At 39.6% G+C, this 72,089-nt stretch overlaps 3 protein-coding genes across 4 annotated transcripts in view; 2 read left to right on the forward strand and 1 right to left on the reverse strand.

The window, feature by feature from the left end:
• The first annotated feature begins 26,081 nt into the window (after positions 1-26,081).
• Positions 26,082-31,907, forward strand: LOC132862647 (proproteinase E-like). Its single transcript, XM_060894784.1, has 8 exons — positions 26,082-26,294; positions 26,557-26,645; positions 27,206-27,303; positions 28,955-29,083; positions 29,596-29,732; positions 30,193-30,335; positions 30,624-30,776; positions 31,796-31,907. The coding sequence occupies exons 1-8, from the start codon at positions 26,165-26,167 to the stop codon at positions 31,811-31,813; spliced, it is 897 nt and encodes a 298-aa protein (XP_060750767.1). The 5' UTR covers positions 26,082-26,164; the 3' UTR covers positions 31,814-31,907.
• A 16,077-nt stretch (positions 31,908-47,984) lies between these two features.
• Positions 47,985-55,243, forward strand: slc34a2b (solute carrier family 34 member 2b). Of its 2 annotated transcripts, none has more exons than XM_060894276.1 (13): positions 47,985-48,083; positions 48,286-48,343; positions 48,425-48,553; positions 48,663-48,791; positions 49,033-49,176; positions 49,290-49,401; positions 50,076-50,271; positions 50,618-50,713; positions 51,028-51,148; positions 51,782-51,949; positions 52,923-53,039; positions 53,245-53,369; positions 53,472-55,243. In XM_060894276.1, exons 2-13 carry the CDS (start codon positions 48,289-48,291, stop codon positions 54,009-54,011), a joined length of 1,932 nt encoding a protein of 643 aa, XP_060750259.1. In that variant the 5' UTR covers positions 47,985-48,083; positions 48,286-48,288; the 3' UTR covers positions 54,012-55,243. The 2 variants fall into 2 exon arrangements, with proteins under 2 accessions (XP_060750259.1, XP_060750260.1); XM_060894277.1 differs by having other exon boundaries at positions 48,020-48,093.
• Positions 55,244-63,912: 8,669 nt separating this feature from the next.
• The window catches only part of LOC132862617 (protein sel-1 homolog 3), a 15,572-nt gene continuing 7,395 nt past the window's right edge, over positions 63,913-72,089 (reverse strand). Inside the window, exons 10-23 of the mRNA XM_060894722.1 lie at positions 71,817-72,025; positions 71,450-71,629; positions 71,165-71,287; positions 70,931-71,071; positions 70,536-70,595; positions 69,739-69,915; positions 69,511-69,638; positions 69,045-69,128; positions 67,533-67,614; positions 67,079-67,154; positions 66,716-66,810; positions 65,975-66,102; positions 65,382-65,554; positions 63,913-65,280 (exon numbers count right to left, since the gene is read on the reverse strand). Of these exons, the coding sequence (XP_060750705.1) occupies positions 65,039-65,280; positions 65,382-65,554; positions 65,975-66,102; positions 66,716-66,810; positions 67,079-67,154; positions 67,533-67,614; positions 69,045-69,128; positions 69,511-69,638; positions 69,739-69,915; positions 70,536-70,595; positions 70,931-71,071; positions 71,165-71,287; positions 71,450-71,629; positions 71,817-72,025 (1,898 nt within the window). The 3' untranslated portion in view covers positions 63,913-65,038. The remainder of the gene's footprint in view (positions 65,281-65,381; positions 65,555-65,974; positions 66,103-66,715; positions 66,811-67,078; positions 67,155-67,532; positions 67,615-69,044; positions 69,129-69,510; positions 69,639-69,738; positions 69,916-70,535; positions 70,596-70,930; positions 71,072-71,164; positions 71,288-71,449; positions 71,630-71,816; positions 72,026-72,089) is intronic.

Genomic DNA, 72,089 nt, shown 5'->3' on the forward strand with positions numbered 1-72,089 from the left:
TCTTTGCTGTCATTTTCCAATTCCAATACACTTGCAAGCTCACACTCCCTGAACGACTTATTATTCTGCCCATAAAATGAGGCACTTACTCTTTCCAGAACATTCTTTAATTCCACAGCTATCTGGAATGCAGGCATCCCTCGGGGAAAGAAACCGAACAAAGGGTAAAGATCTTTATTAATACACTGAATCAGAGAGGCAGTGAGAAATAACTACATCTACGATCTTTCATGAACAACAAACCTGAATACAGAAAGTAAATAATGTGCTCAAGCAAATCAAAATACACCAAGAAAAAAAATGCTGCTTCTGTTCTGTTAATTAGACATGTAGTTGAAGGACAGAAGGGCTGGTTCAGACCTGAGGCATGGCCGATCACCACACCAGGTCATTTCCCATCAATCAAGCATGAAGAACACAAGGGGTAATTGCCATGGCTAATTACGATCAACAGCTTTATTTTTACGCACATCAACAGAGGATCTTATAAAAACCTGAGGCTTGGCATTAACTATACTGTAGGAGAACAAAGCCTACAGCCAATTTGTCCTTTAGGGATCAACATGGACCATGTGTGTCAAGGCTGATGAGGACACAAAGTTTAATGAGAGCTGAAAAGTTCCTTCATCCTGAGGTTAAATGAGGAGATTGGAGGAGCTAACGGTAGTGGGGTTGCTGTAACTCTACAAGGAGGACCAACAAATATTTATGGTGTGATGGTAGCAACTCAACAACTCATAAGTGTAGCATTAAAGTCACAAATAAATTCAGCCAAGAGATTTAGGCCAGGAACCAGGAACAGGAAAAACTTTAGTGACACCCTAGATGCCTGTAGGTATAAAATTGCAAATGATAGACAGTAGTGCCATTTGGTAGTGTTGTGGGTCGGCAAGACAGGAAGGAAAACATAACAAAAAACTCTTAGTCCTAACACCCACTCCAAAATAAAGGCTGGCAAACAACACACAACAGCTATGTTCAAAAGGTCCTACAGGTAGAATGTCCACAAGGTATAAGTAAGCCAGGGAAAGAGTGATATCCTTGTCAAGGCTGGGGCAAGTGACATTATGATCATCGCTTGCAGGTCTTCCAATTTCTCAACTAAATCTTTTTTGCATGGAGAGGACAGCACCGGGGGCACGGTGGCTTAGTGGTTAGCACGTTTGCCTCACACCTCCAGGATAGGGGGTTCGATTCCCGCCTCCGCCTTGTGTGTGTGGAGTTTGCATGTTCTCCCCGTGCCTCGGGGGTTTCCTCCGGGTACTCCGGTTTCCTCCCCCGGTCCAAAGACATGCATGGTAGGTTGATTGGCATCTCTGGAAAATTGTCCGTAGTGTGTGAGTGAATGAGAGTGTGTGTGTGTGCGTGCCCTGCGATGGGTTGGCACTCCGTCCAGGGTGTATCCTGCCTTGATGCCCGATGAGATAGGGACAGGCTCCCTGTGACCCGAGGTAGTTCAGATAAGCGGTAGAAGATGAATGAATGAATGAATGAAGCTCAGGGTACAAGAACGGATCAAGCTTCACGTCATGTTCCTGCCTGCAACATGTGTAGAATTGATGAATCTCCTTCCATATCAGTGCTTGTACCAAACAATCATTTTCAGACCCGTCTTACAGCAGTAACTGATGAAACCTAACCTACAGACATGAAAATTGTTTTTAAACAAATCAAAAAGCTGGAAAAATCCATTTTTTTGCCACAGCCTTTAAACAAGCTAGTCTAACATCCTGTATGGTATTTTTTTAGTGACTTTGGCTCGCTCTTTCATTTCAGTCTTTCAGCAGATCTGACTGGATGAAGGCAAGGACTTGGCAACTCTCTCACCTACCGTGCGATATTAAATGGCTGCTAATAGCTGTTAATGCCCTTTGACGGTCCCTCCACAGTAAGGGCACTATCCATAAACAGAAACTGGACAAAGCCAGCATGGTCATAGTCAGCTCGTGGTGTGTTTATGTAGGCAGCCGAGAGCTCGGCTCAGCTTGCCTGGATCTGGGTCAGAACTGGGATCATGTACCCAAATAAATTCACCCAATCCTTTCAGACATACAGCTTTACTGTAGACCAGAGTGTTGTAAAAAGTTCAAGGCTAGAAAGCGCATGCTTGCCGAGTGCTTGTGTTACAGGTGCAAGTGGGGAGGTTTTGGCAAACAGAAATGTGTGTGTGGGCATGCATAATTTTCCAAGACAAGCAAGGGTACTGTATGTAGCATACACTGTTTCCAGGGCAGAATGGTGCTTGTGATCCTCAATCAAGCGATTCGTCTTATATCTGTAACACCAAGACCTTCATGATCCTTTTCTGAAACCGCTGCAATAAAACCTAATCATGTAATAGAGCAATAAACTTGGGTTTTCCATGAAAATGTCAAAGCATGTTAAAAGAATTTGACTATTATTTGACAGTTATACATTTGGAACGAGTCCATCACAAGGTTCCCCCTTGGAGTTGCTGAAGTTTGAGGGTAAATGATGCGAATCTTAGCTCAGCACAGGGAGCTGCTTTATGGATGGATCAGATGGCGTTTCAGGAGTGTTTGAGTGCTTGCAGGTACCCTGCTGAATGGCATGACGCAATAAAGACGGAGTGTGAAGTGTGAACGCTCCACTGCTGATGCCAATGGAAACAATTGTGAAAAATGATCATGTTTGCTAGAAGCCGAGCAAGTTATGAACTCATGCTTTCTTATCTGGGACTGTGGGCTTTCCAGAGACCTGCTTATTTTAGTTAATTAGACGCCAATGCCGACTTTCTTTTATTCTCTTTTAACTCTTATTTTGCCAGCGTTCATTTCCTGTCTGTTTGAACTGAGGCATCACTTTGACGTTTCACACTTTCCTTTTTTTTTTCTCCTCCTTTTTCTTCTGTTTCTCAGAAATGCCTCATTAACCAACATCTCACAAGTAATTCACTATTCCCATGTGGAAATGACATGCACCAAACTTTATCAAGGTAACCACAGCAGTGGCCATCCCTTTATCCGAGTATCCAAATCTTAACACACGGCTACGTTTTTAGTGAACGTTATAAGGGAGTTGTATTTCACACGCTATTAAAAAAAGTATTGTTTTTGGGGCGCCTTTGCGTCTATCTATTCAACTTGCAAAATGACTATGTCCTTTGATAGGTGTTCACGTCAGCCCAGTGGGGAGGGTGTCACCATGTTTAGGCTTTGTCAGCTTGTAAATGCCGCTCTGTCTCCTTCCCCATGTGGCTCCACCAGCATTCATTGCAAAGAAAGAACATTAAATCACTCTGACCTCTTTTGCCCATCCAGGGCTACAATTCCATTTCACTATGAGGAGGTCATTCTCTTCCAGCATGGCTGTTTATCCGCTTTAATTGGCCAACAAGAAAGAAAGTTATAGATGCATCACCCTCTAACTTCTAGTCATTTCTGGTCTTTTCAGCAACCATTCTATTTCTTTTCGAAGGTTCCGGTGGGAATGACTGGCTCAATCACTCCGGGGCAGCGCCATTCTGGTGGGAATCCAATCCGTATAAGTCTCAGGACTTAATAGATGTCGGGATGCCAAGGCTGATCAGATACAAGCTCTTCCCCTTCCACACAATAAAACACACTCTACACGCAGTGTAGACTAGCTGGCAGTTTAATGATAGTCAGCACAAACTTTAAAATGATAGCTCTGTAAAGGAAACCTTTATCCTGAAATGTTTATATTGAAATATTTGTGATGTGTTTAGTGATGGGGGGCACGGTGGCTTAGTGGTTAGCACGTTCGACTCACACCTCCAGGGTTGGGGGTTCGATTCCCGCCTCCGCCTTGTGTGTGTGGAGTTTGCATGTTCTCCCCGTGCCTCAGGGGTTTCCTCCGGGTACTCCGGTTTCCTCCCCCGGTCCAAAGACATGCATGGTAGGTTGATTGGCATCTCTGGAAAATTGTCCGTAGTGTGTGATTGCGTGAGTGAATGAGTGTGTGTGTGCCCTGTGATTGGTTGGCACTCCGTCCAAAGGTGTATCCTGCCTTGATGCCCAATGACGCCTGAGATAGGCACAGGCTCCCCGTGACCCGAGGTAGTTCGGATAAGCGGTGGAAAATGAATGAGTGAGAGTGAGTGTTTAGTGATCGTGGTTCTGATCTGTGGCATGGTGCTGTATTTTTTTCTGTTCCTGCTTGTGGTTGTCATAGGAGTAGCAGGTTGTCATGGGCAGTCGTGGCCTAATGGTTAGAGAGCCTGATGCGTAACCCGAAGGTTGTGAGTTCGAGTCTCGGGCCGGCCACGACTGAGGTGCCCTTGAGCAAGGCACCGAACCCCCCAACTGCTCCCCGGGCGACGCAGCATAAATGGCTGCCCACTGCTCTGGGTGTGTGTTCACGGTGTGTGTGTGTGTTCACTGCTGTGTGTGTGCACTTTGGATGGGTTAAATGCAGAGAATGAATTCTGAGTATGGGTCACCGTACTTAGCTGTACGTCATTTTTCACCTTAAGTGATAATGGTCAGGTTTTGACATTGGTGGGCTCAGAGTTTCAGAATGCAGTGCAGCTATGGAGCACAGCTTGGGTTTCTACAAGATCGGTGTGACAAAGCGGGATGGAGGCATGAAAACTAAAGCTTTGGAAAACTTCTTTCAGAAAAGGTTAGAGACAAGGGTTTTAGAAAGCTGCACAGAATAAAGGACTAAGGCACTGCTGCATTACTTTAAGTAATGGTGAATATTCAATTCCAACTGCTGCCACTTAAATATGGGCAAGTCGTCGGACCCTATCGTGGATAAGAAGATGAAATAATGATTATAAATGCTTATAGGCTCCTTAAAATGACAAGTCAATTATATAGGATCGCCTTCAGGTGATCATAAACGGAAAAGTCCAGTCTGTTCTCTTTTTATTTCTTTGCCTTCTCTCTCATGAAGCAGAAGAAAAAGAACAAAAGAAACAGAGTTCCAATGATTTTAACCGCTGTGGCGATTTTAGGAAACAAGCCCAGTCGGATAGAGCTAAGCGATGAACCTCTGCCAGTCAGCCTTTGGCTCCACTAAGAATTCAACATGACAAATCTTCACTCAGACATTCTTAAGCTGCTCTGGCGGCTGTGCCAGCCCCAGCTTGGCGGTGCTCTGAGTTATGATGTGAGCTGAGTTGGAGCGATACACTTTTTTTCCTGCCTGCTCGGGTAAAGATGTGTCATAAATCTATCACAGACATCTTCATTCAGGGAGGCTGCACATGATGGTTTTATAGGCAGAGGCTTTGAAACAAGGCTGTAAAGTAAGCAGTGGTTATGAGAAACAATGCAAGGTATGTGTGTACAGGCAGAGCAGTGTGTCTTTTTTTACAAACACTGATATTTTTACCTTGTAAACCATAAAAGTCCCAACATGTAGCTATGGAAAACACTTTGTACCTTTTGATTTCCTTAAATGATCTAACTGTAAGAAAACAAGCTGCAGGCAGCTTTCCATTCGGCTCCATGCAGGAAATGATAGACGATTGAAGGAACATCAAGTTTTCCTTACTTGATGTGTGTAAATGTGGCGTTCATAACTAATACCGCTAGCTCGTGAATCATTTTGACAAATGCAGCAGAAGTGCAGAGTTTCAGAAACCAAATTTTTACAAGGTGTTCGAGTTAATTGTCGCTGGCAAACAAATTCTTTTCAATAACATTACAATGACAAATGACTTACAGCGATCACAGTGAAGCAGTATTGTCTAGCTCCTGGAAATGCTGAAAAAAATTTTTATTTTAGTCTATAATGCTAGTTTAGTGCCTGACGAGACTCCCTGCTCCTGTGTAGATTATAACAAACGGAATAAGTGGCCATGCATTGCAATAAACGGTATTATGTGACTGCGTGCCTGGGTCCAATCTGTGGTCATTAACGTATGTTTTTTTTATGAGCCATTCATGGTTCTCTTGAGACAAAGCTGATGGAGAACTCTCTGAACGGCTCCATTGACCATGCCAGCTGAAACTCCCGGCTAAAACCAACAGCAGAATTACATGCTTTAGTGAGCAAGACTCCTATAAAGCAGTCCTGAGAGAATGCTTGGACCCGGGCCCTCTGTGACTCTCTGTCTCAAACTGTGACGGGATGGAGGAAGGGGAGTACTGACGAAAGGAGGGGGTTTATGTTGCTGTTGTTTTCTTCTCTGCATACCGCAGCTTGGAAGCAAGGGAACCGCCAAAGAAAATAAGAGACAGTGGCTCAGGGTTTGGGACAAACTTAAAAGATTTCACATCAAAAACAAATCTCAATTAGTGTCTCAAATTGATCCTTTATTTTCCCTGCCAGCTGAAACTGAAGTCAATTAACAGCGAGGCCAGGAGCAGTGGAGCACGGTAGAAAAGGTCCGTTGGGGATTTCCATTCCGAAGCACATGCCCTTTCTTCCTTTCTCATAAGCCGTTGTTTAGGACATTGCCCGGGTCCGTTGGGATGAAGCCCTTTTTCAGTCATTAGGGTCCCTAACTATCTCAACCTCATCTATCAGAGCACCTGATTGTTCTCAAAGCAGCCTTTCATCGATGTGGGGTAATTTTGCTTTTCCTTACGGGAACACGTTCATTTGTTTTTTTTTCCTTCTTTGTGACGTCTTTAGGGACCCTATTAGTGTCTAGCTCTGAGTGTCTCTAAGGGTGATGGAAAAAAATCTGAACCAATTACCTGTTAACCCGAGAGAGAGGTGGAGAGAGAGAGAGAATGAGAGATGGAGAGACTGAAATATAGACGTGGCAATATAAGGCGTTTAAGATATCTCCAGAGATTGCCAGTTTGTGATGAAATATGGCTGTGCAGTTGAAGGTGCTGGGAACTTCATCTCTGCCTGTCTTACCAAACAGGCCCATGAATTATAGCAGGCAGTGTAGAGGCAGCAGGGGCCTTAGAGGCAGAGAGCATAACCCTGAGAATGGAGCTGCTCGTATTCACCGTCTGCACTAATTGGTTCGGTTGGCTGCCGTTCCTCGGCCTGCACACACAAGAGGCTCTGTGGATTTCATTGATCTCAGCCTACAGTACATTGGGATGCCAGGCTGGTCTTCTAGCTGCACTGGGATGCACAATATGCTGATGCTTTAGATCAGGTTATGAGACATATTTAGTATCGTACCATTCTACATTACCCTTAGTCATATAGCAAGTGGGTTGGACCAAATAAGACTGATAAGTAGAGCAATAACACATTAACAGCTAAACCAAAAGAAACGACACATTCTCTTAAAAGCTTGCAGGTTCAAACAGATAAGTGTACTGTATATCAAATTTTCTGAATTATTCAGTTATACAATTATAAGTATTTACCCCCCTTGAACGTTTCCACGTAGTCTGATTCCATAGATTATCTACGAAATAGTTGCAAAAACAGACACTGATATAATATCTACGTAAATATCTTTCCAGAAGATCTATCTTGCGAATTAATTGTGTATTATTAGCAGTAATACATTTTGTCAAGAGTTTCCTGCTCTTGTTTGCTAAGAGACTTGCTCTGTTTCAAATCTAACAGTCCAATTACAAGACAGTTTTAGTTTAGAACAAATTAAGTTAACGAGTTGTCCGTTCGACTAGCTACTATTTATATATTGGTCAGTTTGGGGAATTTTTACCTGTAATAATACACTCAGTTCCCATCAACATCTCCCTGTCACCATAAGAGCCTTAAATAACCGATAACCTTCTAGAGGGGGATTAAACAAATACAGACCAGCCCTCAAAATACCACAAGTATTACTAAACATATCACCATTATTTAAATATAAACATAAGTATGGCCAAAAGTATGTGTTCATCCAGCTACAAGAGCATTAGTGAGCTTAGACTCTGATGTCGGGACGTTGACGAGGCTCCAGTTCATCCCAAAGGTGTTCAGTGGGGTGGAGATTGAGTACATTGACTCCAAACTTAACCTCCAACCACGAAGACATGGCCTCTTAGTTTCAGTAAAGGGAAATCTTAATGCTACAGCTTACACTGGTACCCTGGACACTTGTGTGCTCCTGCCTTTGTGGCAGCAGTTTTGGGGAAGAACCACGTTGTCATAATGGGTGCATATTCTTGTGGGCAAAATAGAATATCATTTATATATTTTTTTAACTGAATAAACTAAATCATGAATAAGGAATCTTTCCTTGATCATAAGCTAGATGTCTCAAACATCTTTCTTGACCACGTGGCTTCACAGTGACTCAAACACACACTAAAAACCACTAAAATGTTTGTTTCAGTCTGGAAGCTTCATCTAACTTTGAACCCAGTTCGCATTTCAGGTTGCAGGTGAACAGTAACACCACCAGCAATTTAACAACTATTCTGTCTCCAGATGCCGTGTGTGTGTGTGTAGGGTAGTACTGCAGTCACTCACCCATTGTGTTTAATAGAGCGTGGCAGAACTCTGTGCACGAGAACGCGACTCTAATTAAATCACCGCTCGTTTTCTGCCTCACTGAGGCCACTTCGCTGTGCTGTCAGATAATCAGTCGAACCTCTGCAATTACACACTCCCAGCAGACGCAAATGCTACCTGATGGCGGGTCAAATTAAGAACCCGGGCCAATTGCTGTGAGCATTTGGAGCAGCTTGGTTTAATTCGTCTGTGTAGGGGGTCGTCATAACCGTAACCTCGGCTAGTTTTACAGAAAAGTGTAACACACACACAGACAAAATCTGAGCTTGTGTGCAAAAAAAGAGAGCGTAAAAGTACATCTAGACAAATGTGATAAGGGATTTTTTTGTGTGCGTGTGTGTGTGTGTGTGCGTGTGTGTGTACCCACTGTCAATTCTAATGAACTTCTATCGACTGTGACACTCTAAGCACAAACAGAACGACCTTCTCCCCCACCTTAAAAAACCAAAAGGGGAGCTCACACCACACACACACACCACACACACACACACCACACACCACAGAATTCATCCACACATCTGTCACATAGGGTGGGAAGGACTTGATGAACGATGCAGAAAAACGTGTCTATTTAGTAAAAGTACTTGCCTGCGTATCATCACGGCTCCAATCATGTAAGAGCGAGAGAGATTCCCACCGTAAATATACATCACCACCAGTAACTAATCCTATAAAACCTCCACCAAACAATGTTTTCATGCTTGACTGCTATTCCACAAATTCCTTGATCTGGAACCACCTCTTCGATTAACCATAATTCCACCCGTCAAGACCCTTTGCCCCTTCACTGACAGATTTTTAGCGTAACTGCTATTTCCTCACGAACGAACAAGGCACGCTGTTCTCACCTTACTACACAAACATCACAGAGCCTCAGGGTCTCGTCCCATGTTTATCTTGTCTCATCAGGAGAACCCAAACGACTACAGATTACATTTGCATCTCGATTTGAATCCTGCTACTTATTTAATCATTCATAAACCACACGTTGTGTTTTGTCTGAGGCTTATCTCACCAGAGTCTGGATTTAATGCCTATAAGTCTCTGCGGTTACTTTGGGGCTGATCACAGATCAGTTAATATGCAATTTTAAGCCTATAAATGAGAACGGCTGAGAGAGGCAGTTCAGGGTGATCAGTCAGATTATTATCAGGATTTCTGTGGCCGGAAAATTTCTTAGAAGCTTCCAGGACCAGACAGAGAACGGCTAAGAGGCAGATAACGGATAATCCAGTGACGTCTATATCTTAAAACGAGACCAGCTCGTCATGTACAGAATCTGACTCTGGATCAGGAATTTATTTTCGATTCATTCTAGAACATGTGGGACAAATAAATAAATAATTATCTTATTCCATATTTCATTATCCGTAATACATTATTCCATTTTTAAAAAATGTAAACCTTATTAAAGTCAATTTTTTTTAATTCAATAAAATAAAGACAAACCATGAAAAACAGATCAAACAAATGTAATATTTACTTGAAAAATAATATAATAAAATTTGTGCTAATATAATAATATTTAAAAAACTCCAATCCAATCTGTGACAAATAATTATATGTAAAATATATAAAGATAATTCGAATGATTAAAATATTATATTTAATGTTTAAATATATAGTGTTTCCTATTAATCGTGATCATAATTATTTATATATTAATTCATTCATTGTATAGTCAAAACATAATGAATATGTAAGCCTAATTCTTATCTAAACTATTTTTTTGTTAAATAGTTATTTCTTTTTATTTAAGCTGTTATATGTAGTTGTTTTAGTTGTTTTTTTGTTCAATATTCTATTAGACATTGGAGCCATTAATAATGGTGTAGAATTTACAGAAATATTGATCTTGTGTGGGATCGACAGAAATATGAAGTGAAGCTCTGTAAAAAAAAGGCTGCTAATGCTGGACTTGACCTCTGACCTTTACCCTTTCTCAGGGCCAGAAGAGGTGGATAATGGCTTCCATGAAGGTCCAAGGGGCCCCTGTGAATTTTTGCACCTAGCGTTTGTGGATGGACTTTTTACTTAATGCGGACCTGTCACTTTTCGTCAGCTTTGATTATGAGAGCAAGATGCTGTTTGTCCTTGTTTATTAGCTTGCCATGCGCTGAGGTGATCTGCGTTTCATTACGTTCTTTCTGGAAACTTACTCCCACGCATTCGCACACCTACTTGCAATTCTTACATTTCTGAGAATCGGCTTGTGTACGGATTTCCGACAGCCTTGCTGCTCTGTTTTGGTACTAAGCAGAGCTCCGTGCTTTCTCAGTGAGCCCGGAGAAGAACAAGGTTCTGGAAGCAATCCGGTGTAATTTCGGTGTAGGTTACATGAGCATGCAAAACATCAGAGGATCCGTGTTTCATCTGATTCAACTCTCGTTGGTGAGAACATGCGCTGTGTCAAAGAGCCAGCGCTTTCAAAGCATTCAATGTAACGCTAGTTCCAAAGCGTTCTCGTTGACGGAGGCTTACGGTCTGTCGAGATTAGCGTTTACATTCGTGGAGCTGTGTTTTCATGAGAGATGTGGTTTCTACGATGCCATGTGCAAGCGATTGAGCGTCAGGCCGCACGACAGTTCTTAGCTTCGGCGTGAAAGGCCACAAAAAGGCCACGCTGGGGTCATACAACAATTTGGGTCATGAACGATGTGAAGCTAATAAGCTAGCAAAAGTCATAAGGTCGTGAGCCTGGGATGTGAACTGCACTGCCAGGCATGGGTTTAAAATCCTGGCAGAAGTGTGAGGTCGTAAACCAGAGGTCAGCAATAAGTGTGAGGACATAACAGAGGGACTGAGATAAATGTGTTTATATTGAAATATTTGTTGTTCAGTGCTGTGTTTTCATGAGTCGGGTCAGAAGTTAGCATCACAAGAAGACAATGTGGTTGCTAGCGCAGTTAGAATGCTGTTTAATAAGAGCAAAAAAGCCAGCACCAGTTGAACAGACTAGCAACAGAATCATTAAATATAGCAATATAAAGTATTGCTTGATCTTCCATGACTAAGTGTATATTTAGTTCCATACTACTATCATTTCTGCCTTCTCGTGGCAGTAAAATGTACCGCCAAGACGAGGGACACAACGACCGGTAATTGTGTTTATTTGAAATTTTTGCTCAACCCTTTAAGAATGAAAAATGACTAAGAATTATTGTACTGCGAGTGCCATGTACCAAAATGATTCAATTATTTCAGTCAGGATGTGGCTGCTGTCTCAAACATAAACCAGATTTTGGTTCTCAAATCCGATAAAATATCAAAGGAACCGTGTTTCATATTCAAATTAAAAAAAAAAAAAAAGTAAGAGCTAAATGGAAAAACGTTTGAAAGCAAACAAACGGACTAAAGACACACCGACTGCTTCGTGTTGAATTCAGCCTGTATGACCTCCGGATGTGCAGATCTCCACCGATATCCTTCGATTAATCTGACTTTTTTGGGTTTTTTGAAGTTCACATCATGCCATTTGTCTCACCTGCGTGACCTCTCTCGGTTCATTCGCGTCAAACCCGGCCCAGATTGCGTCCAAAGCAAATTCATTACCTCAGGATCTGACATCAGGGAGTCGGCCTCATGGAGTCGTTTAGCACGGGGGTCGATCAGATCGCGCATTACGTTTGAAGAAGATTGGACGGAGATTGAAAGAGCATGACCAGCGATGCCTGGACGGAGTTAGGAGCTGTGAAGAAAGCGAAGCAGGTATGGAGAATCATGTTTCCTTTTTTAAAGGCTTAACCACAAATCCAGCTCAGATCTTTCTACTTGCAGATCTGATATCTGATGTGAAAGAACGTCATAACATTTACAGCTGAAAATCCAGAATATTCTTTCTTCAAATTAATTCCTTCATTAAAAATTTTCGAAAAGGTCTGAAAGGGTTTTCTGTAGAAAATGATTTGTCACATTATTAAATCTTTTCCAGATGAATCTATCCTGTGTACTTTGCTAAAAAAAAAAAAAAAAAAAAAAATTGCAATAAAAATGTCATTCTTGATCCTGTTCTAGACTCCAGTTCTCTGACGCAGGTTCTTTGAGCCCTGAATCTCCAACACTTTATCTTACTCAAGTTCAAGACTCCGGCTGCAACACACTGCCATCTAATGGAACATCTCTAAACCCTTAGAGTGTCTTCATAATAATAACAATAATTCAGAACGAACTGCATCTCAAAATCTGTTTAAATGTGTTTTTTTTTCCTTTCTGGACAGACAAGAACGTTCACAAGGAAAAAAAATCGAATAATTCGCTTTTAAATTACTTTTTTTTTGGAAGAAAACAGGTGAATTAGCATACAGTGTGTGCTATGTTATTTAATTGTTGATTTATTTACATTTTTAGGACTTGAACACACTTTTCGGATGTTATTTTCGGACGTTTCATGTTCACAACCTTTTTCCATATCATTAATTTAATTTCATCTGATTTTCCCTTAAATGATTTATTTATCATGTGATTTCTCACGATTTGTTTATTTTCTCTTATGGTCATATGTTTTATTGTGATTTTTTTTTCCCACACGATTTGTTTTAGTTTATTTAAAAATGTCAGGAATATTTGTTTATTTTCACATTTATTATTTTTACCTTGTGGCTCATTTTTAATTTCAGGTGATTTTCTTCAAATAATTCGTTTTTGAAATTGTCGTTCACATGTAACACATTTTTTCCACATTTACTTTTACACAATTTATTTTCACATACTGATTTTTCCACATAATGTTTGATGTTTATTCCTTTTCCAAAGCCATTATATTTTTACACCTTCATATTTGAAATCTAAATCATTTCCTTTCATTTTTTTCACTCACTCTCACTCACTCATCTTCTACCGCTTATCCAAACTACCTCGGGTCACGGGGAGCCTGTGCCTATCTCAGGCGTCATCGGGCATCAAGGCAGGATACACCCTGGACGGAGTGCCAACCCATCGCAGGGCACACACACACACTCTCATTCACTCACACAATCACACACTACGGACAATTTTCCAGAAAAGGCAATCAACCTACCATGCATGTCTTTGGAACGGGGGAGGAAACCGGAGTACCCGGAGGAAACCCCCGAGGCACGGGGAGAACATGCAAACTCCACACACATAAGGTGGAGGCGGGAATCGAACCCCCAACCCTGGAGGTGTGAGGCGAACATGCTAACCACTAAGCCACCGTGCCCCCCCACCCCTCATTTTTTTCACAACTGATTTATTTTCACATGTGGAGAAGGTGGTTTTCATTGTTTTGATATTCTTACATGTTTAAGCTATTTTCGCTTGTTCATGTTCTTCACATTATGCCACCAGTGTTTAAGTAAATTTGAATTTCAAGGCATTCCCGTCTCGCCCTCAGCATTCCCAAAGATCGGCTGCGGATCCACCGATATCCTGACCAGGAAAAACTGAACCTCATTGTTTTTTCAGATATTAGTCACATAATCACATGTGATGTGTTTGTGATTTCTCCATAACACACTGGATGACCTTCAACGTGCCTGTTTGATATTATATGAAGGTCGGTGGAAAGATCAAATATCTTTTCATAGCTGACAAAAGCCATGCAGGGAGCTTTGTCATTTTCTTGGCATTTTGGCTTTGTGTTGTCATTGTAAAGTCGACGTTGCTGGCGCGGTCGCAGTCACAGCACTATGGACAAAAGGCGTCAGGCGTCTGGCAGTGCCACTGTAAACAGCAGTTCTTTAGCAACACCAAGGGTGAAACAAATCAGAAAGCAATGACACATTTGAGAGCAGTGAAGAAACCGCCAAATTTCAAAAGCCCTGAAACACCAAACTTTTGGATCAATAGGTACGCCAACCATTTCAGATCCAGAAGCTGTAGTGCAGTCTGGAGGTTCGGTTCCTCTTCTGTATCCTGTTAAACGTGAGGTGGATGATTCATGCCTGGCACGTTGCGGCTGTCTTAGGCTGGACAGAAGCCAACTTTCTTACAGTGCCTTTAAACCTGGTGATGTAGACCTAAAGTAGTTCCACTTAAGATACACTAAGCAAGGCAGCAGTTTTTATACAGATTAATTCAATTCAGTCTTGGGTTAGTGTTGTTTTTCCACAGCGCATTGGAAACAGAAGGATGGCTTTACAAACTTCACTGGAAAACCGATCAAATTGGAAGAAAGTTATAAGTTGCAAGACATAACCATAGAGTCGATCCTTCCTACAAACCAAAAACATTCACCAGAGCTTTTTTTTACGTAAGTAAACGTGTACTCACTAAATAAACCTAATGATTGTTCTTCAGCCAGATAAAAAATAAATATAAACTCTTAAATTCACTTAGTGTTAATGTAAAAGTACTTTAAGTTCTTGTCTCTTTCCACATGGAACTAAGGACTGTGGAAAAATACTATCTTGGCTAAGGCTAACTAATAACAGCGTTACTTCTGATCGTGTACATGCAAGCGAGGGTGATACAAGCAAGATGAATGCTAATAGCTAGCTGTGGCTTTTGTGATAAATACTAAGTGTACGTAGCGGCAGATAGATTACCGTCATGGGTCCAAGATGGGAATAGGTTCCATTCTCACTGTTGTATAAGTGTTCTGATGCTGAGAAGCCAGAAATCTGATTTTATTAGAAGGTTTTTCTTTTTACTAAAGTAAATAAAAGCTTCACAGATACTTCAGGACTTTCCACCTCAGGTGGAATTTATACTGTAATAATTTTTTTCTTCAAACTTAAATTGAAAGTTAAATTACATTTTAAAAAAACAACAACTGGAAACTATGACCTCTGTGGGATTCTGCACCTGTTTTGGTCTCCAAATAAATCGTCCACGTCTGTTTGGGCAGGATACACTGTTCCATCTCTGAAACAAACTTCACACCCAAAAAACAAAGATTTCTCACAGAGTCCACTTCCAATTAGGAAACAGCACTGGGCCCCTGGGGGACTGTTCGCTGCGTAACCTTTCCTAAGTCTGAACAGAGAGAAGCCGACAGCTCGGGGTGAAACCATGGAATGCTGATTAGCCAACCAGAGGCTTCCTCTTCATCAAAACAGATTTATATCACGGCCAATCAACTTTGCCGATCCCCTGGATGACATGCTGGGAACCAAAATATATGAGCTTTTTAGGTTTAAAATCACTAGCACATGGTCTAAAGAGGAAAAAACACGCCAAACAATCCTGACCTGCGAGACCTTGCAGGGAAAAAAAAGATTATACATAAATAAAAAGTGCGCTAATATAAAATTGAATTTAGCTTTATTTGCCTAGTGTATATGTGTAAGGGCATCAAGTGCTCACTGGAATTATGTTATGTCTAGCGTGTATCCTCGGCCTAAAAAGCTACAGTGAGCTCTTTGTCCCGGGTTCTACTGCCGCTCTAAAACCTTTGCATTAGTAATTCAGCAGTGTCCAAATTTATGTCAGACATCAGGTCTAGTGTTTATCTACATTTAACTTTCTCAGCTTGAAATATGCAGGTGTATTTACCTGGCAGCTCACAGAACGATCTTCAGGGCTAATGATTTGTAGATGTTGTAGAGGTTGTGTTATGGCTGGAATCAGGAATGTGTTGTCTTTTTCATTCCTTTCGTTGTGTCTGTGACCTTACAACCGACGCTTCAATAAAAAACATTTCAAAACTTTTCTGACTCAAAACCTTGACTTCTCGTAGCTATCTTAGCTATTTGCATGACATACAGTTTACAAGCAAGAACGTTTACGCTTAGGTTTCATTTTTAGCATGCAAACAGATTTTTTTTTCAGATTTGCTGTTAACAAATGCCTTATTGTGTAATTTTTGCGCATGACCGATGTCTGTGAAAAAAATTCATGGTATATGGTGTAAAGAAACTACTGTAGATTTACGCAGTAACAGTCATGGCAGGTGGTTACACAAACTGACACAAGCACTAGATTCATTTTAAATCCTGACAGTTCAGGATTCTGGAAGGATGATGAATTCTCAAAATCAAAGTGATACTAGTCAATATCGGGCATCTGTGAGTTCATGTATGCGGAAGAGGGCAGATAGCGATTTCATCGAAGTGATTTGTTCACGGTTGGCTGACTTCACGTGTCTCAAAGCTGTTGTGAAATACGGGAGAAATATAAAATGGCAGATGGCCAAATTTGAGGAGACATTTTGCAGAACTTGGAATCACATTCTCGTCATGCCATTAACGAGACTTTATGATTTTTTTCCATTACTCAAGCACGATAGTTTCATTCACAAGCTATCAATAGATATAAAATTTTCACCTCATGATCAGCCGTCACTGTTCTTAGTGCTCATGGCAGTGGCTTTTGGAACGTGTGACTTTATGCTAAAGTGATTAAGCGAGCTGTGGGAGAGCAGTTGGCTGCCCTTGGCGCTCCTGGGGCGTGATGTGGGGGTATTAGCACACTGAAAGAGTGATTTACGCAGTCCTCTTGGAGCAGTATATTAAACTATACTTGGCTGCCAATTTGCAGAGTGATGCAGGTGTCGCTGGGAAAGTGTGAGGTGAGCCGGACAAACTCAATGGCCCTATTATGAACCCGAACTTGCGCAGTAAAGAAAGTGACATTCTAAGGACACACTTTCACACACACATAATCTAAAACAGGAAAACTGCTTACAGAAGCCGGTACATGAAATGCAAACTTCCCATGTTGATGTTTATGTTCGAGTGTCCTAAATGAACTTGCAGAGTTAGATTCTCAAGCTCTTACTGAACATAATTCATAAAACTATAAACACAAATGAAGAGGTTCTTCAAAAGCATAAGCACATGCTCCATCTCAGGCTGGGAGTTTCCATGAAATATTCATGAAACCCATCAACCTAGACAACATTCCCAAGCTTAGACGCATCCAGATTTCTCCTAGTATTTAGTCAGGTGGTAGGTAGCATCTGAATCTTTACTTTTCAAGACAAGCAGACTGAGCATTTAATAACCACACACTGTGTGAGACTGGCAAAAAAAACTAGTAGGATACTTATATAATACTGTGTACTAGATATAAACATTATCTTCAGGTGTTTCTCTGTTTTTTATATAATAAGTAATATAAAATAAAAAACTTCATCTGCAACATGTCGTGGATAGTAATACTGGAACAGAGATCTACACAATGACCGCTTGCTATCTAAATGATGCATTACAAAAATTAGCACATTTTGAACTCCAATGAACTTTTAAGCTAGCAAACTTAGCATAGCAAATTCCCTAATACAAAATATTCTTGGAACTAATTTAGTGTGTCAATTATCTCAGAGATCAGGACACGCATGATGTGAATACTTGAGCAGATGAAAAGTCAAGATTTCTATCTGTTTTATGTCTTGTAAACTTCAGCAATTTATTAACGATTACATTTTTTTATTTGTTTAAGAAAGACATATGTTATCCTGTTTCTCCTCTGGTAACAATATGGTATTACTACCAAGATTTTATAAGATCTAAACCAGCAAAGACTTGATCTTCATTTTGATAGACCAAAATATCTTTCTGTGTTGCATTTATCTCTTTGTGCTCTCTTTTTTTTTATTCGGGGGTAAACCTTTCTGTTTTTCCAAAGCAACGTCACACCACCGAAAACATATGCTAACGATGTCCTCATCTAACTTTAGCGTCTGTGGTATTCAGTGAAAAGGGAGAGAGATACAATATGCAGTAGGTGATGGAGGGTGTGAGAGGCCACACAGGGGAAAATGTTGAACTAAATGATGAGCATTTGTGGTATCCTACCTGATATAAATCAAGTCAAGGACTCAAGCCATCACAGGACCAACAGGAACCTCAGGCCCCAGATATTAATGGTTAGACAAAGCGGTAGTTCAGTGGAGGGGTTAGAGAAAATGGATGGATAGATGGATGACAGCCAGTGGCCTTGCAGAGCTGAGCTAGTATATTATCCATAGTTCCTCTGTGCCTTCTGTCACATTCCTCCAGTAATCTATGTAGGGAAAAAAGAGCTATATTTATGAACTGTTTACAACAAGCAAACTCCTCCAGAGAGTGTCATAGCAGTCATTCTCTCTCAGGCTCTCTCACACTCTCATTCTCACTCTCCCCAGTGATGTGGTCATACCTAAACAAGAGCAATCAAGGCCACCTCACCTTTAAGAGGATGATAAATAGATTGACCTGTCTTCCATTACCAGGGCTGTATTTCTCCAGGCTGTAAGTCATGACTTCATGTCTTCCTCAGACAGGAACTAAGTAAAAACAAACAAGCTTTTTTTTTATTTTTTTTGAAACCTCCTTTCAATACCAATTCCATGTGTTACCTATAGGTCACCTCCACCATGGTGCCCGTGCAGGTCTCATATCCACACACATCTTGTTTCTCTTCCTTGCATTTCTCTCTCTGATTTCTTGCAACCCTGCCCACTGGATCTACAACACCCTCTCAGTCATTTATCTCAGTCATTATGCCTAATCTACTGTAGGCTACCTGAGGTGCTTTAATGTGAAGTGGCAGCTAATTTTGGGATTGTTTTTAAGCCTTCATGGAAAGGTCGGACGCATATGGTTGTGCATTAGCTACAGTAGTGTTGCTCCCTCACAGCTTAAAGGTTCCTAGTTCCAGTTCCAAGTTTCCTTGGCTCATTGTTTAATGTGATTGTGTGGGTTTCCTTCAGAGACTGGTGTCCTCCCATCTGCAAAAAAATATGTTCGGCAGTGGATTAGCTGCTCAAAATTATCCCTATGCGTCCCATTCAATGTGTATTCATGCCATGAACCTACAGTAGTGTATCAACATTGACCATGATTATCACAAAGCATTTACTGGTGATGATTCACCAATTTGCGTGCGAAGGTAGAGGAAGATCTGATGGGAGTGTAGATGGATGGATGGATGGATGGATGGATGGATGGATGGATGGCAAAACAGGAAAGTACAGTTCAGAACTCCTTTCTGAACTATTGTGGAACGTCACCTCTACCATGGCACTCACATCCATGCACATCTTGTTTCTTGTTCTTTCTTAGATTCTCCGATTTCTTCCAACCTTGTACACTAGATCTACAACACCCTCCCATTGTCTCAGTCATTATGTCTAATCTCTTTTAAGCTTTCTAAGGCCCTGTAATGTGAACTGGCAGCTCATTTCAGGATTGTTAGCTATTAGTGGAATGCATGATTACTAAGCTGGCTGTTTGAAGTCTGCAGTCTTTGATGCTGGGTCTGTTTGTGTCAGTTTACTCTCACACTAACCAGGTGCCCATGAGATCCTTGAAAGACTAAATGTCAGAAGGCTTGGCTTAAATTATGGCCAATCATCGCGGTAATTTTTTTTTTTAAAACCATTTTCACATCAAGTCTCTAACACCCTCTGGACAGCACGGTGAGCATTCAGTGCTACAAGACAAATATTGGTATTAATAAGAGATGCTAATTTGTTTAGTCAAAGAAACGTCTCTTTGAAAGTTTTGAGACGTTGTATGATATTCCAACATCAGAATTCGCAATTTTTTCCCTTTGAAGCTTTTAGAAACATGGCCAAGGTTTAATCAGATAAGGAATCAGAAAAAGTCATCACTTCCCTTTATGGGACATTTGACCTGAGGCCTTACACAGCAACAGTGACCTATGACTTATGACTTATGATGGCATATCACATGAAACTCAAACCTGTGTATCTTTTTACTGCGGTCTGTTCCTTACAGACTGACACACCTCTTATATTTTGAGGTCCTGGTGGTCCCAGAAGACCGGGCTGTAGTTTAATTTATGATTTAAAAGAGCAGAGATAATCACAGTGAAGTGTGGAAGGGGGGCTTGCGTCTTGAATGACCAAAGCACTTTATGTTTACGGCCTTCTGATCCAAGGCAGACGAGCAGACTAAACCGTTCTTAATTTTAAACCAATGCGGTTTTGGTTAAGGTTTCATGCGCGGACTCAAGCAGAGATCGGCATACCGGGAAGCATGATGAGGCGATGACTTTGAAAAGAGAGACAGAGGGAAAGGAGGGGTTTATGGAGGGGGTAAAGGTTGAATTAAGTCGAAAGTGTCACTGCAGGAGCTTCAAGGTGCCCAAATGGAGCCAATTACCACACAAACCCTCTTTCTTTAAGCCGGGCGGAGGGAGGAGGAGGGTTTGTGAGCACAAGGGAGTGGGTGTCAAAGACAGGCCATGAGAAAATGAGAGAGTGAGGGAAAGACAAGGAAAGAAAGGACAGAAGTGTAAGTAGTGTTAGAAAGAAGGAGAATGATGATTGTTTTAAGACAAGAGGAGTGTACGCTAAGGGATGATATCAAAAATGTATTAGAAGTGCTGTTACATTTAGATGAGTGTGTGTGTGTGTGTATGTGTGAGAGAGACAGGGTAAAGACTCTGGAGGTTAATTCCTTGGGGTGAAGTTCACTGTGGTAAAGCTCAAGGGACGTGATGTTTATTTGGTTTGAAATCCCCTTCATGTAGCACAGCCAATTATCACTGGAGGAGATGATGGCCCTGTTATGAATTCCTCTTTCTTTCCTTCTCTTGTGTTTTTTTTTTTTGCCATTTCCTGGACTCAAAGGCCTGTGACAGACTGCGCCGTGTGAGTTTTTGTTTCTCCTGCCCTCTCTCCATCCAAGTTCATTTTCTCAAAGGAATCACAGCCAATGACCTCACCACTGGGCGCCAATCAGAGCATGACATACGATAGCAAAACACATTCAGCTCCTGTTACTGCCAAGGATGGAATGATTGTTGAGTTTGATGAAGTGATCATACCACTATTTGTTTTAGCTGTGGTACTTTTGGATGTCCAGGTGTGTCCTGTCTGACCTTTGAACTGGTCCGGGCTAATCCGCTTATTTTGAGCTAGGTTGGTGTGCCTTATGAATACATTTACAACTCAGATTTATTTTTACAGCACTAGAGTGTTAAGACCCTGATTGTTACAGCTATAATATTACAAACTAACTGTGTAAAAGAACTGTTTTTTAAGACTATCACAATGTAAAGGAAAAGCCTTTGGATGGATGGGGTGGATGGATGGATTGAAACTTTAAACTTTGATAGGTAAAGTTAAAGGCAAATTGATGTATGGATGGATGGATGGATGGAAGAACAGAGCAATACATGAGCAGTTTAAAGTGAATTTTGTAACTGGGGCTTTAAGCTTATATAAGGTAAAGTGAGAGCTAAATTGATCTGTTGGATGAAGCATTGATGGACTGGATTGACTCCTGATTGGTTGTTATGAAAATGTAAAGGAAATGCCACATGGTGAATGGATGGATAGATGGATGGATGAATTAGTGGAAGATCAGGCTAAAGACTTATTTGAAAGACGATTTTTGAAATTCTGATAGTGTCTTTAAGCTTTGATGGAGAGATAAAGGGAAAGCTTAACACATGGATTGATTGTTGGAAAAACAGGCCAAGTGACAAGTAAATTTTTGGATGTTTTTCCGAATTACAGTAACATAAGATAGAAGAGGAAAAGAGTTACCAATAGAAGTGGTGAGTAGATTGGATTGATTGCTGAATCCTCCCCAGTTTGTAGTCCTGAAATCACAAATTTGCAGCTGTCTAATAAAAGAAAACATAAATTTTTTTATCCATTTGAAACGTATCGTGTAATATTTCTCTGTTGTAGCCGAACTACAAATGAGCCTAGGCACGTTAACACAAGCTTCTGTCTTTACTTATTAACAGTTCACTTTGTTTAGCGTGTCTGCCCCCACACATTTCCGAATTCCCCCATAAACCTCCTTTAAACACCTCTGTCATATTGTTACTGGCAAACCATTGTCTAGGCATTTCCTAGGCTCCATCAGCCACACATATTGATGGATGCAGCCAACATCTGGGGCTGTGATTATGTGTAATATGTTCCATGCGCAGCCAGTGAATGCCGTTTTAAAGGGAAAGGAGCTTGGCCTAGCGTCAGCTTGCCAATCCTGGGGGATCAGGCTTGATTTTTCCCCTTTAGCTCTCATTAGCCAGGATAGGTGGAGAGGATGGCTCGGAGTCAGCAGTGTGATCCAAGGCCAAGAGCATGTAATTTTCAGTTGCCTGAAATGAGACGTACACACACACTGACTTCCGCTATCAAAACGTCTATCCTGCTGTTTTTTGTCTCATCGGCTGGTTTGTAATTGGACGCATAATTCAGCAAGAAGCGCTTTCTACTTTCATGCAGGAAAATACACACGTTATAGGCTAAGACAGGAGGAAAAAGAGGATAAAAGGCCACAGTTGCAGTTCATTCATCGGATCAATCTTTCAGTTCCAGTTTTATCTGTGTAGTCCGTTTAACAATAGACACAGCTGCAAAGCAAAGCAAAGCAAAGCAAAACAGCTGGACAGAAATCCAGCTGTAGATTGTATTTAGATCGCTAATGAATAAACCGAAGGTGACAGCAACAATGAGAAACTCACTGAGAAGATGTGTTGGGGGGGCATGAGAGAAACCAGATTCACGGGAACTCCTCAGGGTGACACCAGATAGCGGGATTATAAATCATTATAGTGTATATGTGTATAAATATAATGACAAAAAGTACTAAGATGACGAGTTGAAGCTGTTTTTGTCAAACGCACATGTTTAGTGAGGCCATGTTGGACTATCCACAGAAAATACTAATACCTATATATTTCTAATTGCCGTCCACCTGTAATATAGCTGTATGTATTTATTTACATGTATTAATATTTATCATGGGGGCACGGTGGCTTAGTGGTTAGCACGTTCGCCTCACACCTCCAGGGTTGGGTGTTCGATTCCCGCCTCCGCCTTGTGTGTGTGGAGTTTGCATGTTCTCCCCGTGCCTCGGGGGTTTCCTCCGGGTACTCCAGTTTCCTCCCCCGGTCCAAAGACATGCATGGTAGGTTGATTGGCATCTCTGGAAAATTGTCCGTAGTGTGTGAGTGTGTGAGTGAATGAGAGTGTGTGTGTGTGTGTGCCCTGCGATGGGTTGGCACTCCGTCCAGGGTGTATCCTGCCTTGATGCCCGATGACGCCTGAGATAGGCACAGGCTCCCCGTGACCCGAGGTAGTTCGGATTAGCGGTAGAAAATGAATGAATATTTATCATTCGCTATACTATATGTAGCCTGTTCATTCTTTTTTTTTTTTTTTAAGGGTTTAGTTTAACCCCAAACAGCATTCCTTCACTTTTAGGCTTTTAGGTATGGAGGTTTGGACCAATTACGCTCCATTATTTCTCAAACATGAGTAAAACAAGTAGCAGCTGTTTAATTATGTGTTGCTAGATGGTAATATCACAGTAAAAAGATTTATACAGCCATATTTCACTATCCCCTGTAGCCCTCGAGAATTTTTAATGTAAAACAAACAAAGCATTAATGATTATTGATGTGATCCAGACAATTATGATTTATCCATATGTTTGTTTCTGGGAAATGGTTCTAATGTCAGGATACATATAAATCTGTGTAGACAATTTGCCCACGTAAAGTACCTTGTGATTGCACTGTGGAATTTTTAAATCCATCATGTTCCTAAATGGCGTCCAATCTGCACATTTGGCTGATCGTTATTTTTTCCCCTTAAATAATTATCGAACTGGAATATTTAGGTGGAGATAAATATTCTTATCCTCCTCAGCTATCAACAGTTTATGTTAAGAAGGAGAAAGTGGAGGGCTTGCTTACAGGAAGTGGTGGCTTTACTTCAGGAAGTGGATACTTCGATCACCTTAAATGAGCCTTTGCCCTCTTCCTGAGTTTGATGTGATTTATCCTTTTAAAGCCTCAACGCTTATGGTTTCGCCTCAGATGATTGCTGCCATGTCTGAGAACCTCAGCAGATCCTCTTGGCTGTTCTTACAGGGTGTGAGTTGAGCCCCTGGTGATTTATCTAAGTGTGTGTGTGTGTGTGTGTGTGTGTGTGTGTGTGGCTACTGTGGCTGGGTGAACTGCTCCATGGGAAATGCTACACAGAGAGTGTTCCATAGGGTCACGTCATTGTATGTAAGGAATAAAACTGTGACATGCTCTTTGTAGGAAAATTATTGACTGGGTGCTGTGATGCAGCGTGACACAAACAAGAATTGATGGATATTTACATTTGTAGAGCTTTCTTTTTTTTTTTCTTTTATCTTAACAAGACAGAAACGGTGCAACTTGTGTCATGTTCTTGAGAACCTTGAATGTCTTGAAGACGTTGCTACTACAGAAGATCAGAAAGAAACATCATGTACTGCTTCTGAGTGCTGACACTGGAGACTATTTCCATCGGTTTCCATTCACCGTAACAATGATTAGTCATTTTGCTTTATGAAGCACAGTAGGTTTCGCCCGAATCAGTATATTATTAGGCTTCGGTTATGTAGCACGCCTGTTAAACGAGTCCACATGGATGAGGTGTTTTAATAGAAATGATCATGATAATACATTCATTCCTGTTCTGACCAATCAGATTCATTGTGAACAAGAATGTCAGTGGGGTCAGTACCTAGTAAAGAAAAGAATTGGTTATAGAAGTGATCTATATTTGTAAAGTGTACGAAAATGATGGAACCCTTGTGTGGATGATGTGTATTTCTGTATTTTATGAAAAAATACACGTTGCATAGATGCTAAAGCCCACATTCTCAGACATTCCAGCATGCTTCAGTATGTGAGCTAATCATTTAGAGATGGGTGTCCTTGCACAGAGTGTTTTATCCCCACCTAGGGAGAGATTTCATATTCCTTACATTATGACAACAGAGACAGTGTGTCCTCGAGCGAATTGGCTTTGCACCGCGGTGCCCTGGGTTTCCACGACGCTTATGCAAATATGACACACATGCGTAAATCAGCCCACGAAATATGTGGCGTGGTGAATTGTTTGAACGCAACCCAAAAACAAACAGAGCCATTTAGCTGTTTGGCCAAACATCGATTCGCTGTGCCTCTTTAAACTAGGGATTTATGAGAGCGCTCTTGTTTCTCAGAGAACTGTAATTCTCCCCTAGAGAGAAGAAAACTGTCAGAGAAAAGAGGGCTAGAGAGAGAGAGAGAGAGAAAGAAAGACAGAGAAGGACAGAAAGATGTAGATGAAATGTGCTCGAGATTCAGTGAGAGCTGGAGGACGTTGTGGCGCTGTGTTATTTATTAACACATGAAAAAGTTGTTACAGGACTGTTGGTCTTGAGTAAACACCAGTGTCTGCAATTATGCAGTCACGCATGTGTGAATATGTCAGTGGTGCTGATACTACAGTCCTGGACAGGCTCCATGTCTGCATCTGGCTTTATCGATCTGTCATTTTCCTCCTCTCTATTATTCACCCAATTCTCTACGATCTGCAGATCTGCACTGACACACACACACCAACCAATATCCTTCATATGAAATGTTATATGTAATGTTAAAACTCGTGCATTGAAGCTGTTTTAGGAAAATAATCTACCTCAGAATGTTGTGATGATGGTATGATGAGTTAGATGAGCTCAGTTTAACTTTATAGTAGCTGATTATTAGCTAGCGATGTTTGTGATTATTGTTTCTAGGACAATATCATAATGATAATGCTTGAGGTGGCTTGCTAATGACCAATAATAATAAAAAAATCTTTATGATTTCGCATTTTAGTCTTTGTGTTTATGCCGTGTGAATATTCTTTCCCTCATGTCATGTTGCTCTTTCCACATGTGTGTGTACTAAGTTTCTTCCCAGCTCATATCAATAACTAGAACTGATAAACCAGCCCTCTCGTTTCCTCTACCTGCCTTAAAGCAACAGTTAACCTCACAAAACAGGTAGCTATAAGCATTTCTTACCTCAGATTTGTAGCTCTAGTAAAAATCTACATAGAAAACTTTACGCACAAAACATACTGGCCAACTGACGACATTTGGACTAGGTGAAGCATTGTGTAGACTTGTGTATGAACTACTCCTTTAATGCGTGGAGGTCAGTGGCAGCTATAAAAACTCAAGGCCCGGGTGTCCACTCTGATACACAAATACACAGCATGCTAACACAACTAGCATTCTTCCTGCTCATAGCAGATTATGGTGAGTACGCTATCGGCTGGAGGTGTCGCTCTCATCCGAACAATCGCTTTGTTCTTAACTCAAAACATTAATCTTTCAAGCATTTTATGGGAATTTAAATAACATATGTTAGTACTTACTTTCACCTCCTCACATTGTGTTTGAGTATTTACCATTTTTCAGAAATGTCTTTTACCTTCATCTGTATTCATAGCTTCATAATATTAGTTATTTGAATGTGTGTGTGTGTGTGTGTGTGTGTGTGTGTGTGTGTGTACTCTAGCCTATGGATGTGGCACTCCTGAGATTGAGCCGCTCCCTGGCAGAGTAGTAAACGGAGAAGAAGCCAGGCCCCACAGCTGGCCCTGGCAGGTACTTCAGTAACTTTTCTAATCCCTTAGCTTGGAAAGCTAAACGAAAATAAATTAAAGTTTAAACTCCAGTCTACAACGTATGCTCATATTGACTGTTGAGTGTGAAGATCTAACCAGTGTAATGTTTTTTTGAACATTTTTCTCAGATGGAAACTAAAAATACAGACAGCTTTGGAAACTAGTTAGCTAGCTTAAAGCAGCTTTGTTACAGACAATGTAAAACCAAACTGATTGTGACTGACTGTTTTTTTCCCCCAAGATATTTAAGCTAGCCTGTGGTTACACATGAGGTGATTTGATAAATAATACAAATATAAAAGGAAATATTAGCTTTGTTATTTAGATTTTTGGACATAAGCTGGAAAATATTTAAATTGGTTCAGAAACTAGTTCTAGCTCATAGCTGCTAAGTGTTTGCTAATGATAATGACAATGTAAAAGCAAAATAAACTAGAAACAAGACTTAATATTAGTACTATTATCATTTGCCTCACATGCATTTATAAAAAAAGACTCTAAAAACTGTGTGTGTGTGTGTGTGTGTGTGTGTGTGTACAGATCTCACTCCAGTATAAACACGGCAGTCGTTGGTATCATACCTGTGGTGGGACTCTAATCGCTCCACGCTGGGTTCTGACAGCTGGACACTGCATTTTGTAAGTGAAGGAAGCTTTAGTGTCCCTTAAAGTTATAGACAAAGAAAGATTTTTTATTTTTATTTTTGTTTTAAATTCCTAGTTCATCACTTCTGGGGGTGTTCTGATTTTTAAAAAAAATTGTCTGATGATTCATAACTTAGCGATCATCCAATTAAATGACCCTCACCATATGTCTATCGACCCCCTGGAGGCGGGTCTTGCTCTAAAGTAGTAGTTTGATCATGTGTTCGTTCTGACACACTGTTCAGTTTTCTAACCATCACTTATTTTGTAAAATAATTGTTTTAAAAAGCATGCAGGGATGGAGATGTAAGAGTGCATGGGAATTTCTTATGTTTCCCATGAGTTTGTTGTAGTCTTGGACTTATTATCATTTGTATTTGGACTTGTCTCTGTCATGGGCTTGGTTTTGCTAAAACCCTTGTGGGGTTTTTTTTTTTTTTTTTAAAGTAATGTTTGTGTTGTCTTTTCTTTTCAAGTGTATGAAGTTGGACAAGAAATAATTCCTTCTTGACGGATCCTAATCATTGACTCAATGCACAAATGAAGCTGGCCAGTTATGGCCTGTCCTTCAAAAGGATTTGAAGTTTTTTTTAGGGTCTCTCTTGAGTCTGCCTTGCTTTTGTTGTGACTTGGCCTTAAGATTCTGTTGAATTTATCTTGGAAGACTCTTAGTTTTAGACTTGTCTTGGATTTGATTCAGTACCTACTGCATTTGATTCACAAACTACTGTATTGGATTTGCTAACTACTGCATTTGATTCATTAGCTACTGCATTCAATTCCATACATACAGCATTCATTTCAGTTTCTACTTCATTTGATTCGGAACCCACTGCATTTGATTCTGTATTTACTGCATTTGATTCAGTTCCTACACCATTTGATTCAGTGTATACTGCATTCACCACCTAATGCTTGGCCATTGATACTGTCTATACTGATCAGTATACGTGAGACATATGAATCTGAACTGTATACAATATAAATCCGTACAAACTGTATGTAGTCTGTGAAGAGATCAAGAAGAGGAACTACAGCTTCTTTCTATAATACACGTAACCTGATAAAAGAACTTTATGTGGTTAAACAGTATCTTCAATAGGGATGGTGAAGGATTCACTACCGGCCTTAGAGATTTCTCCTGCTTACATTTATGAGGAAATTGTTAGAAATATATTCTGACAAACATATTAGTTTTTGATAAATGATGATATAATGATATACACACAGTGTTTGGTAGAAGACTGGGAATTTTTTGGATGCTACTCAACCTCACAGCATGACTGTGGATGTGAAAGTGATACGGCTAGTAGCTAAAAGGAACAACTTCTCCTTTCCAGTTTTCTTTTTTTTATATATATTTGTGGTTAAACGGTCAGTGACTCGAGTGCGTCTGAGTGAAATAGCCACCCGGTACCAAGCGTCTTTTATTCACACTGGGTCCAGTTACAGCTCCAGTGCCGATGCCAGACCCCACAAAGAAAAGTAGTACGACCACAGAGTTGGCCAGTACCTGAAGGAACATAGCAGTTTCTAAAGGGAAATATAATATTAATGATTATGGTTATTCAATATGCTTCACAGAACTGTATGACCACCATGTGTGTGTGTGTGTGTGTGTGTGTGCGCATTACTGTGCATATAGCTCAGGTGATATTTATCGCATCGTCCTGGGAAAGCATGACCTCAGCGTGCAGGAGGACACGGAGCAGATCAGAGACATCCTCCGCATTGTCGTCCATCCTAAATGGAGCATTGAGTGTGTGGCATGCGGGTGAGCAAGAGATATTGTGACCAAATCCCTATTTTTTTTTTTTGCATAAAAAAGGGCAGTTCCTAATGTTGCAGAGTTGCCAGGTCTCCTTCACAAAATGTCAAAACAGTTCAAAATCTACAAGCCCCACACCGATCCAAACCCTAAACACTACCTTTAAGGACCAAAGTAGTTTAGATTTAAAAAAGGAGTGATCTTTAATGAAAAGTATAGTACAGGCTAACTAGAATTTGTTATGTATTATGCATCACAAATACTAAAATCTCCACAGCTACTTAAACACATTTATATTACACTGTAGTGTCATGCCTAAAAATTGGCACCCCTTGACACGATTGGGATTATAAATCATGAATCTACACAAAACAGTCCATAATTGTGTACAAATATTTACATCACTGTTGAAAGGAGCTGCCATATGTGAAAGCTAACCTAAACAGTACTCTGTGTGTGTGTGTGTGTGTGTGTGTGTGTGTGTGTGTGTCGCTGTGAACCTATTTGTATTATTGCAGTAATGACATTGCTCTGTTGAAGCTGGATAAAGCTGCAGTTCTCAGTGCGAGTGTTCAGATGGCCTGCGTTCCTCATGCTGAAGAAATCCTGCCTCATGACACACCCTGCTATGTCTCTGGCTGGGGTGACCTATACAGTGAGGCTCCACACACACACACACACACACACACACACAGAGTGTATTTAGTTAACATGTTACTTTGTTAACATTATTGATGGATTATTAATCCTGAAGTTTAACATTCACTGTTGTTCACTCCTCTAAGAGACGTTTAACGTAAAATTAAATTAGCTAATCTGACGCAAAAAAAATAGAAGTAACATATACAGTATGATAATTAATAATGGTGATATTTTAATTGAATATTTGGCTTTCAAACTTTTTGGAAATATCTTACGTGTAAGATTTAGTGTTGTTTTCCCCTGACTTATCAAGTTACGCGTTGAGTGACAAGCAAGAAATACAAATATATGGGACAACATGTACAGTAGGTAGTGTTAGTTAGCGAACAGATATAAAGTGATTTCAGCATAGATTTTAAGACATTTTAATGTGTGTGTGTGTGGTGTGTGTGGTGTGTGTGTGTCAATCATAGCACATGGCCCCATACCAGATAAGCTGCAGCAGGCCATGTTGCCGGTGGTGGAGTACAGTGTGTGCAGCCAGAGCGACTGGTGGGGTAAAAATGTGAAGCCCACCATGGTGTGTGCAGGAGGAGACTTTCGTTCGAGCTGCCACGTGAGTGTTCAAACACAAACACATATACACAAACACACACACACATACACACACAGCGGGAACTTCCCAATAGACAGGACCAGACGTGCAGAACAAACTGTAGTCTCTTAATTACACCGTAGCTACAGAATGATTCAGTTTAAATATTGAAGCATTTTCTGAATAAATGTATAGATTTAGGGAACAAGTGAAACTCCAAACTCCAATAAATTTTTAATCCCTTTTTAATTTTTTTCTCCTGCCCTTCTCTCTCTTTTCTCCTTCCCTCTGCTCTCTATCTCTTCATAGGGAGACTCTGGAGGTCCTCTGAACTGTAAGGGGAAAGATGGTAAATGGTTTGTTCAGGGCGTCACCAGTTTTGTGTCATCTACCAACTGTAACGAACTGAAGAAACCTACAGTGTTCACACGCACCTCTGCCTTTAATAACTGGTTGGATGAGGTGAACACACACACACACACACAACCAAATACAACCAAAGAGCAATAGAAATAGCATATTGAATGATTGTAGCACTGTAGAACATTATGAGAAACAAGATAGTTCCTAGCACGTTCGCCTTACACCTCCAGGGTTGGGGGTTCGATTCCCACCTCCGCCTTGTGTGTGTGGCGTTTGCATGTTCTCCCCGTGCCTCGGGGGTTTCCTCCGGGTACTCCGGTTTCCTCCCCCGGTCCAAAGACATGTATGGTAGGTTGATTGGCATCTCTGGAAAATTGTCCGTAGTGTGTGATTGCGTGAGTGAATGAGAGTGTGTGTGTGTGCCCTGCGATGGGTTGGCACTCCGTCCAGGGTGCATCCTGCCTTGATGCCCGATGACGCCTGAGATAGGCACAGGCTCCCCATGACCCGAGGTAGTTCGGATAAGCGGTAGAAGATGAATGAATGAATGAATGAAGTTAGTTTCTGTTAGAACCGGACTTTTTTTAAATAGATTTTGTTAATAGTTAATAAGGAAAAAAAACAGCTCCTCATGTTACAGAGGGAACAGCAATACAAATTTACAGCTTTTACCTCACTGTTACAAAGCACTGACACTGGAGACTCCTTCTTTAAATCTCACGCAAAAATCTACACAATTTCAACAATTTGTTAGTGAACAACACGTTTTTAATTGTTTATTATTTAGGTTATATGAGTGAGCTGTTACTAGTGAAACTATAACGTATTAGAAGAGGTGCATTCTTGAGCTGATGTCATAGAAAATGAATCAAAACCTTCTGACCAATCAGAAAGGAGAATCGTGCTGCGGTTTAACCAAAATTCAAATCTAAATTACCGCAGTTTAATTTAGTGTCTATGCTTCAAAATGATGGTGTTGTACATTCAAAATGGCCATTAATATAGACCCCTATTAACATCAGAATGCACCACAGACACAGATAATAACGACTCGATAACTTCACACTTTACATCACCTGACCATCTTGTCAAATCTTTTTTTTCTTTTTCTCCTCTAGGTCATGCTTAAGTACTGAGAATGTCTCATGGATCAGTGGAGGACTGTGGAGAATATCGAACCCATTCAGTATGTGCACTAACCCCTTAATAAAGCTGTTATTCCGTGCTGCATTAAGCTGTCAGTCTTGATTTAAAAGCACATGTGTGTTTTATGTGTTAACTTTCACAGCATGCCAGCTAACCACTGGCACGTCTACATGCTGGTTCACTTCTCAGGAGTGTTGATCTTCTGTCTCATTCAATATTCTTGATTAAAGCAAATCACTGAAATCTAGCCTTTCCAGTGAGGGAGACATACCTTTAAAAAACATATTTAAAAAAAAAATAGAAGGTTGGACGCTGTTTTGGTCAGAAAGTGTGGAAGGTGTCACCTGTCAATCAAATCCAAGGTTTATACTGTATTCATGCACTTGATCTAAAACATTATTGTTTCTATAGCAGCCCATGCACAAGGATTTGGATGGTGGGCAATCTACATAAGTTGAAGATAATAATAATAATAATAATAATAATAATAATAATAATAAGAAGAAGAAGAAGAAGAAGAAGAAGAAGAAGAATATGTATTATTGGAACATTTATGGAAGGAGTCTCCAGTGTCAGAGTTTGTAACACTCAGAAAAAGGTTTTTTTTCTATTTACCATAGAAAAGTAATCGACACCTCCAGACCATGAATGGAGAATTACGTTGTGATATATTAATTGTTATTGTGTGTGTGTGTGTGTGTGTGTGTGTGTGTGTTTGTGTGTGTGTGAGAGAGAGAGAGAGAGAGAGAGAGAGAGAGAGAGAGACAATCTCCCTTTACCTTAAGAGGAAGACGAGACACCTGAAATTGGTAGGGCCAAAGCTTCAAAATGTGTGAACATGTGTGTAAGTGTAACTGAGAGAGAGTGAGAGACAGAGAGAGAGAGAGAGAGAGAGAGAGAGAGAGAGAGAGGTGACTAAATTAGTCTTGATGTGCAACCTTGACTTGAAATTGCTACCATTCCGAATCCATCAAGGTTTGATCAAAACGAAGGCCTGCCATGAGGAAAAAATATAGATTTCCTCCTCGTTCCTTGTTCTTTTACCGTTTATTTCATTTTTGAATCGCCTTGAGATGACAGAGGAGGATGATGAGTATGTGTGTGGCCGGGGAGAGAAAGATAATTGTGTGTGTGTGTGTGTGTGTGAGAGAGAGAGAGAGAGAGAGAGAGAGAGAGAGAGAGAGAGAGAGAGAGAGAGAAGTGATTAGTGTCAGAAGAGTTTTGGTGTCATGGAGGCTACTGTGTTTCTGGAAGCTCTGAAACTCCAGAAACATCCACCAACAGTTGCCCTCTGATTGTGTGTGTGTGTGTGTGTGTGTGTGTGTGTGGTGTGTAGAACATTGCTCAGCGCACCAGCCGAGCCTCTTCCAAGGTTAGACCACTGACTATTAGTGGTAACGTTGTAATATCATGTAATATCACCTACATGGGATTTTTTTTGTATGTCTAAAAACCAGGAGTTTCAGAAAGCCAGACCTCCAAGATTGTAGATATGAGATATGGTTCAGGAAGGTATGGAATATATTAGTACATATTTGTCTAACTTTCACTGTCTTATCCACTTTACACAACAGTGCAGATAAATGTGGCAGTGGAACTCTGGGTGGCCAAGAGAGGTGATAAGTCAGCTCCGGAAATAACTACATAACATCAGCATTTTTATTCACAAAAAATTAAACCAGTCTTGAGCAAGGAACACAAAATAGTCATTTTTTTAAACTATATTTCTCATTTTCTTTGTCATTTTGTCTAGACATGTTTAGTTGTTTATTATATATGTATCTGCATCAAAGATCATCAACAATTATTTCCACTGAAACAAAAAAAATACATTTTACGTCGTTTTTTTAAAAAAAACAGATTTTCAGCATAAAATCGGCGAACATGGTTAGATAAGTAAGGAAAATTGTAGAAATGTAGAAGTATATATTTATTTTGTAGAACAATTTCAAGGATTCTTCCTTCCACGGCATATGAGAATCAAGCTTTAGCTTGGTGCAATTGAGTCTTTCTAGAAAAAATAAGGCAGGAAATAAAATACTGGATGTACCAAAGGAAATAATTGTTGGCCAATCTTTGTCATTTTGTGTAGTCTTTCTCTAGCTGTGTATTACATCTATGTCAGAGGAAATTATACACATAGAATGTTTAACCACAAAAGTGACTTGAATAGTATAGTTTTAGGCTGTGTCCACACTAATACGTTTTCGTTTGAAAACGTATATATTTTTCTCTCCGTTTTGGCCTTTTGTCCACACTGAGACAGCGTTTTAAGTCAACGAAAACGTAGCTGTTGGAAGACGCTCTGCAAAACGGATAAATTTGAAAACGCCGTCTTCGCGTCTTAGTGTAGACGCGAAGACGGAGGCTTTTAAATACTATGACGCATTTTTAGTCATGTGATGCAGTCGAAAGTAAATAAACCCCTAGCAGAAATGACGCAGGTCGAAGATTTACTCATGTGCGGTAGGGAGATGTAAGCATTTTCATACATTTCAGTGTGGATGAGCAACTTTTGGAAAACGTTTGAAAATGATAATGTGGACGCGGAGCGTTTTTAGACGTAAACTCCGTTTTCAAATATATCCGGATCAGTGTGGACATGGCCTAAATTTACCAAACAACGACACATTGTACTTTTTCATTTATAATTCCATTATAGTCCCTTGTTTTAGGATTTTTTTTGTTTGATTGTTTTTTAACAAGACAAAAAAAATCACACCTAGAGAACAAAAATGTTTCCTTAAGATTTTCCTTTGGCAGCAAACATTACAGTTTTTCCCTCTGCCTAATACAAAATCATTGACAGTGGAGACTCCTTCTATAAATGATTGCTAAATATCTCCTCACATGAAAATTAAATAAAAAAAATAAAAAAAAGGTGTTATTTAAGACATTCTTACACTCAAGTCTGTCTATATGCACTACAGAAAAACTACATGTTAACGTGAGCATGCTAGTATTTGTTTTGCTATCGTCACACCCTTTTTAACCAATCAAAATCAAGGATTCAACAGCACTATTGTGGAATACAACCGAATTGACTTTGGCACCTTTTCAAATGTTGTAATGTTTTTGTCTAACATTAACAGTAGTTTTGAATGTTTTGAGCCAACAGGTTTTCCGTTGTCTTTCTCAGTAGAGGGAAATGTGTCCAAGCAATTTTCTGTGGTAATTGTACACACAGAGATTAGACTCGAAAATGCTTTATTTGCTCCAAAATGCCCTAAACCAGAGTCTCGACTCGTGAAAGCCTCCCCTGGGTGATCGCCTTGCCAGGAAATAAGCACACGGTCTCGACTGTGAAATGGGTAAAGCATGCGTTTAAACCATAACTAATACATTTACTTTGGAAAAACAAAAAGATACTCGCAACTACACTATAGTTTAGTGGATTAGGAAATCACCCATAGAGAAGATCAAATTTATTCTTAAATACAGGATCAGCCAGTTTTATAGAATCTGGCAACGTCTCTGCTACCTTGATGAAGGATCGATTTCAGCCAAACATCTTGAGGAATTGAGGAAAAAGAAGGAGAGAGATTTGAGTTGGACTATATGTGCATACTTCTTTCTGTTCATATATCGTCATTTAATATATCCTTGGCAATATTATGGGTTTGCTTTTGTATGTGAGCAAACAACAAGGCACAAGAGAGATTTTAGATTGTATATCTGTATTTATTTACATAAGTTTATAAGTATATAAGTGTTTAGACTTTAGACTTTGTCAGTGTCACAATGTTATGTTAAAAAAAATCTGACGTTTACGACTTTCTCTCACACACTGACAAATAATGCTCTCACATTCAACATTTTACCTTACGTTTCCTGTAAAAAGCTGTGTTTGTTACCTACATAACCTCAGACATTCAAACAAAACCATGATGGAAAATGGTTGCATATCCATCATTTTACCTCACACAAAATACTGTCATATTCTTACACCTCATATTTACCTCATACATTCACACAATATATATTCAACATTCATATTCAACAATCATATTCAACATTTTACCTCAGAAATTCATGAAAAATGTTATATATGTATTAATGTACTTCAGACATTAACATAAAATACAAATTAAACACTCTACCACACACTATTCATAATATTACCTCACACAATCATGGAAAAGGGTCTCATATCTATCATTTTACCTCACATACATTCACACAATATACTCTCATATTCAACATTTTACCTCAGAAATTCATGAAAAAATGTTATGTACTTATTAATGTACTTCAGACATTAACACATAATAGAAATTAACTTGTTCATGAACTTTTTCATTTACCTCAGACATTGACACAAAGTACTCTCAAATTCAACACTTTCTTAACTTTCAAATTATTCATAATATTACCTCACACAATCATGGAAAGTGATCTCATATCCAAAATTTTACGTCACACTTTGATGGAAAAATGCTGTCTATTTATTACATTAACCCACAAATTCACACCAAACATTTCACTTCACACAATCATGAACATTGTTCTGTGTTTATTACTTTACCTCACACATTCAAACTCTATCTAGATATATTCTACTTTACCTTTCACATAGGCACAAAATATTCTGGTATGCTTTAATTTACCTCACACACACATACACACACACACAATACACTCGAATACAAATAAAGCATCTCTCTCACACACGCACACACACACGCACACACACACACACACACACACACACACACACACACACACACAATCTGTTTTCTACATGCATTCATGCTAAATACTCAAATACAAACTTAAATAAACATATAAATAAAAAATAATTTTTTAAGAGACGTGAAGGGAGTAGTGTAAGTATGACGTTTCAACAATGTCCTCCACAATATTAGTCGAGTTTTTGCAGGATTGTGTTTTTTTGTTTTGTTTTGTTTTTTTTATCTTGGCGCGCCCTCTAGTGGTCAAGATTATTAATAACACGTCAACATTCTGATACTAAACAGTGTCATTTATTTCATTTGATATGACTACAGATAGGTTCATACAGACAGAGCTGTCAGCTTAACTAGGCGCTATATATAAGTAAGGTTACAAACAAACATGGCTTCTGAAGATAACTGGCTCTAAATAATAATTATAGATAAATGTTAAAGAAATAGAAAACAAATGCTAAATATGGCTTCTAAGTAGCATGAGTGATAGCATGAGCTTGTGTTAGTCTCACCCTCACACACACACACACACACACACACACACACACACACACACACACACACACACACACACACACACACACACACACACACACACACACACACACACACCAATCATAAGTTCTAAGGTAAAAAAAAATTAAGATTTATTTCTGTCATTCTGTCACTCCACAAGATAAATCCTATTAATTCACAAGCGAGCAATTATACTGGTATATAAACATTTTAAACATTACATTCAATCTAATTAAAATTTCAGGTCAGATTCAGAAATGTAGTATTGTATCAGCTGTCTATAAAAGCTCTAGTCATCATGTTTCCCTCACCTTATATGACTTATGGTCTAATTATCAAGCTCAAACCCAGAAAGTGTTCAACTGCACAGTGACCCTTTACAACTACAGCTCCACTAGCGTGTGTGTGTGTGAGTGTGTGTGTGTGTGTGAGTGTGTGTGTGTGTGTGTTTTCCATCACACTGTAAAGCACCATAGTTTTTGATTAACTCACATCTCTACTTCTCTGAGCAGCGCTGCAGTGTGAATGTAGATTATACTATCAGCCCTTTCCATGCTCTAACACACACACACACACACATTTGTTAATTAGCATATAATCAAGCTGTTCATTAATCTCTTTATGAGCTACATTATTACAAAGGGCAACTCTTTCCTAGCTATGTTTACCCTTTTCGATTCTGTTTAATTTGTATAATTACTTTCATTTGTTCATTTCATTCTATTTTATTTCATTCTATCTCTATTTCAGTACATTAGATTTGAGATATTAGATTTAATTATATTCTACTTTTCTCTTTTTATATACAAGTTTCTAATTCTGTTTTTGCTCGGATTAACAGCCATATATTTTCTCTATTTTAATATCTATTCCATTCTAATTCTACACGTTCCATTTTTTTTCCAGTTTTATTTTCATTACACTACTTTCACTTTGTTTTATTTTATATTCTAGACTAATTTTGTTTTCTTCACTCTTCTGTTCCCTAATCTTCAAATTGAATCCTCTATTCTATTTTTGCAACTTTTCTGTTCTACATTCATTTCGTTCTTTGTTACTATACTTGTATTTTATATATTTGCTATATTTGGTCCTGTTCATCCATTTTATTGCATCATATTTTTTTGCACACTAGTTCAGTGAGTATAACATGTATTCATCTCTGTGTTTTTCTATTTTATTCTTTTTCTTTTTTGTTCACTCTGTTTGCATAGTTTTATAGATTTTTCTATTCTATTTTGCTCTATTCTATTGTACTTTAGCATTAAATTAGATTTTGTTTTGCTACATTCATTCTTTAGTCTAAAATAAAATAATAAAATAATATTTTGAAAAATATATTTTTTTACATTTTTTTAAATAATATTATTTTATGTTCTGTACGGTTCTACTCTATTACTTTTTATCTTACATATTTTAATTCAGTTCTATTTTTCAACAAGTCAGCTTAATTGCTTTTTATTCATCTTTGTTACTATTTCTTTTATTCTGCTGTATTTTCATATTGTTTTATATCCTATTCTTTTTAAGTTTAATTTCAGTCTGCTTTGTTGTCATTGTTATACTGTATTCTATTTCTATATTCGTTGCACATTCTATTTTAATTCTATTTTTTATTTTATTCTATGTTCCTCCACAATGATTCTATATACCTGCACATACTGATGTACTATTGTAAATGTTTATACCCTTCTATTCATTTGATTCTATTTTACTCTATGTCTGTAATCTAGTAATGTCTGTAATTTTTTACTCCACTATAAAGCTCTACTTGTTTACTTGATTACTTGTTTTATTTTTCTGCTCGCTGACAAACGAGGGAGAATCATTTCACTTATTTAGCTTCCACACGGTTGATTTGTAACTGGACGGATGAGCTTTTGTTTGTTAGAGTGAAGGGAGATTCCTGTTATACTTTACCTCATGTGGCTCCACTTCACGTATCGCAGTAAAATTATAGCTGCAAGTATGTGTGTGGTGTGTGTTTGTGTGTGTGTGTGTGTGTGTGTGTGTGTGTGTGTTTTATAATTACCATATATGATGTAAATATTTGCTTCAGGTTAATCCTAAACTAAAAAATTAAGTGACTTGTGCATAACGTCATGCTGTTGTGGAATATGATGTTCTCTATAAATAGTGTTTAATGTAATATAATGTAGTATTCAGAGCAGAGCAGAGAAACAGATGCCCAAGATACAGAAACTTTCCCCAGATTGATTTTGTTTCTCATTTACTCTGAGTAAAAGCTCAGCAGCTCACTTGCTTTGATGTATTGCTCGTTTTACCACATAATTAATATCAGCAGAACTGATCGTCATTGCAGAGAGAAATTTACTTTGGTCAGTTGTGTCGTAATACACGACATGGCCATGACCTTTGCCTTCATTTCACACTGACAATGAGAGAAAGACTGGTTTGGACTCGTTGGCCGAGGAGAGCGGTTTATGAGCTGCAGTTTAGTATTGGAGTTTAATGTGAGATTGTCCTGGATGACCGCGATCACGAACTTATTGAACCTGCCTATTTTAATAAACACTCTGTGAATCATTTCCTACAGTTCTGAACGCAGCACAATGAAAACACTTTCTGCTTATAGTTTCACGATTTAGACCAAATAATAAAGCACCCATTTACTTTTATTTTCTTACATAAAAAAACTATGTTTTTCATGCACATTCTTCCACATCTTAAATTTCAGAGATCATAGAAATGACAGACTTTGTTCAAAACATGTACACAGTTTGCATTAGGCTAATCTGGTTGCTATCATTTCAGGCTTCATTAGCAACATTAGCCAAGTTTCAGACACCATTTACATTTTGGAAAACATTTAAAGTTCTGATAAAGGTGGTGTACATTCTGTTAAATAAAGTGCGCTGAGTCGGAAAGTGTTGACTAATATCTCTAACATAACAGCAGCTCAGACACTAATCGAAAGTTTATATTAATGTGCTTTTTTTTTAATGTTAGCGTTTTTATAGTAACATACTGTACATTTACATTTACATTTACAGCATTTGGCAGACGCCCTTATCCAGAGCGACGTACATAAGTGCTTAAATCTCTAACATTGAATACATTAATGCTGGCTCACTAAGTTACAGACTTAAGATACCATGAGTTTAAAACATTTGTTCAAAGTTACAATGAAAGTGTCAAAGGTGTGTTTTTTTGTTTTTTTTTTTTAAATGCAAAAGAATGAAAGAAGTGCTAGTTGAAGTGTTTCCTGAATAAGTAGGTCTTCAACCACCGCTTGAAAATATCCAGTGACTCAGCTGTCCGGACCTCTAGGGGAAGTTCGTTCCACCACCTTGGTGCCAGTACAGAGAAGAGTCTTGTAGTATACTTGCCTCTTACCCTGAGAGATGGTGGAACCATCTTCATGTACTTACACCGGGATTTGTTTAGCGGACGCTGCGAATTTAAAGTTAAAAAAAGCGAAAAGAAATAATTATTGATATGGTGCTGATCAGTTTACTTAATGGAGATGTTTATTTAACATGGATGGAAGGAGTCTCCAGTGCCAGTGTTCGTAACAACAGGTTTTCTCTTTCTAGTTTCTTGTTACCCTGACAATCTGCAGTTATTTATTTATTTCTTTATTTTGTTAGGTTTTTTTTCCTCTTTAACTTTATGAGAGAAAAAAGGCGCCGGCATTAAATGTAATTATAAAGAAATAAAATCTGAATTTTTTTTTTAAACATCTCCCACTAAATTATAGCAACAAAATATGAAAACTTGGATGAAAATTAGACAAACGATGTACATTATTACACCGCCAGGTTTGATTCCCGTCTCCACTCTTTGTACATGGAGTTTCTATGTTCTCCCTGTGCTTCAGGGGTTTACTCAGGGTTCTCCGGTTTCCTCCCCATCCAGAGACATGGTTTATAGGCTGATTGGCAACTCTAAATTGTATGTAGTGTCCGAATGGGTTTGTGAGTGTGTGTGACTGTGTCTTGTAATGGGTTTACAGGGATAGATTCCAGGACCCCTGTTTAAGATCAGCGGCATAGAAAATGAGTGAGAGTATTGAATTATATAGAATCATCTAATAAAATTGACAAAAAATATTTTGCAATTCTGAATTCTATGCAATTTTATGAATATCAGATTACAAATTCCTTAGAAATGTTCATACCATAATCACATCCATGACACTGTGGATGACTTTAACCTTCGATCTTCAAAAGAACCACAATTATTATTATTATTATTATTATTATTATTATTATTATTATTATTATTATTATTATTATTATTATTATGCTTTGTCTACCCTCTAGATGTTTTATTGTGGACTTTTGAAGTGAATGAAATTAAACCACATGCTCTGAACAATTCATTTCTATCGTTTTATTCTGAACGAGTTATAACACTGTACCTGACGCTTGTTATACCGTTAAATACAACAGCCTGGGTGGAATTCTGTGAAAATATTTACAGTACTTTGATTATACTGTGTGAAATGAATGACCTTACTGTGTGGCTACAATAACACTGTGTGACTGTATTGTAAAAACACAATAAAGCATACACTATCATTAACTTTACTAAAACATTATCTTGCAACGGCAGGAAAAAAAAGGCCTTGTGTGGTGAATGTTTTATATGTTTTTTCATGTTTTATATGACTTTACTGAGGTTTCGGGTGAGCAGCTTCAGCTGATTTTTAACAAACTGCAACAAGCAGCCAAACAAAGTTAGCTAAGATTTGATATCTAGCTACACGAAAAATAAAAAATACACATAAAGAAGCAGGACTACAACATAAACAACAATGCTACATTAATTCTTTTTTTTTTTTAAATATCTAGCTAGCCTGCTTCATTTATTGTATTGAATCAAACTGGAGGTAACTAGCTAGCAAGAGATTTAAAAATATATAACACACATATCTCTTTCTATCAGAAAAAACAGCTTTTTTCTTTTTGTTTGTTTTGTCTTTGATTCACTGAATCTGTTCGCTTTTTTCTCATTGTGTTGTGTCTTTGTGTGGAGCAATCTTTTTGTTGAAAGTCATTATTGTGCAATATCTTTGTTTTGTTCTTACGTGGAAATAACAATACATCACCTTTGTCACCACCATTTGTATGATAATAGAGACAGGTTTTGCCCACTATTTGTTGTTTGTGTCCTTGATTGCTACATACACACCAGAACTCTAACTTTATAATCAGTTCATATTGTTACATCCCAACCATACCCCTAAGCATCATTTGGGGTCGTAACATAGAGATTTAAGCACTTATGTACGTCGCTCTGGATAAGGGCGTCTGCCAAATGCTGTAAATGTAAATGTAAATAACAATAAAATACAAACAGTATAGGATTCAAACAGATTTCTGAAATTCTGAGTTCTTCTTTTAAATTTCAAGCAAGAGTAGAGTTAAATATTACAGTAATTACCCCTGATAATTATGCTACCAAGTAGATACTTAAAAACAGATTTATGAGTTGTTTTTACAGTGCACCTTATATCTAATAAATTTATGAGGCATGGTATTATTCCAAAGAGACAATATCACAGCAGATAATATCGGTCATTTAAAGTCAATAATATTTAAAGTCCACAGGAGTCGCTCGTGGTCAGATCTGGGTTCAAGAGTGGCGTCTTTGCGTCTCACAGAGTCTCCGGTGAATTATCTGGCATAGATAATGACAACTTTTGTCTTTAAATCTCTCGAAAGTCACATGAGGGATGATGGTTTGTGGCTTATAAATGAATATTAATCGTTATTGTAATTAGCTGATAAGGTTGCAGGCATGCACGATTCAAAGGGCATCAGAACTCCACTCCATCAATATCACTCCATTTCATCGCACATCAAACAGGTCACACTTATAAGAATCAGAATCTGAATTATTGGTCAAGTGTGTTGACACACACAAGGAATTTGGTTCCAGCTGTTTGTGACTCTCAAAAGTACAGACCTAAATAACACTATACTATACAAGACAAGATAATACAGACTATACAATAGACAGTATGAGTATTAAATATGAATACAGAATATCTACAGAACCTTATCTGAGATTAATCAGCAACCGAGCATAATGACTTGAGTACAGTCGTAAAACCCGCAAAGCGATAAAGAGCTATTTTAATGTGGAGTTGATTTCATGATTGACGTTTTATTGTCTTCTTAAAAACTGTAACGTTTTCAACATTAACATGAAAACCTCCCTCAAGTCACTATCTCAAGGTGTAGTACATGTTCCTGAAAATTCCTGCATTTTATTATGTATCAAGTTTTGTTTTAGCATTGAATTAGCAAAACAAGTATTATTACAATTGCAACTGAACTCACAATAAAATGCAAGCGTTTATCTATCCGGTTACAAAAGATTATGTCATAAACTACTAAAGAAAAAAGATACGAAATATGTTTTATTTGAACAGCTTGTTAGTATGGTGAGATTTCACAGATGGATCTGTCTTGTTATGATATACATGTCCTATCCAAATTTATGCAATGCCAAAGCGGATGGTAAAGTCTTAAATTAAACAATTTCCATCAGAGTATCAAAAAAAATTCAGAGAGATTGAGCTAGATGAAACTAGTGCCAAGATTTTTTATTGTATTTTCCATGAAACATAGTCATTGTCCAAGATGTGGTTAAGGCAGGTCAATCCATTACTAGTGTGAAACAAAGCTGGACAAGATCTTCTATTATAATATGTTACTATACTAGGAAATAACAAATAAGGAAACAAAGCTGAAATGATTACGTAATACAGAGTACAGGAAAAAGACATGAAGGAAAATTAACAGGGTGTGAACAAGGCAGGGCAGGGAGATGAGCAGAAGAAGATCTGAACACATCAATGCCCTTAGTTTATGTACGGAAAGCAGCAGATAAGAGATAAACCCTGATCAGAGAGCAGTGCAGGCAGCAATGATACACACTGGCCTTAAACAGTACAGGATCAGGGACTGACTCGGGGATACCACAGTACATAAGTATAAACTGATTGGGTCAAAGACTTAAAGATGAGTACAGACTGAAATTGAGACTAACAGAGAATAAGACACAACATCAGAGTAACGAGTAGATGAAGACGGACCTGTGAACATCTGAAGCAAAGGAACTCAGCAATTAGGAATCAAGACTGAGATTTCAAGGCCATTTAAATGTTGGAGGATTTTTTTTATTTTTTCCTCGCTGATTCAATCAACTTTTTATTTCTGAAACCAATGCTAAAAATCTTTTTTTTTTAAAATATTTTAAAGCAGATTTTGATTGTTTAATTTGGGATTTTATTTTTATATTTTAACTTAAGCTTAGAGAGAGAGAGAGAGAGAGAGAGAGAGAGAGAGAGAGAGAGAGATATTTATATCGTTCTATTAATCCCCACTAAACTATTTTAATCAGTCATCGTCCTAATAGTTAGTGTCCTTGAAGCATCTACACTATGATAAGACATCACACAGGTCAATAGGTATAATAAAGATAATATATAATCCGTCCTCTGCAAATGATCCAAAATGCAGCTGCACGGCTTGTTTTCAACCTGCCAAAGTTCTCGCATACCACCCCGCTGCTGCGATCCCTCCATTGGCTTCCTGTAGCTGCACGCATCAGATTCAAAACACTGGTGCTGGCCTACAAAGCCAAAAATGGACCAGCTCCCTCTTACCTCAAAGCCCTCATCACTCCTTGCACTGCACCCCGCACCCTCCGATCTACCAGCACTGCTCGACTGGTTCCACCATCTCTCAGGGTAAGAGGCAAGTATACTACAAGACTCTTCTCTGTTCTGGCACCAAGGTGGTGGAACGAACTTCCCCTAGAGGTCCGGACAGCTGAGTCACTGGCTATTTTCAAGCGGCGGTTGAAGACCTACTTATTCAGGAAACACTTCAACTAGCATTTCTTTCCTTGTCTTTTGCATTTAAAAAAAAAAAAACAAAAAAAAAAAAACTCTTTGACACTTTTTCATTGTAACTCTAAACAAATGTTTTAAACTCATGGTATCTTAAGTATGTAACTTAGTGATCCAGCATTAATGTATTCAATGTTAGAGATTTAAGCACTTATGTACGTCGCTCTGGATAAGGGCGTCTGCCAAATGCTGTAAATGTAAAATGTAAAAATATAAAATATAATAAGTGTAATTGTTATATTATCACCTTCGTTACAAAGCTTTAAAAATCTAAACACAGCGTAGGCAGAAATCCAACAAGTTTAATTACATACTTTTGTTTTATTCAAAACAATCCAAAAATAAAGGCCAAAATATGTGTTACTCTAATCAGGCATATTTAGCACATATTTAAGGTTTTACAGTTCATTCTCGAACTGTCTCTGTGTTTACTGGTAGATTTAATGTTTAAACTGTCCATAAAACTAATAACATGACACAATTAATACATTTAATAAAGCTCACATGTAATGTCAAATTAGGGTCCAGAAAAGGTCCCTAAAAGATAGAAATGTAATTATTTAATTGATATTCTTTTATAATTAAACAGATAGATAGATATGATGTCCCAGAAGTCTTCATACGGTTAATACTTTTTAGCAAAACAGTACAGCCAAACCAATGACAATGCAAAAGTACAAATGACACACAATAATAAATACGTGACATAATAACACATCACAGTCGGACATAAACCGCCGTAATACGTTACAAGTTTGAAATTCTTTTAAAATTAATGACTTTTAAAGTTAAATTCTTGTAAAAAAAACTTTTTATTGTTTTTTTAAAATGTTTTTTTTTTTAAACAATAAATTCCCAGCCTTAAGAAGGATTAGATCTAGATAACGATTTATTTTTTCTCTTTCTACCAGCAGGGGGCGCGCGGTGTTTTAAGAAACACGTCATATTTCTACTAATAAATTGCACACGTTCAATCATCTTTCCGATGATTTAAGATTCTGATTCGATTAACCAATGGGGTCTTTCTGAGCTCCAGGACGTGGGGCCTAAATGGACAGGTGAGATGCCACGCCATTCTCTGGAAAAAAAAACGTATATGTAAAAGCATATATCACGACTTGTACAGCTAGTTACTGCTATCTACATCAACTGTCGTTACTGTGGTTAATGTGTAGAGTGTTAAAAATGTTCTTATCTTTTATTTTGCTTAGAGATACATGTCCAGGCGTAGGTGACATTTCTTTTTTTTATTACATTATTAATCTCATGTTTATTATTTTATGGATCCACAGTTACTAGATTGAATCTACAGTGTTTTTAATAACACACACACGCGCACACACACACACACACACACACACACACAGGTTCTTTCCTCATCTTATAGTGAGGAAAATTGCCTCATTAAAATATAGCTCTCTCTCTCTCTCTCTCTCTCTCTCTCTCTCTCACTCTACATATATATATATATATATATATATATATATATATATATATATATATATGTGTGTGTGTGTGTGTGTGTGTGTGTGTGTGTGTGTGTGTGTGTGTGTGTGTGTGTCTAGCTATATAAATTGCCAGACACAGAGGTTTTTAAGCATGAGAGGCTTAATACATGCGATCAAACGAGTAGAACAAATAATTACTGGGTTATAAGAGAGCTCTTTAAACAGTTAAAGATTTAAGCAGGATTAACAAACTCAGAGCCTGAAGATTTTTCCTTCTGTTAATTTATTATTATTATTACTATTATTATTATTAATTATTTTAGTGACAAGGGGCACGGTGGCTTAGTGGTTAGCACGTTTGCCTCACACCTCCAGGGTTGGGGGTTCGATTCCCGCCTCCGCCTTGTGTGTGTGGAGTTTGCATGTTCTCCCCGTGCCTCGGGGGTTTCCTCCGGGTACTCCGGTTTCCTCCCCCGGTCCAAAGACATGCACGGTAGGTTGATTGGCATCTCTGGAAAATTGTCCGTAGTGTGTGATTGCGTGAGTGAATGAGAGTGTGTGTGTGTGTGCCCTGCGATGGGTTGGCACTCCGTCCAGGGTGTATCCTGCCTTGATGCCCGATGACGCCTGAGATAGGCACAGGCTCCCCGTGACCCGAGGTAGTTCGGATAAGCGGTAGAAGATGAATGAATGAATTTTAGTGACGTGACATACAGCTAAGTTTGGTGACCCATACTCAGAATTCGTTCTCTGCATTTAAAGTGCACACACACAGCAGTGAACACACACAGCAGTGAACACACACAGCAGTGAACACACACAGCAGTGAACACACACCCGGAGCAGTGGGCAGCCATTTATTATTATTATTATTATTATTATTATTATTATTATTATTATTATTATTAGCATTATTATTAGCATTATTATTAGCATTATTATTGTAGTAGTAGGTTTTTTTTTGTTTTTGCATGGCATAAATTAAAAGTCTAAGAAATAAACAGATTTTTTAGTACAATAACATAATCGACATTGTGATAGCACAAATGACACAATAATAAATACCTGACTCACTAGCACATAAATAACAGTACAGCCAAACCAATGACAATGCAAAATTACAAATGACACACAATAATAAATACGTGACATAATAACACATCACAGTCGAACATAAACCGCCGTAATACGTTACAAGTTTGAAATTCTTTTAAAATGAATCACTTTTAAAGTTAAATTCTTGTAAAAAAAACTTTTTATTGTTGTTTTTTATTTATTTATTTTTTTTTTAAACAATAAATTCCCAACCTTAAGGATTAGATCTGGAGAATGATTTACTTTCTCTTTCTACCAGCAGGGGGCGCGCGGTGTTGTAAGAAACACGTCATATTTCTACTAATAAATCTTTTCCGATGATTAAAACATTAAATCCATGTGGAGCAAAAAAAAAAAAAAAAAAACTTGGAAAAAAAAAGCGTTACAACATTTTTATTACACTATAAAATCTGAACATTGTCCAAAGGCTCTTTATTGGTGCTTGTAAATCTATAACGTGCCTCCGTGCGGCCGCAGTGCGCGCGCTGGTTGGAGGGAGGGAGGGGGGTGTCTCGTGCGACAGGTGTGCTGTATAAAAGCAGCGCGCGCACTGAATCCGACAGGTACTTCAGGTGAACACTGTTCAGTTGTTTCAGGACTTAAATCTGCTTTAAGGTTCATCCGACAGGTAAGAACAGGTATATATATTTATTTACTCATTTTATAATGTAACACACACACACACACACACACACACACACACACAAAGCACTTTAATGGTATTTGGAGATGTGTCCAATTTTTTTTGTTGCACATAAATGACACAATGTTACGTAAATGGCGGTACTATGGTGTACAGGCAGGGACTGATGTGTTATATTACCTACCAGGCAATGGCTCCACGGCCTGAGATTGGAAGTGACACCTCAGTCTCTCCACCAGATCTTGGTAAACGAAATGCCCTTTCTTCTTTCTCCATCTTCTCCTTTCCTCATGCATGACCCATAATATTTCTGTTTCTTTAAACAGACACAAACTCGTCCAAAGATGCCGTGGTGCTTCCAGCGTACTCCACTGTGGCTCTTGTGGATTTAGATTCTGATTCGATTAACCCATGGGATCTTCCTGAGCTCCAGGATGTGGGGCCGAAATGGTCAGGTGAGCTGCCACGCCATTCTCTGGTGATCAGCAGTCTCCAAAGATGAAGCTTGTGTCTGAAGGAATGTTAGGCATGAAACAATCTTTCATTTTTCTATCTTCTGCGCAGAACTGGACACAAAAGAAAAAGTGCTCCGAGTCATGTTCTCGATCGCGAGGCTTGTTGTCTTGCTTGGATTCCTTTACATGTTTGTTTGCTCCCTGGACATTTTGAGCTCGGCGTTTCAGCTTGTTGGTGGTAAGTGAGAAGAATTTTTCACTGGGATTTTAATTATGTTCTTAAAAAAGCTCATTATTATTATTATTATGGAATGTTAGAGTAAGGTCACAACCTGTACAGCTAGTTACTGCTATCTGCACCAACTGTCGTTAATGTGGTTAATGTGTAGAGTGTTAAAAATGTTCTTATCTTTTATTTTGCTTAGACATACATGTCCAGGCGTAGGTGACATTTCTTTCTTTTTTTTTTTTTTTTACAGGAAAAGCAGCTGGAGATATCTTTCAAGACAATGTGGTATTGTCCAACCCTGTGGCAGGGCTTGTGATTGGTGTCTTGGTTACGGTGTTGGTTCAGAGCTCCAGCACGTCTTCATCCATTGTGGTCAGCATGGTGTCATCTGGATGTGAGTCCACTTTATATTTTAACATAGTATACAAATAATAAGTGTAAGAATGGTCTTGGGTATAACATGTGCTGAGATTTATAACTTTCTTGTGGGGTTTTTTTTTTTTCCAGTACTGGAGGTGCAGTCAGCAGTGCCTATTATTATGGGTGCTAACATCGGTACCTCCATCACCAACACCATCGTGGCTGTGATGCAGGCCGGAGATCGTAACGAGTTCCGCAGGTAGATATAACATGCCAGATTTGTAGAAACTGCTCTTCCAGAGAATCTTAACTCCCTCAGGGATACCTTTGGGACAAGATTGCGGGTGAAAAGGCTAATCTATGATCTTGAAAAGCGTTTTTTTTCTAGCTAGTGCAAAATAATTAGTTTAAGCTAATCAAGTTCTGGAAACAAAGAGATCAATTGTAGAGTATGAATACAAACAATATATTTACATTGTACGGAACCATTTAATTTATAAGTTATAGTGCAAATCTTGGGGAAAACAGATTATAGAGATTATACAAAATGACCGTTTTTATCTGTGGACAGGATAAATATGTGCATTGTAGATACCACACATCAAACATTTGTGTGAATCACAGTGAACTTCTTTTCCAGACAAAGACAGGAAACAAAGAAACAATAGACATCTTTGTCTATTGCCTGAATGTTCTGGACGTAGTTTCAGCCTTTTTGAGATGTAGTTGATATGGGTTTTTTTTTCTAAAACCTAGCAACCCTACAAATGAATTGCCAATTTGCAATATAATGCCTTTATACCAATTAATTCATAAAGAATTGATGTATAAGGTTTCATGATTTTTGAAATCTAAACAGCCATGATTGTTTCTGATTCTTATTAAATAACCATTTTTTATGGTCTAATTTATATTTCTCACTTTGGGTTCCAGGGCATTTGCTGGAGCCACAGTTCATGATTTTTTTAACTGGCTTTCCGTGTTGATATTGCTGCCTCTGGAAGCAGCCACTGGTGTCCTGTATAAGCTCACCAAACTCATCATCAACTCATTCCATATCCAGACAGGCCAGGACGCCCCAGATTTACTTAAAGTCATCACTACACCACTCACCAAGAACATCATTGAGGTAAAAAAAAATAAAAATTTACCAAACCAACCCACTGAAGGACTTAGCGTCTATAGATTTACGAGGTGACCCAATTGTGACTTAAAATAATAACTTGGAATGGCTTGAACTCAGATAAGCCCACTGAGCATATCTATCAGTGAAATCAAATACATCTCATATGAACATTTATTATGGATGGTTGCTTGTTTTTCATTTAACTGCATGACTTCTAGAGTCTGATTTAGTGATCTCATTCTGCATGTGACCTCAACCGTATACTATACAAGGTCCATCTAAATAACAGTTCTGGAGTTGGAATTTGGTCTGGTGACTCATATTTCTCTTTCTTCTTCTCTCTTTGTAGCTGGACAGCTCTGTCATCAGTGGCATAGCCACTGGTGATCCCAGTGCTCGGAACAAGAGCCTGATCAAGATATGGTGCAAAAAGATGAAAGTCACGGTAAGGACTGGGAATGTTAGCAAACATGCAACCTATAGATGTCCAATTTTTCATTTCCTGCAAATTTACAGTAACAAGGAAACAGAAGAATTTGAACCTATACTGTATATGCTTAACATTTGACTTGTGTTAATGTGTAATAGCCTTTGTGCCCCAATGAAAGGTGTTTAAAGGCTTAAGGAGACATGGAGATAAACACTGGTTACTTGTAGCATAGACTTTAACACAGACTCCATTGAGTATTAGCTGTTATGTTTGAATACATGTTCGTGACATGAACGTGAACTTACACGTTATGTTTCTTGGTACTTCAGACTCTAATGAATATCACTGTTCCTGGGGAAGCAAACTGCACAGTTGGTGTCCCGTGCTGGACGGAGGGTAACCAGACATGGACACAGGAGAACATAACAGAGACCATCAACATAAAAAAATGTGAGTGACATCCTTTTTAGGAAGGTTGGATTGTTGCAGGTTGATTGTTGCCTCTTATCCTCTTATGCATACATACTTCAGACCATTAGACCGTGACTCCCATTAACTACTACACTAGGAGGACAATGGTTTTCTTTCAGTGTCGTATGATTCGGCAAACATCTTCCCCATCTTCCCCTCCCTCTAACTCTACTCTTACATGCTCAATGGGGCTATTCTTCTCTTCAGGCAGAACTACCTGAGGCAGCCGAAACCAGACAAAAAAGCCCCAGCTAAATAGAGAGGTTTTGGTTGGGGGTCATGTTTGGAATTGATGCCGAAATTTAAGCTTGCTCGCAGCTTGTTGGTTGTAGTAGCATTTACATACACATCCTGTAACCATGTTGCCATCTTGTAGCCTTTTAGTGAGTCAGCATTTATAAATAGTAAAAATTATCACTGATTCATGGAACTGGATCTACATCATCTTTCCACAAAATAGTTTTAATTGTATAAAACTGACTGGACATATGTTAGGTCTTCGAAGATGTTTTAATACTCTTATGAAAAACACCAGGCTCAGAACTGATGAAGCCAAATATTGGTTTCCCTTTGACTGAAAATTTAAAATCTGAAACTTTTCTCTTGCTCCAGGTAGTCATCTTTTTGTCTCGGCGAATCTGCCCGATCTGGCCGTGGGACTGATCCTGCTAGCTCTGTCCCTGCTAGTGCTCTGTACATGCCTCATTCTCATTGTCAAGCTGCTCAACTCCATGCTCAGGGGCCAGGTTGCTGTTGTCATTAAGAAGGTGCTTAATACAGGTAAGGCTGCTCAAATGATTAACTTGTATGACGCTTGCCTTCATTACGTTCTCGAGGCAACGTAGGATTAATATTAAATCTGGACATTTGATTTAGTTGGATATGGTCAGCTTTGGTATTGATTTGGCAAACAAACTGGGTGGACCATTAAGGCACTGATTCTATTTGTGAAAAGGAAACGGTAAAACCTCTGATAGACATGGATTAATGTCAGAGTAGATACCATGTCTCTGATAGCTGGAAGGCTTCCTCATCCTGATGTCTGATGAGTTAAACAGGTATAATATGAACTTGGGTTTCTGTATTTATATCCGAGCATGTTATATGTTACCAAGAGTGCCCAGGTACACGACACACCGGAGTACAGCAGTATATCGTCGCTGTCAGGCGGAATCCTCGTATCTCCAAAACTGTTATTTTTCAGGAAATGAAAAAAATGCTGTACCTTATCTGCAGTGCACAGGGTTTAGTCCGCGTTGCAGTGGATTGTCTTGCACTAAATTCCTGTCCTCGGACGAGCACCAGAACTAGCGGGGGTCAAGATTTTTTTTTCTTTGAGCCCAGTGTTTTGAAGACATTTACCTCAGAAGACGTGTTGATTCGTTGCGACTCTTCTTGAGGAGAAATATGCCGTGAAGCTCTCCCGCGGAGTGAGGAAGAGGTGGACAGTTGAAGTGTCCAATGGAGTTAAGAGATTTGCGCTCAAGCTATTTTCAAGACTTTAGATTGGTTAATAACTTGTAAAAATAACAGACCCACGTGGGGACTGACCAATAGCATCAATATGTGAAAAAATATGAAATTGACTAAAATTGGACATATGAGGTTTCCGCCCGACAGCGACGATATGCTGATTACACAAGGTTTCTTTGTATCATCTTGTGACCTGGTGACAGTTGGGTGTTTTTTTATGTTTCCATCATCAGACATTCATGCCTACGTGGTTAGAGTAACACTGAATTCCTCTTTGCAGATTTCCCCTTTCCGTTTGCATGGGTTACCGGTTACCTTGCTATATTAGTGGGGGCAGGAATGACCTTCATTGTGCAAAGCAGTTCAGTCTTCACCTCTGCCATTACGCCTCTTGTTGGTGAGTTTGAGCTGAAATACTTTAAATCCTTCTACTAACAAAGACATGTGCACTATACCACTTATCAAATCATTTAAAAGTCTGTTAAATGGTATTGTGTAAATCAGTCATAGCATTTTCATTTTTCTGGTCCTAGTTTTCTTTTAAAATATCTCTCTATATATATTTAAATATCAGTTCAAAAGCTTTCCATGTTTCTTTTAAGGTATTGGTGTTATTAGCATTGAGCGAGCCTACCCCCTTACTCTTGGCTCCAATATTGGAACAACAACCACTGCTATTCTTGCTGCCATGGCAAGTCCTGGAGAAACACTGGCCAACTCGCTACAGGTTAGCCCTCCAAATATGATAACACTTATTAATCTTCCATTTGTAGTGCACTGGTTTCTTTAATGTCATTCATAGCTCATGACAAGTCTCATTTCCTTGCAGATCTCCCTGTGCCATTTCTTTTTCAACATCTTTGGTATAATCCTGTGGTACCCAATTCCTTTCACACGTGTACCTATACAGCTGGCTAAAGCTCTGGGTGACCGAACAGCCAAATACCGTTGGTTTGCCTTCGTCTACCTGATTCTTTGCTTCTTCCTTCTGCCCTTGATGGTTTTGGGGCTGTCCATCGCTGGCTGGCAGGTCCTCGTGGGGGTCGGCGTGCCCGTGATTGTGCTGGTGATCTTAGTGGTTGTGGTGAACATCATGCAGTCACACTTCCCACACTACCTGCCTCCTGTGCTTCGCAATTGGGACTTTCTTCCCCAGCCACTGCACTCACTCAAACCGTGGGACCGCATCGTCACCAGGTTGATGGGCTTCTGTGGGAAACGATGCTGCTGCTGCTGCAAGTGCTGCCATAAGGGAGAAGTGGACGAGGAGAAGAAGAATAAGAGGGGATTGGAGATGTACGACAACCCCACGCTTTCTGTAGACGACGGGAAATGCCAGATTCAGACAGTCTCTGGAACAAATCTGTAGCATATCTAAAAGTTTATAGCAATTTCAGGACTCTATTAAATCTTACCATTTTACAGATGAGCTGCACAAAGTGTTAGAAGTAGACTGTGTACTCGAGGCTGCTAGAAGGTTCTTTGTCTGACCAGAAGGAACTGTGCTAACAACAGCAGGTCCGACTGAGCAAGCCTTGTAGGTGTCTGATTCCTGCTTCTGAATGCCCCCTTTCCACCAGAAAGAACCGGGTGCTGGTGCTGGTTCGAAGTTGGTTTCACTGGTGAACCTTCTAAGAACTGGTTTGCCTTTCCATGAGCTAAGAGAACCATCACAAAGCCAAGTCTTAGGTCACTGTATACGTCTCATCTTTCCCAGCAACGTTAGCGCAGCAGCGGCAAACACAAACACAACATCACCAATGGCGTATGTTGCTATACTGTTAATGCTCATAATGCTTTGCGAACCTACATTGGCATCCAAACGTGGCGAAAACAACGTGTACGTGCAGCTTGATGTAATTTGTATAAATGGAGGTTGTAATTGAGAATAACAGAAAGTACATAACATTATTTTATCATTAACACAGAAAAAAGTTAGCCTTAGCATGTAGCTACCTACTATCATGTGTGCTGATAATTGTTCATATTGCGGTAAAGTAAAAATCCGTTAAACATTGGTATACTTAAGGTACATTATCAAAGGTGCTAACAGTAACCATGCCCCCAGCCCTGCCCCCAGCCAGCGGTTCTTAAGTCTAGACCAGCAACGTTTTGGTGCTACTTAAGAACCACTTTTCCTGGGTCAGAGGCGGTGATTTGGGTGTCGAAAAAGAAAGAACTGATTTTAAATTAGGCTCCGAACCTGCACTCAAACTGCCTCGGTGGAAAAGGGGCAGAAGACGTTCTGCTAAACATAGCTAGACTATGCTTTCTGTATGTTTATTTTTTGTCCCCTTGTGAAGCTGCTCGCATTGTATGGCTGAATATCTGTAAAGTGCAAATTTGAAATGCAAATGCAGATGGCCTTTATTACTAATTCGTACATAAGGATTTTGTTTAAAACTATTTAAAGTGTTGTATATTTTAAAGAATTATATTTGTAAAGAATTCCATTTGCTGCCCTTTAAGCCCACGGCTTTTAGGTGATGTCTAATGTGTATGTTTCTTATATACATGTATATTTCTAATATATATGTCTGTTTCTTGTATACTGTATATGTGCATTGTTTATACAGATTAAAAAAGACGATAGACATGAAACTGTCTTTATTGTATATAAGGATTTTAAACCAGTCAGAAAAGAAAAGTATATAAAAAAGATATATACTTTTGTATATATATATATATATATATATATATATATATATATATATATATATAATGTGTGTGTGTATATGTATATGTGTGTGTGTATATATATATATATATATATATATATATATATATATATATATATATATATATATATATATATATACACACACGCATATATATATAGAAAACACAATTTCTAAATTGCATGAATAAGAATTTTTTAAAACGTAATACAAAATACTCTAATGTAAATATTTAGAAATTACATAATTTTTCAGTATGATGGATAAAAGCTAATACTAACATTAGCAAATATTAAAAAACCTCAGTGGTAGTTAATGAGTTAATAATGAATTTAATAAACCTCAATCAATTTAACAGTTTCTGCTTACAAATGTATTACAATAGATCAAATTCTGAACTGCTGCTGGGCAACTAGAAAAAAAATATGATTTAATAATAAATACAAATAATGAAAAAATAAAAAAAACACTTGTTTTTAAAATGTGAAAATGTGTTTTTATGGATATTGTAAATTAGGTGCTGCATCCAATTACAATTAGAGGATAACACAATAATCAATCCCTCTAGGAAAAATTTTTGGGATAAATGTAGCTATAAATGCCTGATTTTGCTGGAGATTTTTTTTCTTTTTCTTTTTGGAATATTTGCAATACAATTTGTATTCAAATACAATGCAAAACATGTGGTGTGTTTTTTTCTCACTCACTCACTCTCACTCATCTTCTACCGCTTATCCGAACTACCTCGGGTCACGGGGAGCCTGTGCCTATCTCAGGCGTCATCGGGCATCAAGGCAGGATACATCCTGGACGGAGTGCCAACCCATCACAGGGCACACACACACTCTCATTCACTCACACAATCACACACTACGGACAATTTTCCTGAGATGCCAATCAACCTACCATGCATGTCTTTGGACCGGGGGAGGAAACCGGAGTACCCGGAGGAAACCCCCGAGGCACGGGGAGAACATGCAAACTCCACACACACAAGGTGGAGGCGGGAATCGAACCCCCAACCCTGGAGGTGTGAGGCGAACGTGCTAACCACTAAGCCACCGTGCCCCCGGTGTGTGGTTTTTTTTTTTTTGTTTTGTTTTTTTTTAGCAGAAAACTATTTGAATTGATGCACAAGAATTAAAGGGGGATTCAGCTGAAAGCATGTTGTGATGTCACACAACATATCTTGGGTCAGATCTCATGTCGTGATGATGTCACACAACACATCTCGGGCCAAATCTGCAGAAAGTCAAATATCGTAGACTTTGCTTATTTTCAGATTAATCACAAAATCCTGGAGGCACTGATTACTACAAGTGCCTTAATAAAAATGAACAGAACTTCATACAGTTACAAAAATTAAAAGCAAACCCTTCAGACCAGATTTTGATCATATTTTGTATCCAGAACCAAGCATTTAGTGCAGTGAATTTGGTGCAGTGGTGATTCAAGTGTTTAAGGCTATGGGTTATTGACCAGAGTAGCAGGGTTTAAGCAACGGCACTGCCATGCTGCTACTTTTGGGCTCCTGAGCAAGGCCCTTAACCCTCTCTGATCTAAGGGTACTCTATCATAGCTGATGCTGATATGTGATGAAAAGAATTCCACTGTGCTGTAATGTACGTATGTTTTGCAAAAATAAAAACTTCTATTCTTCAAAAAGACGTCCAAACACTCACAAGTCTTATCTTACATTATCTTACATCTTATCAAGCAATGAAAGTATAGTATTGACTTGGAAAACTTGTGTTAGCCAGTTTTTATGAGAAGCCTATCGTCATATCTTATGGTGAAATTTTTCCAGAGAACTTTGCTCTGAAGAAGAATGCGAGGGAACATCTACTAGCAGCGTGATGGAACCGGAACAAGGAACAAGGACAGAAGAGGAAGATAATAATCTTGATAACTCAGGTGTAAAAGTTTTAAACACAGGATATTCTGGAAAAAAAAAAAAAAAAAAAAACCAAGTTCAAGACCTTCGAGGACTTGAGACTTGAGCTGTTATCACACTGTGTCAACAGCTCAAGGGTGAAGATATCTCGCTCTACGACACCTCTGATTTTAGGCTTATTCAGCAAATATTTTAAATACGTAGGACTTGATAACTTTTACAAAGTTTTAGTAAAGTACAGAAGCTTTTTCTAACACAGAGACATCTTAATTTCTGAATAAATGAGATTAGCTTCTAGACTCAATGGCAAGGAAATTTTAGGTGTAATCTCCATTACTTTGTATTTTGACACATTTTAAGTTTGAGCTGATTATGTTCTACTGATACAACTTTATTTACTGATACGTACAGAAAATAAAGTTCGAAACCATCTGAAACGTAGATATGTTTTCTTTACAACACCTTCTATGTACGTTTCAGATAAATAACTTCAAACATTAACTAGAGTTTATTAAACCCAGCACTTAAACATTTTGCTAAAACCAACTCATTATATCTGCATTAAAACTTAATCGTCACAATACACAATCTTTTTTTTTTTTTTTTTTTTTTTTTTTTACATTAATATTTGAATCTGTTTAAAGTCTAAACAAGTCTTCCGTTATAGATGATCAAAAATCTACCCATTATTTATTAATTTATTCACTTAACCCTGAACACGGAACGCTTGGGGAAGTTGCATCATCCAAAGTTCCTGATGATCATGAGAAGAAGAAAAGTTGTTTCCTTATTTTTATTTTTATTTTTACTGATAACGTGATACAGACTAAAGTGCGCACTAAAGTTTAGAGTGAAAGACAACTAAGAAACTAGTTATTAATAAGTTATAATAATAACCATGCTAATTGTTACTCATTCATTCACTCATCTTCTACCGCTTATCCGAACTACCTCGGGTCACGGGGAGCCTGTGCCTATCTCAGGCGTCATCGGGCATCAAGGCAGGATACACCCTGGACGGAGTGCCAACCCATCACAGGGCCTAATTGTTACTCATTTAAGAATAAAAAAAAAAATATATATATCAGACAGAGATTTGTTGCTGGGAATTAATTCATTTTTAAATAGATTCGTAGATTTAGTCTACAAGAGCCACAATAGGTTTATACAGTAAGTACTCCTTAAACTAAATCAGATGTGTTTATTTGTTTTAACTTTGGGCTAAATGCTAGGAAAAGACGAGACAACGAGTTAAACAATTGTTTGGATGTAGTTTATGATAGTGACTACTAGAATAAACTTCAAAGCAATATCGCAGGTCAGAGTCCGTTTTTTATCTATGATTTAATTAACTGTCATAAATCGTTAGCTTCTGTTACATCAGAGAGAGAGAGAGAGAGAGAGAGAGAGAGAGAGAGAGAGAGAGAGAGAGAGAGAGAGAGAGAGACAGAGAGGGAAAGAGAGAGCGAGAGAGAGAGAGACAGGGAGAGAGGGAGGGAAAGAGAGAGAGAACAAGAGAGAGAGAGAAAGAGAGAGAGAGAGCAAGAGAGAGAGGGGGAGGGAAAGAGAGAGAGCAAGGGAGAGAGAGGGAAAGAGAGAGCAACAGAGAGAGAGAGAGAGAGAGAGAGGGAGAGAGAGAGAGAGAGAGAGAGAGAGAGAGAGAGAGACAGAGAGAGAGAGAGAGTGAGAGAGAGAGAGAGAGAGAGAGAGAGAGAGAGAGAGAGGGAGGGAGGGAAAGAGAGAGAGAGAGAGAGAGAGTAAGAGAGAGAGAGAGGGAAAGAGAGAGCAACAGAGAGAGAGACAGAGAGAGAGAGTGAGAGAGAGAGAGAGAGAGAGAGAGAGAGAGAGAGAGGGAAAGAGAGAGCGAGAGAGAGGGGGAGGGAAAGAGAGAGAGCAAGAGAGAGAGAGAGAGAGAGAGGGAGGGAAAGAGAGAGCGAGAGAGAGAGAGTGAGAGAGAGAGTGAGAGAGAGAGAGACAGAGCGAGAGAAAGGAGAGAGAGAGTGAGAGGGAGAGAGAGGCAGAGTGAGAGAGAGAGAGAGAGAGAGAGAAAGAGAGAGACAGAGAGAGAGAGAGAGGGAAGGGGGGGGGGGGATGACAACCTCAGTGACAAATATAGTTGGAACATTGGGACACACCATAGATACCATTTTCCAGACCTTAAGCCAAGTTTACGATTATCCTCTGTTTGGTCGTATCACAGTTATGTCTTGTTTATTACAAACCTGTTGGCTGCTGGTCAGACTGACCTGTGCTTGTGTCATAGCATTACTTACGCTCTTAACATCATTAACATTATTTCTCTGCAACATGACGAAGAGATTGATTGAATATTTCTAAAATTAAAAAAACATTAATACGCACACGCATCTACTTAAATACATTGAAGAAGATTTTTATAATATCTGTCTTCCTGCTTGAAACTCCAGCATGTTGATTATTTACAACTTAATTGCCACACTGCACGCTACAGCTTGACGTCACCCACAGACCGGCTCATACTGTCGGAATCTGAAAAAGCTTTCACGAGACGTCACATGGGCACGGAGGACAATTTGTAAATCTGCACCACAGCAATCCATCAGCTACTGACCAAGAACGACCTTCTGGTGTCGTCCCCTGGCAGATGGATTTCTCCAAAGATGGCTGGCTAATTCTGGTGTGTTATGTTGGTGATCCGGCTAAAAGCGACCATTAGTTTTTGTTACCGTTTAACATCTCATGAAATCATGAGCTTAGTAGTAACGAGTTAGCGGACAAGCTATCCTATCAGGGAAGGTACTGTCCTGAACCGTAGAGGCTTGGGACCAATGTATTTTAGCAGAAAGATATGTAAAGCTGGGGGCACGGTGGCTTAGTGGTTAGCACGTTCGCCTCACACCTCCAGGGTTGGGGGTTCGATTCCCGTCTCCTCCTTGTGTGTGTGGAGTTTGCATGTTCTCCCCGTGCCTCGGGGGTTTCCTCCGGGTACTCCGGTTTCCTCCCCCGGTCCAAAGACATGCATGGTAGGTTGATTGGCATCTCTGGAAAATTGTCCATAGTGTGTGATTGTGTGAGAGAATGAGAGTGTGTGTGTGTGTGTGCCCTGCGATGGGTTGGCACTCCATCCAGGGTGTATCCTGCCTTGATGCCCGATGACGCCTGAGGCTCCCCGTGACCCAAGGTAGTTCGGATAAGCGGTAGAAAATGAATGAGTGAGTGAGTGAGATATGTAAAGCTAATCTAACCACGTATTTACAAACCACTTGTATGCTGATTAATGCCAAGGTGCATATTTTAGACTAAAATCTATAAATTAAGCTCATATTTTTTAATGACCTTAAGGTTTAGGGAACATCATTGGGGCCAGTACCAAGAAGTTAAACCTTTAAGGTTACTTCAGACACCATTCCCCAAAAACATTACTCATAACTCATCCAGTCTTGTGTTAATCAATCAAAGATCTGTGTCATTTCACCTAGCCGGGTTTGTCAACTCGCCCTGCCAGATCCGCGTCATGTTTCCTTGCCGGATCTGTGTCATCTGAGAAAAACATGGCCTTCAATAGCAATGCGGTCTTGTGTGAGTGGAACAAGTGCAAATTCTGCAATATCAGCATGAACATCAAGACATTCGAAGCAGTTAAACACCAGCGGCACATCGTCCAGCAAAAGTTCTCATTCAGACCAAAAGCATGAAGGAAAAGTTTTTATTGTTGTGTAGACCTAAGACTTAAATGACTGTTATTGTCCTTGAACGAACACCTTACGGACAAAAATAGTACTTACTACATGTTTTTCTTTGTCACCTCAAAAGTAAATTACAGACATTCACAAACACTCTGGTTACAGTCGCGACTCGAGGGAAGGAAGACTGGATGTTCATTCTTTCTGTCAGAAACCCAACAAACCACGGCAGCGAACTGCCAGACTGCCGGTGATGTCAGAGTCCTGCCACGAGCGCCTAGGTTCTCGCTCCTGTGACTTCCCACAACACAGATTGAGCACAATAGCGTCTGTATGCAACCAAAACAACAACAAAAACACAATGGCTTATTAGGGCAAAGCCACAGCAGAGCAACTGAAACAAACATAAAGACTGAAATTTATTACAGAAAATGCAAGGTCAGAGCAACCCAGGCTGGTGTTTAGCAGACAAATCTGAGGAAAACACTGACATACGTCTGAACGTTCCACCTCATTTAACAGCACAATGTACACAAGGACCATGTGGATTACAGATGCGTCCATTAACATATCAATACACTTCACCTGCTCATACAGCTCAACTCTTCTATTCTCATTGGTCAGAAAGTGTTGACTACTTTGTGTATGGGCAGCTCTAACAGAGGTTCAGCTTCAGAGTGAGAATAATAACTAACATAACTGACTAACGGTATTCTTGTAAACCTTAGAGATAGAGATATATCAATGTTCAAATCTGGTCTAGTTGCCCAAACATCAGCGTCATCAGCAAGCACTAAAATGACACCAACTCATGCAAACATTGTTGAAATTGTTTTTTGTTTTTCAAACTCTCCATACCTCCGGGTACTCCGGTTTCCTCCCCCGGTCCAAAGACATGCATGGTAGGTTGATTGGCATCTCTGGAAAATTGTCCCTAGTGTGTGATTGCGTGAGTGAATGAGTGTGTGCCCTGTGATTGGTTGGCACTCCGTCCAGGGTGTATCCTGCCTTGATGCCCGATGACGCCTGAGATAGGCACAGGCTCCCCGTGACCCGAGGTAGTTCGGATAAGCGGTAGAAGATGAATGAATGAATGAATGAATGAATGAATGAATGAACGAACTCTCCATACTTATTATAATATCATATTCAGCCTAACCCTGGAATAGAGGTAAAGGCTGTAACAAGCCTTTCAAATCTCAGGCCCTACAGAATCGCTGCTGTTTATTGCTTTTATTATTCAAGATGCGATCAGGGAACCCATGGCTTATTACATCTCTGATATCATTCGCAACAACCAAGTTGTTTCTATGGCAGTGGTGAAGCAAGGAGGCTTAAGAAAAACTAACAATGTCTGCTCTCTGGACTTTAGCACCTAATGGGATTTTATTTACAGTATCAGAAGCACTCGATTTGCAGCACATCGTATTCTTACTTTATTCTTATTCTACACTCTACATTTATTTCTGCTTCTTCTTGGAATCTTCATCCTTACAGTAGTTACACAAAATGTTTAATTGTAGATGGTGTACAAAATATTTTGCAGTAGAATGCAAATCTGTCCCTCTGTATCTTCACAGATGTCTAATTATTTGCAGAATGTTGTAAACCATCAAAACAGAAGAATGACTCTTAAATTGGAATTATTTTGTCTCCCTCTAGCGGTTTTGATAGAAATTACACTTTTTTTTTTGTTTTGTTTGTTTTTTTTTGCTTTTGGATGGCTCCATTGAGGAGAAAAAAAGCTTCCTTGCCCATCTAAGGGTTTCTTTAACCTTTAAAACTGCTTACTTCCTGTGCCGTGTGCTTAGTAATCTCTTGAGATAATAATAAGACCTTTGGGGCTTGAGCACACTTATTATCTCATGCACTAGACCTCAAACATCAGAAACCACCTTAAACCAGAATAAAACATCAAGCGATGACAGAATGCACAAAATACCACTTAGAAAACAGTATTTCCACTGGATTCATGTTTCTGTAACACATTTTAATGTAAACTTTGCTTTGGCTCCAAACAAATTGTTAGGCTGTTGTACAGTATTTGGCTCTGTAGAGGTTGAAAAGGTTTAAATAAGGACCTCTAGCTTAGAAAGAGAAGTTTCAAATCTCTTCTTGGTGTTTTTTTTTGTTTACTTTAGCAAAAAAAAAATCACAGAATTTTACCACAAAAACGTTTTCATCCTCAACGCACTCACAGTCCTTCTTGTATTGTTTTCTTTCAATGATTTCATGGGCACAACCTGAAAAACCAAGATAAAGCATGTCAGGTTTCTTTTTCCTGCCTTCACTGAGTTCAGAACTGAAGTAATAAAAAAAAACAGGAAAAAAAAATTGTAAAGAAGAAAACTGACAAGTTTTACTTGAGTTTTTGGAATCCACTTTAAATATAAGTTTTTTAAGTGAAAGTAAGCCCTACAAAACGCATTTAGACCTTTCACGTCCCACGTCCTTTCCCTTCTGTGACATTATTTTAGTCTGTAGACACATCTTGGGTCTAAAACCATGATTTATGAATCTGGAATAAAATTTTTGAATATTCATTCATTCATCTTCTACCGCTTATCCGAACTACCTCGGGTCACGGGGAGCCTGTGCCTATCTCAGGCGTCATCGGGCATCAAGGCAGGATACACCCTGGACGGAGTGCCAACCCATCACAGGGCACACACACACACTCTCATTCACTCACACACTAGGGACAATTTTCCAGAGATGCCAATCAACCTACCATGCATGTCTTTGGACCGGGGGAGGAAACCGGAGTACCCGGAGGAAACCCCCGAGGCACGGGGAGAACATGCAAACTCCACACACACAAGGCGGAGGTGGGAATCGAACCCCCAACCCTGGAGGTGTGAGGCGAACGTGCTAACCACTAAGCCACCGTGACCCCCAATTTTTGAATATAATGTCTAAAACTTATTTATTTTTTTTAAGTAAAAAGAGCTTTCGGTGCCCTGTGATTGGTTGGCACTCCGTCCAGGGTGTATCCTGCCTTGATGCCCGATGACGCCTGAGATAGGCACAGGCTCCCCGTGACCCGAGGTAGTTCGGATAAGCGGTAGAAGATGAATGAATGAATGAATGAAGAGCTTTCGGTGGGTTTGAGCCCAAGTGCCTAGTTTTGTTGTCTGTGGAGCTTAAAACAGCTGTACCGCAGTTTCAAAACCACACCAAGCAAAATACAAGCACACTGAGTTGTCAGGAAGGTTCTCTTTAAAATCAAAACAAAAGACTCTTCACTGCTGATAATAAGGTTTCTGTTTTGTGTTAATCAATCAAAAGCACTGGGATCATTTGAATTCCAGAATGGACTTAGAGCCTGATCTGTGTCATTTTGCCTTGCCTGATCTGTGTCATTTCGCCTTGCCTGAACTGTGTCATCTCGCCTTGCCAGATCTGTGTCATCTCGCCTTGCCTGATCTGTGTCATTTTGCCTTGCCTGATCTGTGTCATTTCGCCTTGCCAGATCTGTGTCATCTCGCCTTGCCTGATCTGTGTCATTTTGCCTTGCCTGATCTGTGTCATTTCGCCTTGCCTGATCTGTGTCATATCACCTTGCCTGTGTCATTTTGCCTTGCCGGATCTGTGTCATTTTGCCTTGCCTGATCTGTGTCATCTCGCCTTGCCTGATCTGTGTCATTTCGCCGTGCCTGATCTGTGTCATCTTGAAGTGCCGGATCTATGTCATCTCTACCAGATTTGCATTATTTTGCTTTTCTGGATCTTTTCTGGATCTGATCATCTCTGCTCCTAGAAATTTACCCTCTATAAGTTTCCTTTCAACTCCTTTTTATGAGATCTCTTCTCCAAGCACGTTATAGTAACAGTGATCCAAAGGTTAGAAGCTATATCTAAAGTTTTCAATGGCATTTGCAAATCTGGGACAAAAATTACTAATGAAATTCAAGCACACTATAGCGATCAGTTGTCTGGTAGGTTAGCTTGAAGAAGGAAAAAAAACTCCTTATTGCTGATAATAACGTTTTTGCTCTTTCTAATTAAAATTCTATTTCGGATGAACTGAAAAACAGGTTAAATGTCATCGACTTCCTCTGTGTTTCAGTCAGAAGATGGCGTTGTTTTGCAGCTTTGGGCGCACAAATTTCAGTCTGTTTAAAAACGTCCTCCTTCATATCAGCGTTGTTTTAATGTACAGTTAAAGCACATGAGACACAAACACGGTGCACAAGGCACACATGCACACGCCGCTCGCCGTGAAGACCAAATCGGCTGTTTCCTGCAGGGATCGGACGTGTCGGGTCACGGAGGCTTGACTGATCCGCGCAGCTCGAGTGACTCCTGAGGGTCCTTCCTGAGCCTCCATGTGAGAGTCTGACTCACCGAGGCGAGGTGATAAATGGTCAGGAATACTGCGTGGAAGAGCTGCAGAGTAGTGGGCTGAGGAAATAAATAAATAAATAAATAAATACGTACAAATCAAAATAAAAGGAAAAGCCATCTATATGTAGGAAATGTAAGCTAGGAGATGAAGATCATACCGAGCGCACTTTGTGCCGCGATTGCGAGCGCTAACATGACGACAGTGGCGACGGTCAGCGTGAGGTGGACTTTGCTGTCGGAGAAGCTGCTCCATGCTCTGGACACACGCAGCCCAATCAGAGCCAGTGAGCACGGGCTCATTTCCTCATCGTTCCCCTCCAGCTCTCTGCATCTGAACAGAGACGCAAAACAGCACAAAGACACTCACGCTTAGACATCCGCATAGATAGATTAGATGAACTGAGATCTCAGGTGGCTCAATGCTTTTTATCCTTTTACAGTTACATATAGAACATTTCTGAAACAGCCAGTTCCTGTTCTCTCTTTGGTAATAACAAGATGTTATGAGCTGCTGCTGTAGTTCTTAAATCACAACTGACTGAAAAGTAGCTTTCTCTGAGTCTACTGTAAGTATAACAATGTCGAGCTCACAGGTGACTCGTCACGTCATTCTCACTGAGACCTTGTGATATAACGCTCACAGTTAATAGTTTCACGGTCAAGCTACTGAGAGATTATAGTGTCCCAGGTCCAGCAGAAAACAGAGAAATCCATGTTGATATGCAGAGATAATGGGATATAAACTCAGCACCTGATCAACAGTTTCTCCATGACATCGTGCTTGTTCAGCTGAGGCTCAGTCGAGATCTTCATTTGCTCCAGGATATTTGCGGGGATGTCGAGTCCTTCCTCGGTCAAGACCGCCAGATTGTACATGCCCTACAAGTTTAAAGACGACATCATCAGACTAGAAGATCCATATTCAGAAGATTTGTGATTTGACAATGTCTTCATTCTGCTTCAAAAATGTGGAGAATAAAGTGAGTGACCATAGCCATGTTTTTAGGAGGTGGGAGAAAACTGGGACATGTGGACAAAACCCATGTGGACAAAACCCATGTGGACAAAAACATTTTTTTTTTAAATTTCCTCTGAATTAAATAAATTTCAGAGAGAGAGAGAGAGAGAGAGAGGGAGTGTGTGTGTGTGTGAGAAAGAGAGATAGAGAGTGTGATTGTGTGTGTGTTACCTGTGTGTGTGCGTGTGTGTGGATGTGTGTTACCTGTGTGTGTGTGCGTGTGTGTGGATGTGTGTTACCTGTGTGTGTGTTACCTGTGTGTGTGTGAGTGTGTGTTACCTGTGTGTGTTACCTGTGTGTGTGTGTGTGTGTGTGAGTGTGTGTTACCTGTGTGTGTGTGTGGGTGTGTGTTACCTGTGTGTGTGTTACCTGTGTGTGTGTGTATATGTGTCTGTTACCTGTGTGTGTGTTACCTGTGTGTGTGTGTGTGTGTGTGTGTGTGTGTGTGTGTGTGTGTGTGTGTGTGTGTGTTACCTGTGCACTGCCTCTCAGTGCTGCTCTGCTGTACAGTATTACAGCCTTTGTTATGTCACCTGAGGCACTGTAATGGTCGCCCATCTTCAACAGCCCTGAGAGAGAGAGAGAGAGAGAGAGAGAGAGACAGAGAAAGAGAGAGACAGAGACAGAGACAGAGAGAGAGAGAGAGAGAGAAAGAGAGAGAGAGAGAGAGAGACAGAGACAGAGAGAGAGAGAGAGAGAGAGAGAGAGAGAGAGAAGCGTAAGTTCTAAACAATAAGTAAATGATAAATGTGCTGCTGATCAAGAAATCTCCTGACCAATCAGATTCAATTACATCCTGAACAGCCAAAGACTTCAGTAATAAGTAGACACGCCCACCTGATTCGTGCGGGCCGTGGTTATGGGTGGAGTAGTTATGATACCTCCACTGGCAGGCGGAGCCGTGCTTCAACACCTGTAATAGACAAGAATAAAGTTCATTAATAAACTTAATTACAGAGATTACAAAACAAAATGCAACGCTGTTCATTAAAGCTGCTGTGAGAAAGCACTAAGCTTTGTACAGCTGCACAGTTTTTTTCTTTAGGATTACTGAAATGTTGAAACAGTAAGTTATTTGATCCAGGAGTTTCTCCAGCTCCCAAGACATCACAGTGTTACTGAGATTTTTTATTTTTTACCCCCAAGATGAGCAACAGTTAATGCTCTCAAAGCCAGGTCAGTTTAATCCGCTGCTGCTGGAGCGATCAGTGAACACACACAGTCTGGAAATACGATCGTCCCTTCAGGACACACCGCTTATCAAATGTACTGTAGTGGACGGCAGAGTTACCTCACAGAGGTGTGCGGCGTTCAGCTGAGCCACAATAAAGCCAGTTTCGGCGAGCATGGCGTATTTCAGCAGGGCCTCGTCCCTTTACACAAAACAGTGTTATTATGTAGATCATTATGTATACAGTATGAACACATTATGTATACTGTATGAACACATTATGTATACAGTATGAATACATTATGTATACAGTATGAATACATTATGTATACTGTATGAACACATTATGTATACAGTATGAATACATTATGTATACAGTATGAACACATTATGTATACATTATGAATACATTATGTATACAGTATGAATACATTATGTATACAGTATGAACACATTATGTATACTGTATGAACACATTATGTATACAGTATGAATACATTATGTATACAGTATGAATACATTATGTATACAGTATGAACACATTATGTATACTGTATGAACACATTATGTATACAGTATGAATACATTATGTATACTGTATGAACACATTATGTATACAGTATGAACACATTATGTATACATTATGAATGCATTATGTATACAGTATGAATACATTATGTATACTGTAAAGAAAAGGGAAAAAATAGGAAAAAGGCAATAAAATACAACACAATAAAAAAAAACACTGAAAAAAGCAAAGGGTATTTCAACACGGCTTCGTCTCCTCACACACAAACACAAAGAGACACACACACAGAGACACACACACACACAGTCTCACACACACACAAACACAGACACACAAACACACATACACACACGAACACACACACAAAGACACACACACACAAACACGCAAACACAAACACACAAACACACAGACACACACGCAAACACAAACACACATACACACACATACACCCACGCACAAACACGCAAACACAGACACACAAACACACAGACACACACGCAAACACAGACACACAAACACAGTCACACACACAAACACACAGAGACACAAACACAAACACACACACAAACACGAACACACACAAACGCACACACAAACACAGAGACACACAGACACACACACAAACACACACATGAACACACACACAAACACGCAAACACAGACACACAAACACACAGACACACACACACACAAACACACACACAAACACACACAAACACAGACACACAAACACACAGACACACACAAACACACACACAAACACACACACAGACACACAAACACACAGACACACACACAAACACACACACAAACACACACACAAACACACGCAAACACACGCAAACACACAAACACATATACACAAACACACATACACACAAAGACACACACATAGAGACGCACACAGATACTAACACACACACACACACACACACACACACACACACAGGGACTGATATAATTATAAGAATTATGACTAAAAGCAGCAGTGATGAAGAGCAGAAAGAAAGAAAGAAAGAAAGAAAGAAAGAAAGAAAGAAAGAAAGAAAGAAAGAAAGAAAGAAGGGACAGATAAAGGGATAAAGAACTGTGGGTGTTACCATGATCCGTGCTGAAATGCTTTCAGAGCGTCTCGTATTGTGAAGCCCAGGTGACCGTTCTTCTCGCTGATCGGCTTCAGTAGACTGTGGGGTAAAACAAGTAACGGGGTAAAAATCAGACCTGCTGGAGAACTCAAATAAGAGCAAAACGTTTTGTACTTTGTCATTGGTGCATTGGATTTGTTCCGCTCTTGGCTTCTTGAATCTGATTGGTCAGAGGATATTCAACTTTCACATTGAATTTTGGTCTAATCGTTTCCATAGTAACAGATTATCTACGGTGTTTCTCGATAACATAACATTTTTTTTTTATTTTTTTAACACTTCCAGACTTTCACTTCTCCTGACAGAAAGACTGGAACGTTAACGGTTCTTTTATAGACATTCCACCGTGTTCCATAAAACACTTTCCGATTCCTGCACGTTTCACGTTTTCAGAGAAGCTGCAACGAGTCTGTAAACGTACTTCACGGCTTTCTCGGGATCTCTGCGTACGCCTGGTAATTGTCCGTGAGAGAGAGACGATGCAGCCTCCACTGCACCTTCCACATGACCTTGCTCACCTGCCTTCAGGAAACACTGAAACGCAGCTGTCTGGAACACACACACACAAACACACACACACAATACACACATGTCGTCAAAGACTGACACAGTTTATCTGATAAAGTTATCTGTTTGTGCCGCCGCCTACCTCGTTCCTGCCCAGCGAGTCCAGTACAGTGCCGTTCAGGTGATACACCCCCAGGTTAAAGAGACCGTCTCGACTGCCGTTACGAGCCGCCAGGTCAAAGTAATACGCAGCCTTTCTGCTGTTATATTCCATAGTGCTGTAGTACCAACCAAGGGAGTTCAGAGCATCCACATTGCCCTGAGAAACACACACACACCTAGAGTATAACACTCACTCGTTCATTCATTCATTTTCTTCCGCTTATCTGAACTACCTCTGGTCACGGGGAGCCTGTGCCTATCTCAGGCATCATTGGGCATCAGAGCAGGATACACCCTGGACGGAGTGCCAACCCATCGCAGGGCACACACACACACTCTCATTCACTCACGCAATCACACCCTACGGACAATTTTTCCAGAGATGCCAATCAACCTACCATGCATGTCTTTGGACCGGGGGAGGAAACCGGATTACCTGGAGGAAACCCCCGAGGCACGGGGAGAGAACATGCAAACTCCACACACACAAGGTGGAGGCGGGAATCGAACCCCAACCCTGGAGGTGTGAGGCGAACGTGCTAACCACTAAGCCGCCGTGCCCCCCCCAGAGTATAACATTCAAACATAAATCATGTATCATCTTATATTACTGAGTAACTCAGTAATTCATTCTTTATATGGAAATTAACATTAAATAAGCTATTAAAAGTGTGAGGAATGTAAATCTGGACGTTTCAACGCAACAAACGAATCAACACGTCTTGCAGAAAAGATTCAAAAAGCCCTGAGTTTGATTCCACATTGTCATTTTCGTACCATGTCAGCTGCCTTCCCCAGAAGTTTTAAAGCCAGGGTCTTGTTCTTCCCTCCGATTCCCTGATAAACAGAAACCGGGACACGGTCATCAAATCACATCACATCCTGCCTACATCTGAATGCAGTGAGCACACACACGTTAACAAAACAGTGCCGTGTGCCGAGTTAACGGAGAGATTTCTAGCAATCGGACATGCTTAAGCCACCTAGTGATGTTTAATGATTTGTCTAGTCTAATATTCCAGTGTTAACCTTCATCTTTCAGGCATATTGTGCTAACTTTGCTTTGCTTTACATGGTTGTGTACCGTAGTTGTCTATAAATAAAAAGAATCCAGAACACATGCTACAGGTAAAGCTCTCTGTCTGCGCTGAGTGTGTAAACAGCACGCTGACCTTCAGCAGCAGGATGCCGTATTCGTACATGGCTGAGGCGTCTGTCATCTGCATGGCGCTCCTGGCGTACCATTTCAGAGCTGCGTGAATGTCCTTCGTCATGCCATTACTGCCAAAGAATAGAATCCGCGCCATTGTCTTCTATAACACACACACACACACACACACACAGGCAGCAACTCAGCAACTTGAACCATACAGGTTGTGGATCGAATTTTTCAATGCACCACGTACCTGAGACTCGATGTCTCCTCTCTCAGCCTGGTGTTTGAGGAACTGTATGATGTCGTTGGACTCGCCTACTTGCATCTGAACGTCCTCTGGCTTGTCTAAGTGTACGTGCTCAGGGAGGAATTGCTGTGTACGAACAGGTCTCTCGATTAACTTTGCTTGTGATTGGACTCATTGGACTGAAGAGCTAAGTAAAGGTTTATTATTATTCTATATGAAATAGATATAGGAATGATTCTAGTTTTAGGGCTCAGAAGTGTATAGTGATGACAGCGATGGAGCTCTTACCTCCATGTCCTGGACGTTATCGAGGTCGATGCTGGTCTGCTTTGCCACGTTGGCGTAGTAGCCGTAAGCCATGTCCTGGTCCTTAGGGAAGCCGTCAAGACCCTGCATGTGCTTATAGCCCAAGTGGAGCAGAGCCAGACGCTCATCTACGACTCCACCCATCAGGCTGTACACGTGGCCCTGCAGTCAAGGAGCCCATTTGATTCCCAATAGTGTCATCGCGACATACCAAAAGAGACATTTTATACCAGTCATACAAGGAGATAACAGATGCGTAAATATTAATTATAATAATCTATCCCCATCTCAGATTATTCTAATGTGTTAGCAACTAAACACACACGACATCCTATCCTATTCTGCTAACCTTCTCCTGGTCTGCTGGCACGCCGAGGCCCGAGAGGTGTAAAGTGGCGAGCATGAGATTGGCCTGGTGATGACCCCAACACGAGCACAGCTGAAGCAGCTCAATTAGCGACATATCGATGTCTCCAGAACTGGCATCGGCTAAACTCTTGACCGTGTCTTGGTAGAGGCGCTGACCTAAGAGTGACGCTTTCTTGCTGCTCCAAGAGCCTGGAGGAGGGACAAAGCATCAATGTGGAGCATCCTGCAGTAGCCATTACACTTTACAGTAATA

Source organism: Tachysurus vachellii, chromosome 19 (assembly GCF_030014155.1).
Source record: "Tachysurus vachellii isolate PV-2020 chromosome 19, HZAU_Pvac_v1, whole genome shotgun sequence".
NCBI classification, from domain to species: Eukaryota; Metazoa; Chordata; class Actinopteri; order Siluriformes; family Bagridae; genus Tachysurus; species Tachysurus vachellii.

Coding starts and splice junctions, on each gene's coding strand:
- LOC132862647 (XM_060894784.1), top strand. CDS start 26,165: ATGAACTACTCCTTTAATGCGTGGAGGTCAGTGGCAGCTATAAAAACT. Junction 27,304..28,954: donor ACAGCTGGACACTGCATTTT/GTAAGTGAAGGA, acceptor CTGTGCATATAG/CTCAGGTGATATTTATCGCA. Junction 30,336..30,623: donor ACTTTCGTTCGAGCTGCCAC/GTGAGTGTTCAA, acceptor ATCTCTTCATAG/GGAGACTCTGGAGGTCCTCT.
- slc34a2b (XM_060894276.1), top strand. CDS start 48,289: ATGGCTCCACGGCCTGAGATTGGAAGTGACACCTCAGTCTCTCCACCA. Junction 49,177..49,289: donor CAGCATGGTGTCATCTGGAT/GTGAGTCCACTT, acceptor TTTTTTTTCCAG/TACTGGAGGTGCAGTCAGCA. Junction 51,950..52,922: donor TAAGAAGGTGCTTAATACAG/GTAAGGCTGCTC, acceptor TCCTCTTTGCAG/ATTTCCCCTTTCCGTTTGCA.